This window comes from Hemitrygon akajei, unplaced genomic scaffold (genome assembly GCF_048418815.1).
Source record: "Hemitrygon akajei unplaced genomic scaffold, sHemAka1.3 Scf000144, whole genome shotgun sequence".
In the NCBI taxonomy this organism is placed as follows: domain Eukaryota; kingdom Metazoa; phylum Chordata; class Chondrichthyes; order Myliobatiformes; family Dasyatidae; genus Hemitrygon; species Hemitrygon akajei.
The window spans coordinates 856,756-928,844 of NW_027332030.1; the positions used below are offsets into that span (position 1 = coordinate 856,756).

General features: G+C 45.4%; 1 protein-coding gene across 1 annotated transcript; it reads right to left on the reverse strand.

Annotated features, from left to right (window-relative positions):
- Positions 1–17,064: 17,064 nt before the first annotated feature.
- LOC140723894 (uncharacterized) lies at positions 17,065–30,392 on the reverse strand. The gene is made up of 2 exons (XM_073038434.1): positions 30,262–30,392; positions 17,065–19,491 (listed from the first exon to the last, which is right to left on the reverse strand). Exon 2 carries the CDS (start codon positions 19,095–19,097, stop codon positions 17,202–17,204), a length of 1,896 nt encoding a protein of 631 aa, XP_072894535.1. The 5' UTR covers positions 19,098–19,491; positions 30,262–30,392; the 3' UTR covers positions 17,065–17,201.
- Between the last annotated feature and the right edge of the window lie 41,697 nt (positions 30,393–72,089).

Genomic DNA, 72,089 nt, shown 5'->3' on the forward strand with positions numbered 1-72,089 from the left:
GACTGTTGGGCGCAAGCAAGTCCAAGTAATGGCTACAATATCATAATTTCATGCCCTGAGGTCTGAACAACTTCTGTTTGGTAACAAGAAAACAACCTGGCCCTCAATGTCACTGAAACAAAGGAGCTGGCTGCAGACTACAGGAGAACTGGAGACAGGCTGACCCAGGATCTGGGGTTGAGAGGGTGAACAGCTTCAAGTTCCCTGGCATACACAACACCGAGGATCTCACCTGGTCTGTACATACTGGCTGTGTGGTGAAAAAGGCACAACAGCACCACTTTCACCGCAGGCGGTTCAGGAAGTTTGGGATGGGGCCCCAAATACTAACAACTTTCTACAGGGGCACAATTGAGAGCATCCTGACTGGCTGCATCACTGTCCGGTATGGGTGCTGTATTTCACTCAGTTGCAGGACTCTGCAGAGAGTGGTGCGGACAGCCCAGCGCATATGTAGATGTGAACTTCCCACTATTCAGGACATTGACAAAAACAGATGTGTAAAAAGGGCCACTGTGTAAAAAGGATCATTGGGGACCAGAGTCACCCCAACCACAAACTGTTCCAGCTGCTACCATCTGGGAAACGGTATCACAGCCTGAAAGCCCGGATGAACAGGCCCAGGGACAGCTTCTTCCACCAGGCCCTCTGATAGACTAATTCATGCTGATGCAATTGTACTTTTATTTATCCTGACTGTCCTTTTGTACATACTATTTATTATAAACTATTATAAATTTCACATTGCACATTTAGACAGAGACATAACATAAAGATTTCTACAACTCATGTATATGAAGGATGTATGTAATAAAGTCAATTCAATTCAATTCACCCTCTCCACTATCTGTTCTGTCATTCTGGCTGCAATCCTCCCTGCAACTTTAGTTTAACCACCCACCCCACAGGGGAGAACAGGCAAACCTTGCCACTAGGATATTAGTCCCTTTCTAGTTCTGTTCTCCTAACTAACAAATCCCCTATCACCCCCTTTGACTTTCCTCTGCCAGGTAATTCCTCCCAACAGTTTCTAAAGTGGTCCACCTGTTGTTGTGTGGGATAGCAACAAGAGTACTCTGCAATGGCTATTTAACCCCATTCTCCTTCCTGACTCTCACCCAGTTTCCAGTGTCCTGCACCTTGGGTGCAACTCACCTCTCTGCACGTCATACCTATCACACCCTCCGACGCTTGGATGATGCAGAATTCATCCATTTCCAGCTCCAACTCCTTAAAGTGCAGCTGATATACACCTTCTACGTGAGGGCATCAGGGACACTGGAGGTCTCCTCGCCTTCCCACCAGTGTCCCCTCTAATTTGTAATGACCAGTGTGTGCAAAAATCTTCTGCTGTACAATTTTTACCCAGTGACAACAACATGTGCAAACTGAATTTTATATAGACAGATATTCATTTCAGATCACTGTCAGTAAGAACTTTAATCTCCTCTGGGCTTGATTGAGTTCATCTGCACTCTCATACAACCTATGTAAAAGGTTAATGAAGGATTTACTCGCCACAGCTTTGGCAAACCACCTATTTGTGATCTTCTTCCTAAATGATGCTTTAAATTTCAGATTTCTAAATATCACACCACTTCTTCACACTTGAAAATTCTCCAGCAACTCTTGCATCACCACAATACAAACAGTATTGTACATAAATATTTCCCCTGAAGTCTCACCCAGGTGACTGACGGTGATGAACTCGGAGATGGCAATGCTAATGAATATGAAGGGAAGGGCAGTAGTCTGTCTCACCGGAGTCTGGCACATTTGTGATGTGAAAGCTACTTGTTGGCCAGGGCAAAGGTGTTTGATATCATTATGTAGCCAGACAGAATTGGTGGAAGCATGTTCTCACTGGTAGAAAAGTGCAGACCGAGAGGAGGTAGAACAAGCAACACACACAAAATGCTGAAGGAACTCAGCAGGCCAGGCATCATCTATGGAAAAGAGTACTAATGCTGAATTCCTCCAGCAATTTGTGTAGCTTGGATTTCCAGCATCTGCAGATTTCCTCTTTGTGATTGGAGGTAGAACAAAGATGATTTTCTCAACTGGTGATGTAAAAGATTTTAGAGCCATAGAATAGAACACTACAGCACAGTACAGGCCCTTCAGTCCTCCATGATGTGCCGACCCATATAAACCTTAAAAAAAAAGAACTAAACCCACACTACCCTGTAACCCTCCATTTTCTTTCATCCATGTGCCTGTCCAAGAGGCTATTAAATACCCCTAATGTTTTAGCCTCCACCACCACCCCTGGCAAGTCATTCCAGGCGCTCACAAACCTCTGTGTAAAAAAACCTTACCCCTGATGTCTCCCCTAAACTTCCCTCCCTTAATTTTATACATATGCCCTCTGGTGTTTGCTATTGGTGCCCTGGGAAACAGGTACTGACTAACCACCCTGTCTATGCCTCTCATAATCTTTTAGACCTCAATCAAGTTCTAGACCTTCCATATTATTTCACGTTTCATAAAGATTGAAACAGAATAGTCTGAAACACACCGTTCAAAAGTGCTGGCGTTCAATCCACTTGGTGCATTGACTCATAACATTTTTTGGGTGTATGTTTGTCAGAAACACATGCAACAGATTTCCCATCAGAAGTGCAGGTAAATTCTGGACCTGATTTCAAATGAACCACTGAGCGCTCTAAAAAAAAGCTGCTGCAGAGGCCGATTTCTCCCTTGTGCTTTTATTTTTAGTGTGAACTATGTAACATTGATGGTGATTAATGATCATTACTTTCAGGCGACAGCCCTCCAAACCTGTGACTAACCACAGTAAAACTTAGTGAACCTGCCATGGTTGGGTCTTGGGTGTCGGACGAGCAGATTTTCTGTATTATTAGATGTTCTCATATTAATACATCATACCTCACTTCCAAATCACTGTTTTTAGACATCACATTATAGAATGATGTGTTCCACATAACCTGCAAGTTTAAAAGAAGCTCAGAAAATAAGGTCAAAGTAAGTTTCAAAAGCATCTGGGAAACAGAAACGTGCAAGTTTAGAGGGAGCAGAGATACCTGACTGACCTGCATGAGGTGTTGAGCTACCTAAAATGCATTCTTGAATGTATAATGTAGATTTAAAGCAATAATTTGATTTAAATTATTTTATTAAATACACATTATCTTGGATCTCTTAATCGCAATTCACATTTAATGTAGGATTAACCTTTCTGCATTTGGATAACTACAATTTTTGTTCTTTTCTTTTGAAAAATGCAGTCACATCATGACACTATTCAAACTTCGGACCCAAAGTCTTTTTCCCCCTTTTATTTTTTCCCAGGAAAAAAAATACTATAAACTTTTTGCTATTTAAAATTGGTAACATTTATCAATTCATGCTATTGTTTAAAATTAAATTGCTTAACTCCTTGTAGCAAACTTGTAAGTTCACTAGCTAATAAAGATTTGAACAAAGAGGATTGTATATTTTACACACAAAGCAGCATAATATCAATGCTCCTACATCATAAATTGGGAGACGAATATACACATCCCAAACTTATTAGGTGTTTGCACTCAATTTTTCTCACAGATGGTGAACTGCTAATCTTGGCTGGTTCATCAGGCACAGCCCGGAGTAGATCTGAAGGGAGGTGGGGTGGTTTGTGTATTTTCGGCAGTGCTGGGAGGAAAAATCATCATGAATGATGAATGTCTTTAATGTCCCTTCCTATAAAATGCTCTACAAATGTCTCACACTTATTTGACCTTGAGCTTTTTTTAAAACCATATTACACTTTAGTCAGGATTACTTAGAATTTCAACATCTCTTTTCCAGCGAAAATAATAAGTGGGCAGGGGTATAATTTAAAGATCCTATATATTCAGTTTAATCCACCCCATTCTAATGAAATGTTTATTCAGTTATTCATGCTATTGACAAGGCTCTGAATAAAGCAAATGAGGACCAATAGGTGTGGTCCATTCTTACAACCAGTTCGATGGCATAATTTTAATCTCACTTCTCCATGTCTTCACATTTAGGAGCAGAATCACAAGAAGAGGTGGCAAATGACCAGGTGGTAAAATTTCCTTTCCAATTCTATTTGAAAGTACTGTCTTAGTCTTCAACAATACTGTCCTGTGGATATCCAGTAAGTCTGCTCTGGAAGTCCAACCCAAAGTAGAATCCTTGCTAATCTACAATGCTAGCACTGTACCTCACCATACTTTATGTCTGGTAATTTAGCCAAGATTCCTGTTTTCTAATCACAGGAAAGACTAAGTGCTAATTTAAAACAAAGGCTAAGATTTAAACTTTCATCTTATGGTGATGATCATCTAATGTTATACTGCTTTTCCCTATATAAAAGGGGTGATAGATAAGTTTGTGGCCTAAGGTAGAAGGAGTCAATTTTAGAAAATCTAGCACATCTATTTTTCAACATAGTCCCCTCCTACATTCACACACTTAGTCCAGTGGTCGTGGAACATACGTATCTTGGACCTCCAGAAAGTGTCCACAGATGGGTTTTGTTCCCTTTCTCCGAGTTCCTAATCCTTGCATTTAGATAGCTGGAGCTCAGCTCTGTCTGAGAGATCCATCGGTTCCCATTCCCTCATCAGCCGGAAGCTCCCCGAGGTCCGTGTACGGATAATGGGGCTGAGAGAGAGGGAAGAGAGCAGGACTGCCCCGGGATTGCTGGCCACAGTGTCAGAAATTCACAGGAATCGTCCCGAAGTCGGAGTTTAAGATAAAAACACAGAGAATCGCTCTTACCTGCATCCGACATTTTCAAAGCCTTCTGTGTTCTGCACGCATGCGTGATACTCGGCGACGTCATCAGCCTGACGCCTGCGCAGTTCATCACTGCTTCAGTGCCTGACAAAAATTATTACCGCAGGGCCTTATGGGTAATAACGGTGCCATTAAACATTTCTTGAAGCACCGGTTCAATGTCCATATCTCATTTTTTTTCGGGTGTATAGAAAAAATCTGCAGCTCTTTTAACGCAGAAAGCGGCTCACGTAAACAATGTACTCAATATCAACGTGTATCTAATGCCAAAGTAAAATGCAGATATAAAACACGGGAGATTCTCCAGTTGCTGGAAATACAGAGACCCACACACACAAAATACTGGAGGAGCTCTGCAGTTCAGGTAGCAACTCAGCAGCGGAGTACACAGTCTAGGAATGCTGAAGAGGCTCGGTCTAAAAGTTGTTTATTTATTCCTCTCCACAATCGCTGCCTGATTTTTGATTTCCACCAGTATTTTGCAGAAACTAACCATCTTTTTTTTTGGGTCAACCAGTTTCCAAATTCTTCTGATCTTCCTTTTGTAGCCATATCCTGCTGGTCTGTTTCCTCTTCCTCTTCCTCCTCCTAAACTCTAGACCCCATCTCTCTCTGGAGCCCCAAAGCCCTGACTCAGGTTGGCAACACTTTGGTTTCCGATTCTGCACCACCGAAGTTTCACTCGCTAGTCTGTTGTCAGACTTTAGAGGTGCATTGTGTTGCGAGATCACAGATTCGTTTACTGTGAGTGTCGCTTTAAGTGCCTGAGTGAGGCGGGGCTGTGACGTCACACACGCGCTGCAGCAGAGACGGGGAGAGAGGGAGGGAGAGGGAGAGGGAGAGGGAGAGGGAGAGGGAGAGGAACAGAGAGAGAGAGAGAGGGGGGGAGAGAAAGAGAGAGAGAGAGAGAGAGAGAGAGAGAGAGAGAGAGAGAGAGAGAGAGAGAGAGAGAGAGAGAGAGAGAGAGAGAGACTTCAGCTTGTCACTGCTTTGCCCAAACGATTGGGTTGATCATCGGCACGCAGTGCACAACAGATGTTTGAATGTCACTTCGTATAATCCATATGCGTGGATTTGTTGGAGTATCCTGTGGTATCACTTTTGTTGGCCCTTACCTGGAATCGGGGTGTTCTGTGGTAACCACTTGAAGACGATATTCCTGCCACTGTCACCTGGTGATATTTCTAAGTGGATTTCGGGACGAATCGACGGATAAGATCTTCGGCGACTGTTATTTCGTTTACCCAGCGTGGAATATGTGTGGAATTCTTCGTAATTGCCTTCTCTCTAGACGTTCGTGTGGATTTACAAATCTCTCCTCTCACTCACTTATTCCGTGGATTACTGAACTTTTCCACTTTATCATCTTAAGACTTTAAGCATTGTTTCTCAAGCTTGATAGTTCGGGAGCTATATATATGCATAATACTGTTAAATTCTGTTTATTTCATTTAATCTTTTATATTTGTAGCAGATACTAATGAGAGTGGTTTTAACATCGAAACCAGACTCCATTAGTGATCTATTGCTGCTGGTCCGTAACAATTGCAACAACCCAGCTGTCTGAGGCACAGTCCATTAAAATTGGTGAAAATGACCTAAAACATTGAAAAGAGCGGGGAAGAAGGAGTTTAACCAACTTCGTCCGGAGCCCTGAAGAACGTCACAACCACAGTGAGCTCATCGTCTTATTCAGCCCGGAGAAAATCATGCAGGGAATTCATGCAGGTGTATAAGATGATGAGAGGCATTGGTCGTGTGGATAGCCAGAGGCTTTTTCCCAGGGCAGAAACGGCTAACATGAGGGGGAATAGGTTTAAGCTGCTTGGAAGTAGGTACAGAGGAGATGTCAGAGCTCAGTTTTTTAAGCAGAGTGGTGTGTGTGTGGAATGCACTGGCAGCGACGGTGGTAGAGGCGGATACAATAGGGTCTTTTAAGAGACTCTCAGATAGGTACATGGAGCTTAGGAAAATAGAGGGCTATGCGGTTGGGTAATTCTAAGCAGTTTCTAGAGTAAGTTACATAGTCGGCACAGCATTGTGGGCCAAAGGGTCTGTAATGTGTTGAAGATTTCTATGATTCTATGAAATTCAAGGGAAATCTCCGATCCCACTGAGTGGTGACTAGTTGCAACCTGTCATCTCAGGGAAAGTGAGAGGGGAACGGCAGGGGTAGATTTTCATAAACTGATATGGAACAGAAACATGGGTAAGGATCAGACGGGCCGAGTGGCCTCTCTAGTATACACAGTGAGTGTGGTAGGGACAGTAAGTACCTGACACACGGGATTTGATACAAACTGATTTATCTTTCACAGATCCACAATATTAAACACCAGTCTAGTTTAAGGCTAACATCAGCAGAACAGACTCCTCCAATGCTCAGTGACCAGGGTTCAGTCCTGGGTGCGATGAGCAGCCGCAAGAACTGCAGAATCTGACAGTAACAGTCCCTCATGAACCTGCAGCTGCCTTCAGTCACCGTGATGGTTAAACATTTAACACGGAGCTGATTTGAACTTCCTCCCTGATGTGAAGTTGCTGGTGTTGCAGCAGCTGGGATGATTGAGCAAAACTCTTTGCTCACTCCGGACAGAAATGTGGCCTCTATTTATTGTGAGCTCACCGGAGCATCACAAAGTGAGTTAACTGAATCAGTCTCTTCCCACACACGGAGCAGGTGAACGGCCGCCTCCCAGTGCGAATTTGTTGGTGTATCTGCGATGGCCGACTGAATCCCTACCAAAATGAGAGCCAGTGAATGACGTCACACTGCTATAACGTCATGGCAATGTATCCAATCAGATCACGGACATGGACACGTGCTCGGGCTCTCCTTGGAGCGAGTGGGACGCTGTCTTCTCCAACATCTCCGCCTCCACATTCAAGGATCGGCGGCATTCAAGCGCTGGTGAACTGACAGATACAGCGGAACTAACGTGCTGTTGTGTTTGTGATTCCCATACACAAATCCTTTGACTTTCCTACACTGCTAAACGTTTACAAATCAAGTCAGTGGGTGAAGGGCAACATTTCAACTGAAATAATTTTAGTCTCCATGGTGCCTTCTGATTAAAAGACTGTCACATCTCAAAACAATTTAGAGGAACAAGACTTCATCTTCTAACTGGCCACAGTTCCGGCATCAGGCACAATATCAAACTCTCTGCTTCCCTCTCTGTATCAAAATGGATCATTCCTCCCCTTCATCAGTCTGTGACTTGGCTCAGTTTGACTGTCTCCTTCGCATTCTGAGCATGCGCCACACACCCACTGAGATCACATTTTATTTACACGGCTGTGACTAGAGACTTTCTGATTATTATGTCCCTCCTGGCATTTGACGGTGGTAAACTCAGAGTCAGCAATGGTATTGACCCTCAGGAGTAGGTGATTAGGCTTTTTAGTTGGAGATCGATAAACTGCCGGTAGTGTGTGGTTGGATGAGTGGGTCGTTTTCAGACTGGAAGGAGGTAGCGTTTGGAGTACCCCAGAGATCAGTCCCTGACCACAGTTGTTCACAGTTTAATGTCCTGGCGGAGGCAGCGAGATGTCAGATGCCCCAGTCAGCTGGTGACGCAGAAAGAGTGGAGTTGGGGGAGGGGAGGCTATTCACATGCAATTTCGTAGCTTTGCAATCAGTACATAGTGCACTGTGGGGCTGCAGTGGCGGGTTCCAATCTGCTAATTACATTTGCTGACGGCATTACATTGATCCGCCGGATCCCAAATAATAACGAGGCATCATGACACAATATTGATCATGACACAATGTATTTTATATACTGTTAATGACATAAAACATTTTTATAGATTGTTACTGACAGAGAATCGTATAACTTGTGTTCCGTGTGTTATCTGAATGTACTTGCCTGTGATGCTGCCACAAGTCAGTGTTTCTCTGTCCCTGTACCTTCCCGGACTTGTGCACTTGGCAATAAATTCAACAGGACCTGAGAAATCTCAGTGAGATTTGATTAGCGATGATCATCTTGGCAGCTCGGTAGGTCGAATGTATGAGACAGTACACTGTTAAATGCAAAACCCTGAACAGTGTTGATGATCAGAGGGATCTTAGACTCCAAGTGCATCGCTCCCTGAAAGAGACTGCACAGATTGATCGGGTGGCTAAGAAGGCAAATGGCATGGTTTTCTTTATTAGTTGAAGCACTGAGTTCAAAAGTCGGGAAGTTGTGTTGCGGCTGTTACGAGCCTGCTGTCGTACTGTGACTGTTTCTTTAAGAGCGCCGGCGTGAGGAGGCGGGACTATGACGTCAGTCACAGGCTGACAGCGCTGACTGTGGACTGAACCAGAAGAGAGAGAGAGAGAGAGATCTGCAGACAGGCAGTCGGCCAGTCTAAAGAGAGAGAGAGAGAGAGACTGGAAAAGCTGATAGATTGAGGCTTGGAACTCTCCTATGCCCACAAGAGAGGGTTGATCATCGGTACACGGAACCACTACGAACGTGTGCGGCTATAACTTCGTATAATCCATAGGAGTGGATTGTGGAATATCTTGTGTTAACCCTTGCGTGGGTATGTTGTGTGGTAACCCCTGGAAGACGGTATTCCTGTGACAGGTCACTTTCGCTTATAACTCGTATCTGGACGGATTCAACGGAAAAGACCTTCGTCGACGGTTATTTTGAAGTAACGACCGTTTCTGTACGTTTCACCCTGGATTACAAATATCTCTCCTGCCATTTATTCCGTGGATTACTGAATTTACCATCTCAAGACTCGAAGCTTTGTTCCCTCAGGCTCGATAGTCTGTGAATTATATTGACACATATATACACATAACACTGTTAACTTTATTTCATTAAGTTTATTTCATTAAGTTACTATATTATAAGTAGATACTAATAAAGAGAGTGGTTTTAAGATCAAAACCAGACATCCAGTGTGAACTCTATTGCTGCTGGTTCGTTTCTAAAACGTTACAGTTCGTAACACAGTTATATAAGACTGGTTAGACCACATCTGGAGTGTTTCATACAGTTCTGGTCGCCCCCATTCTCGGAAGGATACCGGGGCTTTGGACACGGCGCAGAAGAGGTTTACCAGGACACTGTCTGAATTAGAGGGCATGAGCTATAACGAGAGGCTGGACAAACTTGTGTTGTTTTCTCCAGAGCGGCGCAGGCTGGGGTGAGACTGGATGGACGTTTATCAGATTACGAGAGGAATAGATAGAGTGGACAGACGATATATTTTTCATGGAATGAAAATACATTTTAATGAAATGTCTAATACATTTAAGGTGAGAGGAGATGTGAGCGGCAATTTTGCTTCTTTCCACAGAGTAGTGGGTAGCTGTACATCTGTCTGGGGGTGGAAGACCAAACTGGTCACGTGATCCCGTTTACTGTTCTCATTTTTCTGCAGATCTGCAGCATCTGCGGGTCACTGCTCTACGTGTACGTGTAGCTTCATCTTTCCCCGTTCAGACAAGGCAGTGAGTTCCGGATCTGTCACGTCCTCTCGTTGTGGGTGGACAATATGCTATTTTTCGGCAATATTTTCAGCATGTTTCATTCCACTGTTTTTATCTGCTGATGTGCTGCCAATGTTTCTGGGTGTCTGACCCATTTATGTGAGAATTTAGCCTTTTGTATTTATCTGCGCTTCTCATAAATCTCTATAGTTCATTTAAGCTTCACTCCACTACTTCCAAAGCAACAACCCAGTCAGTCAAATAGTCGACACAATTAAAATAGTTTATTACTTCTTTTTTAATGTTGTACTATTTATATAATTTAACTATGTGATATTTATATTCTTATATTAAATCACAAATGTTAAAATCTATGGTTATGAATTAGGTTCTGATGCTGCCGCAGAGACAACGGATTTCATGACACATGCCGGTGTTATTAAACCTGATTCTGATATTGATATGGGAGACCCACCGCCGGTCACCTGATCGATCTCAGTTACCGCAGATCGTAATGAGAGATTTGAAGCGTTTTCTATTCATTTGCATTCCTCAGAAATGACAACAGTTCAGTTTCCTTCTGAGGTTCCAGCAGAAGCTCAGTCTGTCTAATATTTCCACAGAATTAAAATGGGGAATTTGTTTATTCTTATTACGTACTGAGCTACAGTGAAAATCTTGTCTGACGTACCATCCACACAGATCGATACATTGCAACAGTACATTGAGCTGATATACGACAGAACAATCACTGTAACAAAGCATTATGGCTGCAGAGAAAGTGCAGTACAGATAGACATATGGTGCAGGGTCACGTCGAGTTACATTGTGAGGACGAGTCCATTTTATCATTCATTTGGCCTATAACTGCAGACAGGAAGCCGTCCTTCAGCCTGGCGTTACGCACCTTAAGGCTTTTGTATCTCTTCCCCGATGGGGGAGCGGGTTTGCAGCAAGAATATCCAGGTTATGAGCTTCTTTGTGTACATGGCCTGCTTTTCCGAGGGAGGGGAAGTGCAGGAAGAGTCCATGGAGGGGAGGCTTGTTTCTCTGATGTTCTCTGCTCTCCAAAGTTCTCTGCAGTTCCTTGCAGTCATGGGCAGAGCAGTAGCCATACGAAGGCGTAAAGTATCGACAAGGAGCTCAGAGACCTCGGCCTTCACCCTGCCTTGTGTAGCTGGATCCTGGACTTGCTGTCAGATCGCCAGCAGGTGGTAAGAGTGGGCTCCATCTCCTCTGTCTCTCTGACCCGCAGCACACATAACCCACAGGGTTGTCTCTTTTGCCCCCTCCTTTACTCTCTGTGCACCCATGACTTGTGTTGCCACCCACAGCTCCAATCTGCTAATTAAATTTGCTGACAGCAGTACATTGATTGGCCTAATCTCACATAAGAAATTTCAATCAATCAAATGCCTCCTGACAAGGCTCGGTCCAAACAAACTTTTCACTCTTCTTCAGGAGATTACTCAGAGGACGAACGATAGCAGCAAAGTTCTTACAGAACTTACGGTAATATCCATCCATTCCCAGAAACCTTCTAAGAGCCTTCGTAGCAGTCAGAATAGGAACTTGAGAAATTGCCTGGACTTTTGCCCGAACAGGAAACAACTTGCTTTGACCTACAACATCGCCAAGACAGGTCACAGTGGCATGGCCGTATTCACTCTTAGCTAAGTTAACTGTAGGGCTGGCCTGGGAAAGCCTATCAAACAGCTTTTCTGCTGCAGAGATATGCTCTTCCCAAGTGTCACTCCCTGTGATTAAGTCATCAATATAGGCATCTGTGTGTTCTAACCCTCGAATTACAGAATCATTCATTCTCTGGGATGTTCCTGGAGCATTTTTCATTCCAAATAGCAAAACATCGCATTCATACAACTCAGAAGGTGTCACAAATGCAGAAATTTCTTTACCTCTGTCTGTCAATGGAACACACCAATACCCTTTCAACAGATCAATCTTTGTAAGAAATTAGTTTTTCCAACCTTATTGATGCAATCATCCACTCTAGGGATAGGATAGGCATCTGTTTTTGTTACTGCATTTACCTTCCTATAATCAGTGCAAAATCTAACACTCCATTATGTTTGGGCACAATAACGCAGGGTGAGCTCCAGTCTGATGCCAAAGGAGTAATAATACCACTTTCTAGCATATATTCAATTTCTTGCTCAGCCAATTTACACTTTTCTACGTTCATGCGATATGGGTGTTGTTTAATCGGTTTCGCTTGACCAATATCTACATCATGTATTGCGACCATGGTTTGCTTGGGAACATCGGGAAATAAATCTTTAAACGTCAGAATTAATTCCTTCAGCTGTTGTTGTTGCTTTGGCTGCAGGTGAGCCAACTTGTTATCAATGTTTTCTAGATCAACTGAGTTCATTAGCCTAACTGGGACCACGTTTGGCTTTTGAAAATTCTCAGACAAGTCAATTGCTTTATTCTCAGGGTTGCCAGATTCATAAGAATTGACAACAACACTCACAGATGGTGCCTGCTTGTCAAAATAAGGCTTTATCATATTTTTGTGTACGACCTGTGTTAGTTTACATCGGTCGGGTGTTTTCATAACATAATTCAGATCATTAATTTGAGAGACTATTTCATACCGTCTATTGAATTTCACCTGAGCTGGATTCATAAGCATTGGAGATAAGGCAAGCAGCTTATCCCGCACCTGATATTCTTTTTCGCGGGCTCACTTATCAAACCAACACTTCCTTTTGTTTTGAGAAATCTTTAAGTTTTGTTTCGCTAGACTACAGACGGTGTAGTTTATTCTTGAACTTCTAAACATAGTCTGACAAGTTAACATGTACATCCCCATCTATCCACTGTTCCTTTAACAAGGTCAAAAGTCCCCTTGCTCTATGACTAAACACAAGTTTAAATGGACTAAAGCCCAGTGTTTCCTGTACTGAATCACTTACTGCGAAAAAAAGCAAATGTATTCCTTCATCCCAATCTTTTCCTTTTTCAACACAGTATGTCTTAATCATTGTTCTGAGGGCAGAATAGAATTTATCTAAAGCCCCTTGTGATTCCGGATGGTATGCAGACGATGCAATTTGTTTAGCTCCCAGTTCATAAACTACCAGCTGGAATAATCCAGATGTAAAATTACTTCCTTGACCAGACTGGATTTCTTTAGGCAAACCAAATAAAGTAAAAAAATACTTGGTAAGAGTCTTCACCAGAGTTTAATATTTCTTTAATATTTCTAAGAGTTAGTACCGCTGGGAATCTGGATGCAGTACACATAATAGTTAGCAGATACTGATGGCCAGCTTCAGTCTTTGGCAATGGGCCAACACAATCCACTATGAATTTTGAAAAGGGTTCACCGAATGCAGGTATAGGCCGGAGTGCGGGCACTGGGGTGACCTGCTGGGGTTTACCCACAACTTGGCAAATGTGTCAGGGCTCTTCAAAAGGTCACAACATCTTCCCTCAAATTAGGCCAATAAAATTATTTCATAATCCTGTTTACAGCTTTATTCACTCCACAATGTCGACATAAGGGCATACTATGGGCCAAAGTTAAAATTTCAGCCCTATAAACTTTAGGAACTACAGCTTGATGAACAATTGCCCATTCCTCACTCGCTGGTATAGCAGGTGGTCTCCACTTCCTCATTAACACTCCATCCTTGAGATAATACCCTACTGGCACTTTCTTAATCTCATCATCTGAGAGAGCTGTTTCTTTTAAAGCTTCAATCTCAGGGTCTTGGTTCTGTTCTGCTATAAACTCCTTCCTGGACAGGGAGAAGTCTATCTCATCAGACTCACTACCTGAATCCTGATGAAACAATGAAGGCAGAAAGTCCCTGACAGGTCGTCATAACCGGAATCCCGATTTTGGCTATCATCGGTATCAGAATCATGCTGCACAGAACCGTCTGCGTCAGCAGACTTTTTAGCCATACATTGAGTTACTGTGCAGGAAGGATAAATGTTAAAATCCATCTGTGGGTCGTCAGTGGTTGGCTTAGTTGTCAACAGCACTGCAGGAACAACTTTACCATCTGCCAGGCCATCCCCTAACAGCAAAGTAACATCTCCCACCGGTAAACTGGAGCATAATCCGATTTTAACAGGTCCCAAAACCAACGCTGACTGTAAAGTTACCTTGCACAACGGCATGGAAACCATGTCGCCCCCAATGCCTTTAATAAGATTTACCTCACCAGTGTTAGTCTCATCACCAAACTTTAGAACGCTGTCTGATATAAGTGACTGAGAAGCCCCAGTAACTCGAAGAATTTTCACCGGTACCGGGGTTGACCCTTCCTTTACTAATACAAACCCATCTGACATAAAATGATCGAATCCCTTCTTAACTCGGTCAGACCTCTCAGTCCTTAACTGAGACTCAACAGAATGTTCAGCATCCTGTGGGTTTATAGGTGCTTCAACATACTGATCACATGCATTTGGGACTGCCTCCTCTTCCTTTTTCTTCTTCAGGTCAAAACAATTAGCCATCATATGACCAGCTTTCTTACAATAGTAACAAGTAAGACCAAAATATTTCTCCTTCAACTGTTTCCCTTCATCTTTACTTTTGTCACTAGTCCCAGCTTTAATTTCTGGTTTACCCTGGTTATCCCTGCTACTCTTTTGGAAACTCTTATTTGGGATAAACGTAACCTTATGAGTTAATGCAAACTCATCTGCTAATCTAGCAGACTCCTGCAAAGTGGCAGCATCGTTTTCATCTAAATACGTCTTTATGTCATCAGGGACACACCTTTTGAATTCTTCAATTAAAACCAACTTTCTCAAGCTGTTAAAATCATCATTCACATTTTTACATGTGCACCAGTGGGTAATACACACAAACTTCTCTTAAGCAAATTCCATATAAGTCTGGTTCACAAATTTCCTCAAACTTCTAAACTTTTGCCTGTATGATTCTGGGACCAACTCGTAAGCTTTGAGCACAGCCTGTTTCACGATGTCATAATCAGCTGTTTCATCAACTGTCAAAGCAGAATAGGCTTGCTGAGCCTTCCCCTTAATCACACTTTGTAAGAGAATAGGCCGATCTTTTTTTTTGATTTGTTAAGAGGAGTTGAGGTTTCTTGATTATATTTATAACAGCGTAACATTCTACTTCAAGTCAAGTCACTGTTATTGTCATTTCGATCACAACTGCTGGCACAGTACATAGTGAAAATGAGACAACGTTTTTCAGGACCATGGGGTTACATGACACAGTAAAAAAAAACTTATCTGATTTTCACAATATATATTTGTTTTGCTGTTTATACATCTTTCGTATTATCTGTTTGCTAAAACCTCATCTGATTTGTATTTTTTATTGGAAAATCAATAAAAAGATTGAAAAAATGAATGAAATGAGAATAGGCCCACCTTCTTTTGGCCACTTTAAACTGTGAGCAACCTTCTCAAAACGCTAAAAGTATCTAACAACCTCTGCCCAGTCAAACGCAGGTACCAATTTAACTTCCCGACTGGCCTCAAACTTATCACCAGAATACCTTTCCTGCAATCTTTCTATCCTTTCCAGCTCGAGCAGCCTCTGTCTTTCTGCTTCCTCGCTTTGTTTTTCTGCCTCTCTACCCTCAAATTGCCTCTGTCTTACTGTAGCTTCCATCTTCAATTTTTCAAATTTCTACTGGAGCTCAAGATCACGAGGTTTACTTTCAGGAAACACCTCCAAATCCTCCACTTTAAACACACGCTCAGATACATAATGTGCAGCTATTACAGTCTGCATCTGTGCCCTCCTTATTGTCGATTTCACCTTAGCAAGTTTTAACCTTCTAGCAAGGCTCAACAACTCAATCCTTCTGGCGTCCTCTAGTACCTCAAAGGTTGGCGTTTCCACAATCCTATCAGCATCCGCTGCTGATTTTCCACACACAAATAAATCAAATGGGATTTCCCCAATGGAATTGATAATAAATCAATCAATACGCCCCAAATGTGTTCATATTTCGGATGCAGGCCCCAATTTTATTACGAACCATAACGCTTTAGAAACAAACCAGCAGAAATAGAGTTCACACTGGAGTCTGGTTTTTATGTAAAAACCACTCTCTTTATTAGTATCTACTTATTATATAGAAACCTGAGCAAGATAAACAAAAGTTAACAGAGTAATGTGTATATATGTGTGTAAATGTAACTCCCAAACTATTGAGATTAGGGGAATCGAGGCTGGGAGTCTTCAGATGGTAAAGTATGAAAGGTCAGTTCATTCACGGAATAGGTGATGAGAGAGATGTTTGTAATCCAGGCTAAATGTCGAGAGAAGGCAATTATGCCGAATTCCACAGGTTCCACGGTGGTAAAACGAGAGAACAGTCGCTGTAGATTTTATCCGTCGTTCCAAATCCACATAAACATTATCACCGAAAGTGACTTGTTACAAGAGGTATTGTCTTCAAGTGAATTACCACACCACACCCAGGCAAGGGTTAACACATCAGTGGTCTTCACAGTATACCCCAAATCAGATCCACGCCTATGGATCAAACGAGGTGACCACCATACATTCGATGTACTTTATGATGAATTGATAATTAACCCACCCTTGTGGGCTAGGAAAGTCACAAATAGTGACCCTTGGCGACTAGTTCCTTTGTTTCAGCTGTTCCATTTCTCCTCCTTCGTTTCTGTCTGACTCTGAGAGTCTGTGTCCTCGGTTAAAACTAAACAAACTGCGAGTGACTTAAACAAGCTGCGAGTCAGACTGATTCGCCTACTTAATATCTCTCTCTCTCTCTCTCTCTCTCTCTCTCTCTCTCTCTCTCTCTCTCTCTCTCTCTCTCTCTCTCTCTCTCTCTCTCTCTCTCTCTCTCTCTCTCTCTCTCTCTCTCTCTCTCTCTCTCTCTCACAAAATAACAGTCCACCGCAAACGAAACCTAGGGATACTTAACAACGACTACTCCCCATTGTGAACAGACTGATGTGCCAGTAGTTGGGATGACTGAATGAATCCGTTCCCATATTCTTAGCAGCTGAACGGCCTCTCCCCAGTGTGAACTCGCTGATGACTCTGAAGGCTGGATGACTGAATGAATCCCTTCCCACAGACTGAGCAGGTGAATGGCCTCTCCCCAGTGTGAACTCGTTGATGTCTCTGTAGGTGGGATGTCTGAGTGAATCTCTTCCCACATTCTGAGCAGGTGAACGGCTTCTCCCCAGTGTGAACTCGCTGATGACTCTGTAGGTGCGATGACTCACTGAAACTCTTCCCACATTCTGAGCAGGTGAATGGCCTCAACCCAGTGTGAACTCGCTGATGTCTCTGTAGGGTGGATGACTGAGTGAATCCCTTCCCACAGTCCGAGCAAGTGAATGGCCTCTCCCCGGTGTGAACTCGCTGATGTCTCTGCAGGTGGGATGACTGAATGAATCCCTTCCCACATTCTGAGCAGGTGAATGGCTTCTTCCCAGTGTGAACTCGCTGATGACTCTGTAGGCGGGATGACTGAGTGAATCTCTTCCCACAGACTGAGCAGGTGAACGGCTTCTCCCCAGTGTGAACTCGCTGATGACTCTTTAGGCGGGATGACTCAGTGAATCTCTTCCGACAGACTGAGCAGGTGAACGGCTTCTCGCCAGTGTGAACTCGCTGATGACGCTGTAGGTGGGATGACTCAGTGAATCTCTTCCCACATTCTGAGCAGGTGAACGGCTTCTCACCAGTGTGAACTCGCTGATGTCTCTGTAGTTGGGATGACTTAGTGAATCTCTTCCCACAGACGGAGCAGGTGAGCGGCTTCTCGCCAGTGTGAACTCGTTGGTGTGTCTGTAGGTTGCATGACAGAGTGAATCTCTTCCCACATTCTGAGCAGGTGAACGGCCTCTCTCCAGTGTGAACTCGCTGATGAATCTTTAGGGTGGATGACCGATTGAATCCCTTCCCACAGATGGAGCAGGTGAACGGCTTCTCCCCAGTGTGAACTCGCTGGTGTCTCTGTAGATGGGATGAGTGAGTGAATCCCTTCCCACATTCTGAGCAGGTGAACGGCTTCTCCCCAGTGTGAACTCGCTGATGACTCAGTAGGTGGGATGGTTGTGTGAATCCCTTCCCACATTCTGAGCAGGTGAACGGCTTCTCCCTAGTGTGAACTCGGTGATGACGCTGTAGGTTGGATGACTGAGTGAATCTCTTCCCACAGTCTGAACAGGTGAACGGCTTTTCCCCAGTGTGAACTCGCTGATGTCTCTGCAGTTTGTATGAAAGAGTGAATCTCTTCCCACAGTCTGAGCAGATGAACGGCCTTGCACCAGTGTGAACTCGCTGATGACGCTGTAGGTTGGATGACTGAGTGAATCCTTTCCCACAAGCCGAGCAGGTGAATGGCTTCTCCCCAGTGTGAACTCGCTGATGACTCACTAGGGTGGATGAATGAGTGAATCTATTCCCACAATCCGAGCAGGTGAACGGCTTCTCCCCAGTGTGAACTCGCTGATGACTCACTAGTTTGGATGACTGAGTGAATCCCTTCCCACAGACTGAGCAGATGAATGGCTTCTCCCCAGTGTGAACTCGCTGATGACTCACTAGGGTGGATGACTGAGTGAATCTCTTCCCACAATCCGAGCAGGTGAACGGCTTCTCCCCAGTGTGAACTCGCTGATGACTCTCTAGTTTGGATGACTGAGTGAATTCCTTCCCACAGACTGAGCAGATGAACGGCTTCTCCCCAGTGTGAACTGACTGGTGTGTCAGTAGGTGTGATGACAAAGTCAATCCCTTCCCACAGTCTAAGCAGGTGAATGGCCGCTCGCCAGCGTCAGTTGACTGATGTCTCAGTAGGGGAGTTGATTTAGTGAATACCTTCCCACAGACCGAGCAGGTGAACGGCTGCTCTCCAGAGTGAACTCGCTGGAGAGCCATTAGGTGAGATGACCGAGTAAATCCTTCCCCAAAAATTCAGCAGATGACCAGCCTCTGCCCAATGGAAACTGACTGGTGTGTCCACAGGTGGGATGACCCACTGAATCCCCTCTCACACACAGAGCAGGTGAATGTCCTTGCCCAGTGTGAATTTGCTGATGTAGCTTCAATTGAGGTGACCGAGTGAATCCATTCCCACTGAGTGAGCAGGTGAACGGTCTTTCTCCTGTGGAAAATGACGGGCGTGCCAGTTGGTCAGATGACCGACTGAATCCCTCCCCACAGTCTGAGCAGGAAGGACGGTCGACACCACTTTATAAATATCTAGATAGAGACAGCAAAATTGGCGTGCCGTGTTTGAGATTCCTGGAGACAAATTCTTCTCGTTTTTAACCTGTAAAAAGATTTACAAAATCCATCAATGGGTGTAGAACAACATTTCAAATGAGATCACTTTAGTTGCCAAGGTGTGATCTGACATCACACTGTTACAGTGAGGATCAGCCCAAGTTGGACAGAGAAATCATCTCCTGACTGGGCACAGTGCTGGTATCTGGAATGACCATCAGACTGTCTGATGTCCTTCCTGTCTCTATAAGAATGGGGCATTTCTGCCATCTCCAATTCATGACGTGGCTAAGTCTGACTCTCTCAATTGGTATTATCCCCATTTCCCACTGAGCTGCATGGGTTCCTGGCGCCACAGTAACTGAAACACTTTCCCGTAATTAGACTTTTTTGACATGCAGCTGGGATTTTCTTTTACCTGCTGTCAATTTAAAGTTCCAACAGTTTTAAAGCCATCTGAAGATTTCCTGCCCGGATGAATGGTTGGTCTGCACAGCTGATAAAATGAATTAAATGAATAATAGTATTATTTCATGTTCTTGTCACAGAGTCATAGAAAGGTACAACACAAAAACAGGCCCTTTGTTCCATCTAGTTAGTGTTGATCTATTTAAGATGTCTACTCCCATACCCCTACCATCCAGGTACCTATACGGTCCTCTTATATGTTGAAATTGTGCACGCATGCACCAGTTAGGTTGTCTGCTCATTGCACACCTGGATGATCGTCTGTTTGAAGAAGTATCCCCTCATGTTCACCTTAATGTTTCACCTTTCACCCTTAATCCATGGCCTCTGGTTCTCGTTCCACCCAATCTCAGTGGGAAAAGCTATTTTTGAAAAATGAAAAATCTTCCATTTACCCCATGTATAACCCTCATAATTTTGGTACAACTCTCAATTCTTCTACATTCCAAGGAATAAAGTCCTGACCTGTTCAATCTTTCCTAATAACCCAAGTCTTCTAGACCTGGCAACATCCTTGTGAATTTTCTCTGAACTCTTTCAAACTCTTTTACATCTTTAATGTAGGTACGTGAACAAAACAGCACACAGTACTCCAAATTAGGCCTCACCAATGTCTTCTACAAGTCAACATAACATCCATTTATTGTTTTCAGTACTTTGGTTCATGAAGGCCAATGGGCTGAATTTTTTTCCATTACTATCTAACTATGATACCAGTTTCAGTGAATTAAGATCTTGTATTCCCAGGTCTCCTTCTTCTACAAAACTCTTCCGTGCCTGACAAGTCACTGTGAGAGAGCTCCCTTGGTAGGTCATACCAAAGTGCAACAACTCACACTGGTCTGCATTAAATTCCATTTTCCATTTCTCAGACCATTTTCCCAGCTGGTCCAGTTCGCACTGCAAGCCATGATAGTCTTCCTCACTGTCCACTACACCACCAATCTTGGTGTCATCTACAAATCTGCTGATCCAGTCAAACACACCATTATCAAGATTCTTGATATAGATGACAAGCAACATCAGATTCAGCACTGATCCCTATGGCTCACCACTAGTCCCTGGCCTCTGGTCAGAAAGGCAACCATCTGCTACCACACTCTGGCTTCTCCCAAAGCCAGTGTCTCATCCAATTTACTATCTCATCTTGAATGCTGAGTAACTGAACCTTCTTGACCAACCTCCTATATGAGACTTTGTCAAGTGCCTTGCTAACGTCCATGTAGACAACATCTACTGCCTTGCCTTCATCTACTTTCCTGATAACTTCCTCGAGAGACTCTATAAGATTGGTTAGACATGACCTACCATGCACAAACCCAGGCTGTCTATCTTTAATCAGTCCACATCTATCCAAAAACTTTTACCCGGTTCCTGCATATACTTTCCTATAACTTTCCCACTACTGATGTCAAGCTCACCAATGTACAATTTCATAGATTACTTTTAGAGTCTTTCTTGAACAGCAGAACAACATCGGCTGTCCTCCAATCCTCCAGTACCTCACCTGTCACTAAGGATGATTTAAATATCTGTGCTTGGGCCGCCACAATTTCTGCGCTTGTCTTCCGCAGGGTCACAGGGAACACCCTGTCAGGCCCTGGGGATTGATCCACACTAATTTGCCTTAAGACAGCAAACGCCTCCACCTCTGTAATCTGTACAGGGTCCATGAAGTTCATGCAGCTTTGCCTCACTTCTACAGTCTCTTTGTCCATCTCCTGTGTCAATACAGATGCGGAAAATCTCTCCCACATCTATTTTATCTCCTCATATGGATTACCATTCTGATTTTTCAGAGGAATAATTCTTCCCTTGCAATCTTTTTGCTCTTAACATATCTGCAAAATCCCTAAGGATTCTCCTTCACCTTGTCTGCTGGGACAACCTCATGCCTTCTTTTATTTCTTTCATAAGTGTTCACTTGAATTCCATGTAGTTCATAAGTGCCCCATTTATTCCTATCTGCCTGTACATGGTCTGAACGTCCTTTTTATTGATCTGGGAGAGGAAAGCCAAAGGGGTGATAGAGCTGTATGCTGGGAGGTGGGGTAAGTGGGGGTAAACTAAATTGCTGGGGGAATGGGAGTCTGAATAACAGAACAGAGAGTGGAGAGGTTGTGGAGACAGTTGTTGTTCAGTCCTCAGACAAAGTCAGGAATGAAAACGTTGAGCATGGTGCAGTGAATATGCTGAACCCTGAATATTACAATACAAGGTGCAGCGTAGGAAAGGCGGATGTGTTCAGGGCATGGATCAACACCTAGAATAATGACACAAGGATCTGGCAACTGTGGACTGGGACAGGCTGCTTTATGACAAAGGTGTGCTTGGTAAATGGGAGACCTTCAAATTAAAATCTTGAAAGTCCAAAGCGGGTATGTGCTTGTCAGAATAAAAGGTAAATATAGAAACTGTAGGGAAACTTGGATTTCAAGAGATACTGAGACCCTGGCGAAGCACAAAATGAATAGATTTGCATAACAGGGTTAGGCAGGCAGTTTCTTATGGAGCATAAGAAATGCAAGAGAACAAATAAGAAGTAGAGAGTCCCACACATTGATTGGGACTCCCATGCTGTTAAAGGTCTAGATGGGTTAGAGTTTGTGAAATGTGTTCAGCAAAGTTTTCTAAATCAATATATTGATATACCAACTACGGAGGATGTAATATTAGATCTCCTATTAGGTAATGAGTTAGGGCAAGTGACGGAAGTGTGTGTAGGGGAACACTTTTTTTCCATTGTTCATAACGTCATTGGTTTCAACTTGATCATGGGTAAAGATTGATCTGGTCCTCGGGATGAAGTTATAAACTGGAAAAAGCCAAATTTGAAGAAATGAGAAAGGATCTAAAACGCGTAGATTGGAACAAGTTATTCTCTGGCACGGATTTGATTGGTAAGTGGGAGGCCTTCAAAGGAGAAATTTTGAGAGTGCAGATTTTTTTTTGTTCCTGTTAGGGTTAAAGGCAAAACGAACAACTATAAGGAACCTTGGTTCTCGAGGGATATTGGAACTCTGATAAAGGAGAAGAGATATATGTATAACATGTACATGCAACAGGGAGGAAATAAGATGCTTGAGGAGTATAAAAAGAGTAAGAAAATACTTAAGAAAGAAATCAGGAGGGTTAAAAGAAGACATGAGGTTGCTTTGGCAGTCAGGGTGAAGGATAATCCTAAGAGCTTCTACAGGTATGTTAAGAGCAAAGGGATAATAAGGGATAAAATTGGTCTCCTGAAGATCAGAGTCGTCGGCTATGTACGGAACCAAAAGGAATGGGAGAGATACTAAATGTTTTTTTTTTGCATCTGTATTTATTAAGGAAACTGGAATGGAGTCTATGGAAACAAGGCAAACAAGTCGGGAGCTCATGGAACATACAGATTGAAGTGGAGGAGGTGCTTGCTTTCTTGAGGTAAATCAGAGTAGATAAATCCCCTGGACCTGACAGGGTATTCACTCGGACTTTGAAGGAGACTGGTGTTGAATTTGTAGGGGCCCTGGCAGAAATATTTACAATGTCGATATCCACGGGTCAGGTGCTGGAGGTGCTCTTGTAGTTCCATTGTTTAAAAGTGGGTCAAAAATTAAGCCGGGAAATTATAGGCCGGTATGTTTGACATCAGTAGTAGGTACATTATTGGAAGGAGTACTAAGAGATAGGGTCTACAAGTATTTGGATAGACAGGGACTTATTAGGAAAAGTCAGCATGGCTTTGTGCATGATAGGTCATGTTTAACCAATCTATTAGCGTTTTTTGAGGGAGTTACCAGGAAAGTGGATGAAGGGAAGGCAGGGGATGTTGTATACATGGACTTCAGTAAGGCTGTTGACAAGGTCCCACATGGGAGGTTAGTTAGGAAGATTCATTTGCTAGGTATACATGGAGAGATAGTATATCGGATTAGACATTGGCGCAATGGAAGAAGCCAGAGAGTGGTAGTGGAGGATTGATACGCTGAATTGAGGCCTGTGACTAGTGGTGTGCCACAGGGATCAATGCTGGGTCCATTGTTCTTTTCCATCCATATCAATGATCTGGATGATAATGTGGCAAATTGGATCCGTAAATTTGCTGATGATACAAAGATTGGAGGTGTAGTTGACAGTGAGGAAGGTTTTCAAAGATTGCAGAGGGTTTCAGGAATGGGCTGCAAAAATGGCAGATGGAGTTTAATGCGGACAAGTGTGAGGTATTGCACTTTGGAAGGTCAAACCAAGGTAGAACATACAAGGTAAATGGTAGGACACTGAGGAGTGCAGTAGAACAAGAGGGATCTGGAAGTATAGATTCATAATTCCCTAAAAGTTGCGTCACAAGTAGATAGGGTTGTAAAGAGAGCTTCTGGTACATTGGCCGTTATGAATCAAAGTATTGAGTATAAGAGTTGGAATGTAATGGTGAGGTTGTATATTACATTGGTGAGACCGAATTTGGAGTATTGTGTGCAGGTTTGGTCACCTAATTACAGGAAGGATAGTGATAAGGTTGAAAGAGTGCAGAGAACTTTTACATGGATGTTGCCGGGACTTGAGAAACTGAGTTACAGAGAAAGGTTGAATAGGTTAGGACTTTAGATAGATAGATAGATAGATAGATAGATAGATAGATAGATAGATAGATAGATAGATAGATAGATAGATAGATAGATAGATAGATAGATAGATAGATAGATAGATAGATAGATAGATAGATACTTTATTCATCCCCATGGGGAAATTCAACTTTTTTTTTCCAATGTCCCATACACTTGTTGTAGCAAAACTAATTACATACAATACTTAACTCAGTAAAAAATATGATATGCATCTAAATCACTATCTCAAAAAGCATTAATAATAGCTTTTAAAAAGTTCTTAAGTCCTGGCGGTTGAATTGTAAAGCCTAATGGCATTGGGGAGTATTGACCTCTTCATCCTGTCTGAGGAGCATTGCATCGATAGTCTCCCTGGAGCGTAGGAGAATGAGGGGTGATTTGATAGAGTAGTATAAAATTATGGTGGGTATAGATAGAGTGAATGCTAGCAGGCTTTTTCCACTGAGGCTACGGGTGAAAAAAAAAACAGAGAAGTTTAAAGGGAACATGGCGGGAGGGGTGGTGCTTCTTCACACAGAGACTGCTGGGAGTGTGGAATGAGCTGCCAGATGAAGTGGTGAATGCAGGTTCACTTTTAACATTTAAGAAAAACTTGGGACAGGTATATGGATGTGAGGGGTATGGAGGGATAAGGTCCAGTTGCAGGTCAGTGGGACTAGGCAGAAAAATGATCCGGCACAGCCAAGAAAGGCCAAAAGGCCTGTTTCTGTGTTGTAGTGTTCTTTGGTTCTACGGATCTAGCCATCCAGGAGTATATTAAAAAGACCCTATCGTTTCCACCTCCATCAGCGCCATCGACAGCCCATTCCACGCACACCATTTGCGTAAAAAAAACTACCCCGACATCTCCTCTGTACCCACTTACAAGCTCCCTAAAACTATTCCCTCTCGTGCTAGCCATTTCAGCCCTGCGAAAAAGCCTCTAACTATCCACACGATCAATGCCTCTCATTATCTTGTATCCCTCTATCAGGTCACCTCTCCTCCTCGGTCGCTCCAAGGAGAAAACTTAACCTATTCTCATAAGGCCTGCTCTCCAATCCAGGCAACATCCTTGTAAATCTCCTCTGCACCATTTCTATGGTTTCCACATCCTTCTTGTAGTGAGGCGACCAGAATTGAAAACAGTACTCCAAGTGGGGTCTGACCAGGGTCCTACATAGCTGCAACATTGCCTCTCGGCTCTTAAACTGAATCCCATGACTGATGAAAGCTAATGCGTTGTATGTCTTCTTAACTACAGAGTCAACCTGCGTAACTTTTCTGAGTGCCTTATGGACTCGGACCCCAGGATCCTGCTGATGCTCATATAAAGAAGACCATTAATGAGGATCTGAAACCCAGAAATATCCCAGTTACAAACGGCACTTGGCATTTCAGTATTGTTGATGTATGTACAGTATGGGATGAGGTGGAGAGCGCAGGGTGTGACGATAGGGAGGGAGAGAGAGGGAGAGAGGGAGGGAGGGGGAACGCAGGATGAGCGGTTCATTTAGAGGGTGAGAGAGAGGGTAAGACAGTGTGGGATACGGGTGTCAGCAGGGAGATTGCTTGGGAGAGTGAGGGGGAGAGTGTGGGACATTGGGAGAGAGATAGCGAGGGAGAGGGTTAGAAATGGAGAAGGTTACAAAGAGGCAGAGATGAGTGAGTGAGAGAGACGAGTTTGAGTGAGGTGAGAGGGTACATGAGAGAGGAGGAGATGGAGAGGGGAAGACAGGGTGACTGAGATTGGGATAGGGATGACAGGTGATGGGGTAGGGACAGGGATTGTGGGATGGGAGAGAGAATGGAAGAGTAAGAGAAAAAGATGGATAGAGGGGAGAGAGTGTGAGAGAAATTAAAAGAGGCATGAGAGAGTGAAGAAATGAAGAGAGACGAGAGAGGAGTACAATTTGTTAATAGAGGACTAGAGACAGTGGTGAGACTAGATAGCGAGGAAAGGGTGATAGAGAGTGGGAGACTGGTCAAATAGGGGTGTAACAGAGGGGTAGAGAAGGGTGACAGGGAGAAAGGCGAAGAACCAAGGATTATTGTGAGGGGCGATGATGAAGGGATGAGGGAGAGGCGAGACGGTGAGGGCAAGAGGGAGAAAGAAGTAAGGGCTGGATGATGAAGAGGGACTGGGAGGAGGGAGTGGTGAGGGAGATGTGGTAAATAGCTTGGGGTGAGAGAGAAAGGCGAGTAGATGGTGTGTCTGATTAGAATTGTTAGACTAAATATTTATTCAGTCCCTAGTTGCAGGGTCGTTAATCACGTATGTTCGCAAGTCACCAAACAAATCCACCAGGCGATTACATTTCCAAGCCGGGAGTTTGACCGTGTTCGGTTCGGGTCTCCATTTCGGACAGCGGGGAGTCTGACCACGTACGGTTCGGGTCTCCATTTCGGACAGCGGGGTGTTTGCCCACATACGGTTCCAGTCCACATTTCGGACATCAGGGAGTTTTACCGCGGTATGGTTCGGGTCTCCATTTCCGACAGCGGGGATTCTGACCACGTACGATTCCGGTCTCCATTTCCGACGGCGGGGAATCTGACCAAGTACGGTTCAGGTCTCCATTTCAGACAGCGGGGAGTTTGACCACGTACGGTTCGGGTTTCCATTTGGACAGCGGGGAGTTTTACCGTGTACGGTTCGGATTTCCATTTCGGACAGCGGGGAGTTTAACCGCGTATAGTTCCGGTCTCCATTTTGGACAGCGGAGAGTTTGACCGCGTACGGTTCGTGTCTCCATTTACGACAGCAGGGAGTTTGACCATGTACGGTTCAGGTCTACATTTCGGACAGCGGGGAGTTTGACCGCGTACGGTTCGTGTCTCCATTTACGACAGCAGGGAGTTTGACCATGTACGGTTCAGGTCTACATTTCGGACAGCGGGGAGTTTGACCACGTACGGTTCGATCTCCATTTCCGACAGCAGGGAGTTTTAATGTGTACAGTTCGGGTCTCCTTTTCCGACAGTGGGGAGTTTGACCACGTACGGTTCAGGTCTCCATTTCTGACAGCAGGGTGTTTGACCACGTATGGTTCCGGTCTCCATTTCGGACCGCGGGGAGTTTGACCACGTACGGTTCGGGTCTCCATTTCGGACAGCGGGGAGTCTGACCACGTACGGTTCCGGTCCCCATTTCGGACAGCGGGGAGTTTGACCGTGTACAGTTCGGGTCTCCATTTCCGACAGCGGGGAGTCTGACCACAAACGGTTCAGGTCTCCATTTCGGACAGCGGGGAGTTTGACCACGTACGGTTCGGGTTTCCATTTCTGACAGTGAGGAGTTTGACCACGTATGGTTCCGGTCTCAATTCCGACAGCAGGGAGTTTGACCACGTACGGTTCAGGTCTCCATTTCGGACAGCGGGGAGTTTGACCACGTACGGTTCGGGTCTCCATTTTTGGACAGCGGGGAGTTTGACCGCGTACGGTTCGGGTCTCCATTTCTGACAGTGGTGAGTTTTACTGCGTACGGTTCGGGTCTCCATTTCTGACAGTGGCGAGTCTGACCACATACGGTTCCGGTCTCCATTGCTGACAGTGGGATGTCTGACCACGTACTGTTCGGGTCTCCATTTCCGACAGCGGGGAGTTTCACCGCGTACGGTTCCGGTCTCCATTTCCGACAGCAGGGAGTTTGACCGCGTACGGTTCCGGTCTCCATTTCCGACAGAGGGGAGTTTGACGGCGTACGGTTCGGGTTTCCATTTGGACAGCGGGGAGTTTTACCGCGTACGGTTCGGATTTCCATTTCGGACAGTGGCGAGTCTGACCACATACGGTTCCGGTCTCCATTGCTGACAGTGGGATGTCTGACCACGTACTGTTCGGGTCTCCATTTCCGACAGCGGGGAGTTTCACCGCGTACGGTTCCGGTCTCCATTTCCGACAGCAGGGAGTTTGACCGCGTACGGTTCCGGTCTCCATTTCCGACAGAGGGGAGTTTGACGGCGTACGGTTCGGGTTTCCATTTGGACAGCGGGGAGTTTTACTGCGTACGGTTCGGGTCTCCATTTCTGACAGTGGCGAGTCTGACCACATACGGTTCCGGTCTCCATTGCTGACAGTGGGATGTCTGACCACGTACTGTTCGGGTCTCCATTTCCGACAGCGGGGAGTTTCACCGCGTACGGTTCCGGTCTCCATTTCCGACAGCAGGGAGTTTGACCGCGTACGGTTCCGGTCTCCATTTCCGACAGAGGGGAGTTTGACGGCGTACGGTTCGGGTTTCCATTTGGACAGCGGGGAGTTTTACCGCGTACGGTTCGGATTTCCATTTCGGACAGCGGGGAGTTTAACCGCGTACGGTTCGGGTCTCCATTTACGACAGCAGGGAGTTTGACCACGTACGGTTCAGGTCTCCATTTCGGACAGCGGGGAGTTTGACCACGTACTGTTCGGGTCTCCATTTCGGACAGCGGGGAGCTTGACCACGTACTGTTCGGGTCTCCATTTCTGACAGCGGGGCGTTTGACCGTGTATGGTTCGGGTCTCCATTTCCGAGAGCGGGGAGTCTGACTGCGTATGGTTCCGGTCTCCATTTCCGACAGCGGGGAGTCTGACTGCGTACGGTTCCGGCCACCATTTCCGACAGCGGGGAGTTTGACCGTGTACGATTCGGGTCTCCATTTCCGACAGCGGGGAGTTTGACGTTGTACGGTTCGGGTCTCCATTTCCGACAGCGGGGAGTCTGACTGCGTACGGTTCAGGTCTCCATTTCCAACAGCGGGGAGTTTGACCGTATGAGGGGACCTACTGCAAATCGCAGCACGATATCAACCGCAGCTAATGCCGGGGTGTTTCCTGTTCAGACGATGTGAGGAAGGGGCTGATCTCTGGTTTGTGTAAATAGATGGCCGGTGGCAGTGGGAAAGGGCCGGGACCGAGCCGGACAGCTGGAGGCTCCGGGCTCTCCAGTCTTGCATCCCTGGATTTAGTTTTGCACTGTCAGGATTGCGGGATCAGTTTGCTCTGGTTCCCCAAACTGGGAGGGTTGATGTGGGTGAAGGGGGACTGTCTATGTGTCGGTGTGGGGTGAATGGTCAGAAGGGTGTGGGGCCACTGGTGGGATGGAGGGTGGTTGGGGTACTGTGGGTGATCGGAAGTAACATGACCTGGGTGGATGGGCAAGGGGTAAATTACGTTGTCAGCGAGGGTGGATCTGATCAATGAATCAGACAGCTCAGCTCGCGTGTCCTTTCAGGAGGCCACAATTCTCTCATCACCTTAATCACTGACTAATCTTCCTGTTAATATTGAGTTTGTTACAGAGCCCCAGGGTCTGCAAACAGATGGAAGCAGAGGGTGAGAGGCTGTTTCTTGAGCTCGAGTCCTGAGCTTAGTGACATTTCCCGGGGTAATGCCCATTGCTACTCGTCATCTATGTCAATAACTTAGCTGAGAAAGTACAGGGTATGGGTAAAGTGTTTGCAGCAAGTTCAAACAATTACTCTTTTTAAAAGACAGTCAGTATAAACACTCCCCTCTCTTTCCCTCTCCCCACTCAGAATTGACCAAAAGCTACTTCAGGAGATGCAAGATCTTGAACTGAGTAAACACTGTGAGTGAGAGAGACTGGTTTTAAACGGCTGTGCTGCTTGGAGCATATTACCAGACCTGGAGTGATTGGAACTGGGTCTGACAGAGTCATAACTGTTACTTCTGGGCACATTCAGTCTCACTCCAACTATTTCCTACTTTCCTTTGTACAGGTATGAAATGTCTGATGTGTTTGAGTAAATGAGACTCACCAAACTTTCTCCCGACTGAATCCTGGAATCTCCGATTCAGATGAGTCCTCTCCAGTTGATGCTCTTAATCCTCGGGCTGGTTCACTTGTTGCTGTTCCCGCATCTTCATCTGTGTTTTGCTTCCAGTTAGGGTTTTTCTTCCAATAAACCACTCACCTCAGGTCTGACTTTAACATGAAAGATAATGAAGTACATTAGCAATAAAAAGGAGAACCAAGCATTTCTACTAAATGTTACTAAGAAGAAAACTGGCTGATATTTAAACTTTTAAGGCAGATATAATGATCTCAGTGAACAATCTTTTATTGTCCCTCACACATCACAAAACAATACGGGATAAGAAGGAGCCATCATTCAGTCATGTTAAGACATAAGACACAGGAACAGAATTATTTGATTCGATCCATCTGGTCTGCCCCTCCACTGAAACATGGCTGAATTTATTTTAACACCATATTCCTGCCTTCCTTCTGCACCCTGAACTGACTTAGCAATCATGAATATATTAATCTATGTTATAAATACACTCAATGGCAGCCTCAACCTACCTCTGCGGCAACACATTCTACAGATCAGACATCTTTTGGACATTCTTTTTCTTATCTCAGTTTTAAAGGGAAGCATTTTTATTCTGAGATAGTGCTGTAAGATTACAGACACTCCGTCTAATGGAAACATCCCCTCCATGTCCACTGTATCCAGGCTTTTCAGTATTCGGTAGGTTTACTTAACCATACATCCCCCCCACCACCCCCACCGTCCCTCTGAACTCCATTGAGCACAGGTCCAGAACCATCAAATGCTCATCATACATAAAGCTGATCATCCCTGAGATTATTCTTGTAAATCTTCTTTGCAATAACTGCACTGAACACATTTCCTGGAATAACAGACAAACTGGTACCAGGATAATTGACAGGGAAAAGTTGTGCTTTCTTTACTGTTCTCCTATCACAGAACGAGTCATTTCCATTTCCAGGTTAAATCAGGTCCATTTCGGAAAATGTAAACCAGTCAAGGGTGAATGTAATAAAAAGAAGCTGGTATTACCAGAAACTCTCAGCAGGTAAGGAACAACTGGGGCAAGAGGAACAAACTTTACAATTCAGGTTAATAACGTTTCATCAGAATGACTTCAAACGTTTACAGTTTTTAGTTCAGATCTCCAGCAACGTGAAATTCTGCCTGATTTCCACCGAGTGACAGGCAGATGACAGTGAAGGGGGGGGGGGGGTAATTTCCAAACACAGTTTTAACACCAAAACTCACGAGTCTATTTCTACTGTTGCAAACACGGATCAGCACATTCACTCATAGCCTCTCCCTGTGAGGATGGACTGGTAACCCATCTTCTCCTCGGCAGCAATCTTTGCTTCCAAAGGAGCTCCAGAAAAAAAATCTGATTCCAGACCAAGAATATTCTCTCAACACCTCATAAACCCAAGCAGCTCGATCCCCGGGTCCTTTTTACCTGGATCAAAAACTGTGATATCCAGTTCCCAACCTCACAGGGTCAAACAGCTGAACCTGTCATTTAACAACCCTGAGAGTCCCCCCCCCCCCCATCGGACAATCCCGGATTTCCCCACAACCAATGTCCAGCTGCTCGAAATTTCTGCTTTATTGCAGAAGGACGACTATCCAGCTCCATCTGTAGAAGCACAATCCAATGTCAAAGCTAAATCATCCACAGTTCCATATGCCTGGAATACCGATCACAGGATTATAGCCCAAGCATCAACTCTCCCAGTACTCTTTGCTGCCAGTAAAATGCCGCAGTGTGTCAGTCAGTCACAGTTCAAATACCAGCACCTCCAGTCCAATGCACAACAGGACTGGTACCTGATGACCCACCGGCATTCCAGCTAACAATAACCGACTCTGGAAATGATTCACTGAGGCCAAAGGTGCAAAGGAACACTTCAAAATGAAGACAACGGTTGGAGGAAAGATTGCAGATGTATTACATTGAGGTGTGGGATACAGGTTGGACAGAAGTTGACCCAGATAGTTGATGTATATCACTGAAGCGAGCGGGGTGTAGGTTAGGAGACTGAACAGAGGTTGAACAAGATGGGCAGGGATGAGCAGATGGAATCAGGTGGGTGAAGGAATCAAGGACAATCACTGATGGTCCTCCAGCAATACACAGATACTGAATTAATACTATATACTACTGCATAAAAGATTCTAAAATGACAAAGTTAGAGCAAACAATAAGAACTTTGCCAGATATACTTTGACGCTCACCATATCAACACACCATAGAAAATTCCCCATCCAGATACTTCACGACTTTGCATGGTAACTCCTCTGCCCGTGACTGTGAGGAACTGCAGAGACTATTTGATACAGATCAGCACATCAGAGAAACCATTCTGCCCCCTAGACTTCCCAGTCCCTCGGTAAAGCAGGCATTTAAATCAAAGATGCCCACAAACTGGGACGTTCACCTTTCTCACCCACCCCAATCTGGGAGAAGACACAACAGCCATAAAGCTCAAGGACAAATGCGAGGAGCCTCAGGAAGCGAGGTGAGTTGGGGGAAGTTAACGGCATTCGGGGGCCAGCATCAGATTTCCCGAACACAACACGGAGAAAGCATCACCACCCATCCGGAAACTTTCAACACCACGTGATCCTGCGTCACAAAGCGGAGGACGGGGCAGATCTGCGGCACACAGCCTCACGTGACCTGTTGGCGGGAGTACCATTTCAATTCTTCGGAAATAGACGGCCTGGGCTCCTGGTTTGGATCATTCAATGCAGATTAAGTGAAGTAGACACAATTTTGACGAGGACATATAACTGGGTACTAAATGATTAATTGGCCCTCAGTTCGGGGCTCACGACTAACATCGGATCTCCCCGCTCGGGATCGGTCTCAATACTCACCGATGGGAAAGTGATACCTTCGGCCCGCAGAGAGTGATCCCGACCCCGGCTCCTCCCAATGGCCACACATTTTAATTCCATGCCCCATTCCCATTCTGATATGTCTGTCCATGGCCTCCTCTACTGTAAAGATGAATCCACACTCAGGTTGGAGGAACAACACCTTATATACCGGCTGGGTAGCCTCCAACCTGATGGCATGAACATTGATTTCTCTAACTTCTGTTAATGCCCCTCCTCCCCTTCTTACCACATCACTGACATACTTAGTTGTTTGTTCATTTTTTCTCTCTCTGCCCATCACCCTGTCTGTTCCCCATCTCCTTCTGGTGCTCCCCCTCCCCCTTTCTTTCTCCTGAGCCCTCTCGTCCCATGATCCTTTCCCTTCTCCAGCTCTGTATCACTTTCGCCAATCACCTTTCCAGCTCTTGGCTTCATCCCATCCCCTCCGGCCTTCTATCATTTCGCATTCTCCCCCCCCCACCCCAACTACTTTCAAATATCTTAGTACCTCTCCTTTCAATTAGTCCTGAAGAAGGGTCTAGGCCCGAATCGTCGACAGTGCTTCTCCTTATAGATGTTGCCTGGCCTGTTGTGTTCTACCAGCATTTTGTGTGTATCGTTTGAATTTCCAACATCTGCAGATTACCTCGTGTTCGCTCATGGAAATGTTGAATTTGGTTCCTCGGTCAAATAGTTGACTCACTTTGGGGACAACTGGGCTCCAAGCACTGGTCCCGACAACACCCACAGGGACATCCCTCAGTGAACAAATCTGTAATTGTCCGTCACACGTAATAAAACCTGATATGGAAAGAGTCATCGTCCAGTCATGGAAAGACAAGACAGAGGAACAGAATTAGGAAATTCGGTCCATCGAGTCTGCTCCGCCACTCAGCCATGGCTGATATTTATTTCAACACCATATTTCCTCCTTTTCAATTTTGTAACGTTTAAGCTAAGATTGTAATGGCTGCCTTTACACTTCCTTGTGCTGCATTCAACAAATTCTCTGGTATTTTCTGGTAACAAAAGAAAAAACGAATTCAGAAATAACTCAGTAAGGCAAAATACATCACAATGAAGACAACGGCAGGAGAAAGATTGTTGATGAATAATCATTGCTGAAATACAGACTGGACAGAGGTTGAACAGGATGGTTGATATATATCATTGAGGTGGTGGGATACAGGCCGGACCGAGGTTGAACAAGATGGTTGATATATATCATTGAGGTGGTGGCATACAGGCCGGACAGAGGTTGAACAAGATGGGCAGGGGATGAGCAAATGGACCCAGATGGGAGAATGGGATCAAGGGCGATCTCTGATGTTCCTCCCGCAATACACAGACCCTGAAATAATAGTACGCACGAGTAGATAACAGATTCCAATATAACAAAGCCAGAACAAACAACAAGAACTTTGTTATATGTCCTTTTCTACTCTACACACTTTATCAATGCACCGCAGAAAGTATCCCATCCCTATTCTTCACATATTCGTATGTCTACTGCTCTTACTTTAACTGAATGAAATAGCGGAGAACTGTGGACACAGCTGAGCACATCATAGAAACCAACCTCCCCTCCATGGAGTCTGTCTACACTTCCCACTACCACAGTAAAGCAAACAACATAATGAAAGATCCTCACAGACCTGAACATTCTCATTTCTAATGCCCCAACGGGGCGAAGATAAAATAAAACAGAAACATGCCACCGGGCTCAAGGGCGGTGTCCATTCTGCTGTTAGAAGCGAACAGCGTGATGAGTGGACTCCTGACCTCACAGTCTAAATCGATGTGACCTTGCACCACATATCTACCTGCACTGCACTTTCTCTGTAACCAGAATGATTTGTTTTATTCAATGTACTGCTGCAATGTATTGATTTGTGTGGCGAATACCGGAGACACGATTTTCACTCAACCTCTGTACAAAATAATGATTCCCCATTTCAAACGTGTGAAAATATTAGACAGCCTGGGTTGCTTCTTTGGAAATTCCGGAGGGAGTGTGCACAATTCAGAGAAACTCAGACAAATGAAAACAATACTTAATTCTCGCATTAATAGGGCCAGATATCGGGAAACACTGTCAGCATTTCGGCAAGTCGTAGTCATGGAAAGAAGATGGATGTAAACTTCCCAGCCCCCCGAGAGGACGTGAGAGATCTGGATCTCACTGTCCTGTCTGAATGGGGGAAAGATGAACTTCTCATACACGTGGAGCAGTGTCCCGAGGGTGCGATTACTCTTTTTAACCATCGAGTCTGCAAGAACACAACAGACCGAACGGCCGCTTCCTCGCGAGCTGGAAATATGTAAACCAATTATCGACCCCAGGCGTCGATCCAGGTGAAGTTTGGATCCGATACCGGGCAGGGTGATGAAGGTAAAGTTCACCGGGTACATCTTAATGGATGGGTTCAGTCTTCGCATCACCACCTCATCCCGCTCCTCGTAACAGAACACCAGGGGCTGAGCGGCGGCACATCTCAGGCGGTTCGGTGTGAAGGTCCCATAACCCGGACCGAGCACGACAGGTTGTGTCCAGGAAGCGGGACGAGGCCGCCAGTTCGAGGAAGTTGACGGGACTCTCTTCCCAACATCAGGTTTCCCTCCCCCGGGATTGGCTTCAGTACTCACCGATGGGAAATTGTCGGTCGCTTTCAACCCCAGTGACCGGCCTCAATACTGACCGATGAGAACTTGATCAATTTGTCCCGGATACAAATCGGTCCACCCGCTCCCAGCAGACGATCCGCTTCAACAGAGAACAGAACGAAAACCCCGCCCATCCGGAGACTGCGAGAGCGGGGGCGGGGCCTCGGAAGCAAAAACCTGAGATACTGCAGATCTGCGTTTGAAATGGGAGCCAGAACCTGGGTCACGTGACGGGTTGAGGGTCTCCCGTCTGAACCGGTGACTCTGCTCCTCGCCCCTCACACGCTGCCCGACCCATCCGCCACATTTTACACCAGCTACATTTTTTATTTTTCCTGCTGTATCTTCCCGTCCCCATCTCTCCAACTCCCGGTTCTCAGAGTTACGAGTTCGATTCATATCCCTGTCCGTTCCACAATTCCCTGCCGATTTGTGCAGGTTTCATTGAAGTCGCTTCTATATTCATAAACACTAATTTCTACTCACATTCCTCCGGAGCCTCACTGGACAGGAACACTGAAACACCAAGTGAGAAACAGCAGCACCAACACCGTCAGCAAGATGGCGGCTACTCTCCCATCCCAGCCACGTATTTCTATCCAATCCTCGATCCCGTTCGGTCTTCACGCATCTGCTGACCTCTGTCACAATTTCCATCTTCCCACCTCCCCCTCACCTGGATCCACCTCTCACTGCCCAGCTCTTGCCCCGTCCACAGCCCTCACCTCTTTTTTCTGACTATTTCCCGTCCACTCTGAGTCCAGAGAGAGGGTCTCGGCCCGACATGTTGACGGTCCATTTCCCTCCACAGATGCTGTCCGACCCACTGAGTTCCTCCGGCAGTTTGTTCTTTGGTCTATATAATCCGTGTTAGTATGGGGAACGGGATTTTACACCAAATACTCTGCAGGTGCCGGGGTCAAAGAAACACGCACAACACGCTGAAGGAACTCAGCAGGTCGGGCAGCAGCCGTGGAAACGAGCAGTCAACGTTTCGGGCCGAGACCCTTCGGCAGGACTGAGAGGGAGGGGGCAGGGGCCCTATAAAGAAGGTGGGGGTAGGGTGGGAAGGAGATGGCTGGTAGGTGCCAGGTGAAAAAGTAGTAAAGGGAAATATCAAGGGGTGGGGATGGGGAAGCAGAGAGGTGATAGGCAGGAAAGGTAAAGAAGGTAAAGCACTATGTGTAGTAGAAGAAGGCAGAATGATGAGAGAGGTGATAGGCAGCTAGGGGAGGATGCAGAGTGAAACTGGGATGGAGCCACATGCAAAAATGTTATTCCCTATTCCCAGTTCCTCGGTCTCCGCTGCATCTGCTCCCAGGATGAGGCTTTCCGTTCCAGGACATCTCTAATTTCCTCTTTATTTAAGAATCGTGGTTTCTCTTCTGCTGACATCAATGATGCCCTCACCCGCACCTCCTCCATTTCCCGCACTTCGGCCCTCACCCCATCCTCCCTTCACCACAACAAGGACCGAGTTCCCCTTGTCCTGACATACCACCCCACCAACCTCCGGATCCAGTATATTATACTCCGCAACTTCCACCACTTTCAACAGGACCCCACAACTAAGCACATCTTTCCCTCTCTTCCCCTCTCTGCTTTTCGCAGGGGTCGTTCCCTCCGCAACTACCTGGTCCCCACGTCCCTCCCCACAGATCTCCCACCTGGTACATATCCTTGCAAGCGTAAGTGCTACAACTGTCCCTACACCTCCTCTCTTACCACCATTCAGGGCCCCAAACAGTCCTTCCAGTTGAGGCAACAATTCACCGGTGAGTCTGTTAGGGTCATCTATTGCACCCGGTGCTCCCGGTGCGGCTCCTCCACATCGGCGAGACCCGACGTCGATTGGGGGACCGCTTCTTCGAGACAGGATCTCCCGGATCCCACTCACTTCAACTCTGCTTCACATTCCCATTCGGACATGTCCATACATGGCCTCTTCTACCGCCATGATGAGGCCAAACTCAGGCTGGAGGAGCAACACCTCATATACCGACTGGGTAGTCTCCAGCCCCTTGGCATGAACGTTGAATCCAAAGCAACACACACAAAATGCTGGAGGATCTCAGCACAACAGGCAGTGTGTATGGAAAAGAGTAAACTGTCGACATTTTGGACAACCAACCTTTTTCATTTCTGAGGAAGAAGGGAAGTGATCTGAATAACAAGTTCGGGATGGAGAAAGAGGGGAGGTGGAAGGTGATTGGTGAAATCAAGTGATGGGCAGGTTAAGGGCTGGAGAATAAAGAATCCGAGAGTTGTCAATAGGAGAAAGGGAAGGAGGGGACCCGGGGGAAGTAATAGGCCGGTCAGCAGAAATGGAAGTTCAGAGTGGGGATTAGAGAAATGGGTGGGGGTCGGAATTTGTTTACTGGAAGGAGAAGTCAATATTCATACAATCAGGTTGGAGGGTACCCAGATTGAATATAAAGTGTTGTTCCTCCACCCTGAAGCCGGTCTCATCTTGGCACAAGTGGAGGCCATAGCTCAAGCGTCGGAATGGGAATCAGAATTAACATGTTTGGCCACTGCAAAGTCTCCCTTGTGGCAGATGATACAGAGATGCTCGACAAAACGACCTCCCAGTTTATTGCGGGTCTCACCAGTGTGAAGGAGGCCGCATCGGGAGCACCGGACACAATAGATGACCCCAGCCGATTCCCAGGTGAAGTGTTGCCTCACCTGGAAGGACTGTTTTGTGTCTGAATGGAGGTGAGGGAGGGGGTGTACGGGTAGGTGTAGCACTTAGGCCGTATGCAGGGATAAGTATCTGGAGGAAGATTAGTGAGGAGGGATGTATGAACAAGGGGATTGTGGAGGGAGTGAACCCTGTTTGTGACGTCCTAAACAGATTTGCATAAATGCATTCCCTACAATCATTAGTTATCTTTTTATTGCAACTTAAATATCATATATTCCATACAGTGGATGCTCAAGGCACCCTCCCATCCACACCGGTTCCTGAGGCCACTGAGGGGCAGTGACCAGAGAGCGATAAAAATGTTCAACACTCTGCAGCTCTGCTGGGCTGTTACCCTGGTGATGGAGGAAGTGGCTGAGCAGAACTAACTGAAAATAGGAAATAAGGAACAACCTCACATACGTTGAGTTTCATTGTGACAAAGATGAATACTGAGCTCTCAGCCCATTTTGTAATGTGGAGCTGAAATTCTAATGGCTGTTTTAACCCTGTCATGAGATGCCTCCAGTAAATCTGTTGGTAGTTTCATCTCGACAGAACTTCCAGCAGTGCAGAAGCTGTTCCAAAATCAAAACACATTGTTGGATGCGGCCTGTCTGTTTCAAATGTCAACTATAGGATATTTACAAAGGACATCACACAATACATTGTGGTGATTATCGTTAAGTGTCCTTCTTTGTTCAATTAAATGGTTAAACATTCCATTAAATTCTTGTGTCTCCGAATAACCAAAGCAACAACCCCCCCCCCCCCACCAAACAAAAAACATCTGGAACCCCCACCGAACACTTTGGCGTGCAGCAATGCATCAATAAAATTACAGATTTGCAGTACCATGTGAATACAGCCCTGTTCAAATGGGTGTTGGACTACTGAAACAACCGGCTTCAGAAAGTCAGGATGTACAACCGCTCCTCACTCCCAATCATCCTCAACACAGGCGGTGTGCTGAGCCCATTGCTGTACACTCTGTTCACACATGACCGCACGGCCAAACACCCGGGGAATCACATTGTCAAGATCGCCAAAGACACGACAGTTGTGGGGTCCATCACATATTAATGAGATGACATAGAGAGAGAAGGGCTCAAGGCCGGGTACACCCCAACCCACAAACTCACCCCACCACACCCTCATTACCCCGAGTTTAACATTTCCTGGCACTCACCATATGTACAGATACTCCTGTGCCTAACGTCACTTTATGGACATACTACCAATGTTTTAAGCTATGACATGTTTTTATATAATCCTCATACTTATCTCTGCGATTTTTGTTCCTGCATGTGATCCTCAGCAACAATGATTTATGTTCCCCTTTATTTGTCGATTTGTGGAGTTTGTTGCAACAGATGGTGATTGAGGCTGTCACTGGGTGTATTCACGGCAGTGGTTAATATATTATTGATCGCTAAGTATTGATCATTTTTGTTAGCCAGAGCTACTAGACGATTAATTGAAAGTTGCACGTCAAAAGCAGACTTCACAATTTTAGATTTTTCATTACAAAATGGCTGCAGTGTTAAACTTTATCATAATTAAACTCTCAGCATACGATGTTGCGTTTGTTATTTCCCTTTTCGGTTATTTTTGGTGAGCCACTTCCTCTGTTTCCAGGGTAACAGCCCACTAGAGCTGCAAGAAGAGTTGCACATTTTTTATCGCTCTGTGTTCACTGCCTCTCAGGGTAGGGAGAGTGGCCTCGGGAGTAAATACAGCAGCATGATAGTGTGAGGAAAGGATGCTGTGAGCATTGGCCTTATGGAATGAACTGAGAACACAGAAGCATAGAAACATAGAGAACCTACAGCACAATGCACAGACCCTTCGGCCAACAGTGCTGTCCCAAACATGAACATACTTTAGAGATTTCCTAGGGTTACCAGCCCTCTATACTTCTAAGCTTCACATACCTATCCAAAAGTCTCTTAAAAGACCGTACTGTATCCGCCTCCACCACCGCCGCCGGCAGCCCATTCCTCGCACTCACCACTGTCTGCGTAAAAGAAACTTAGCCCTGACATCGCCTCTGTACCTACTTACAAGCATTTTAAAACTGTGCCCTGGGAAAAAGCCTCTGACAATCCACAGGATCAATGCCTCTCATCATCTAATACACCTCTATCAGGTCACCTCTCATCCTCCATTTCAAGAAGAAAAGAACAAGTTCACACAACCTATTCCCATAAGGGTTGCTCCCAATCCAGAAAAATCCTTGTAAATCTCTTTTGCACCCTTTCTATGTTTTCCACATCCTTTCTGTAGTGAGGTGACCAGAACTCAGCAAAGTACTCCAAGTGGGGTCTGACCTGGATGCTGTATAGCTGTAACATTACCTCTTGGGTCTTGAACTCAATCCCACGATTGATGAAGTTCAACACACCACATGCCTTCTGAACCACAGAGTCAACCTGCGCAGCAGTTTTGAGTGTCCTATGGACTCGGATCCCAAGATCCCTCTGATCCTCCACACTGCCATGAGTCGCAATTAATTCTATATTCTGCCGTCATATTTGATCTACCAAATGAACCACTTCACACTTAGCTGGGTTGACCTCCGTCTGCCACTTCTCAGCCCAGTTTTGAATCCTATCAATGTCCCGCTGTAACCATGGACAGCCCTCCACACTATCCACAACACCCCCGACCTTTGTGTCATCATCAAATTTACTAACCCATCCCTTCACTTCGTCATCCAGGTCATCTATAAACATTACGAAGAGAAATGGTGCCAGAACAGATCCTTGAGGCAAAGCACTGGTCACCGACCTCCATGCAGAATATGACCCGTCTACAACAACACTTTGCCTTCTATTGGCAAGCCAGTTCTGGATCCAGAAAGCAATGACCCCTCGGACCTCGTGCCTCCTTACTTTATTAATAAGCCTTGCATGGTGTACCTTATCAAATGCCTTGCTGAAATGCATATACATTACATCTGCTACTCTTCCTTCATCAATGTGTTTAGTCACATCCTCAAAAAATTCAATCAGGCTCGTAAGGCACGACCTGCCTTTGACTAACCCATGCGGACTATTCCTTATCATATTATGCCACTCCAAATGTCCATAAATCCTGCCTCTCAGGATCTTCCCGATCAATTTACCAAACTCTGAAGCAAGGCTCGTTGGTGTATAATTTCCTGGGCGATCTCTACTGCCTTTATTGAATAAAGGAACAACATCCGCAACCTTACAATCAGTTAATATCTTTGCATTAAAAATAAGAGAAACTGCTGTTGCAGGAGATTTAAAGTAAAATGGTTGAATGCTGCAAACATTCAGCAGATCGGCAGCATCTCGGGCAGTCCCAGTTCTGAAACTGGGTCTTCCACAATTTCTCCTTCACGGATGTACCCTGATGTACTGAGTTCCCAGCATTTTCTGTTTTATAATTTTACATTGTGTTTCTGCTACCCTGAGGGAAACATCGCAGCCAACTGTGCTGGGCAAGATCCCACAGTGCAAGAAGACAGTGATCAAAGATAGTTTAGCTGCTGGAGACAAGCTGAAGTGTATCCGTATCCTCTCACAATCTACAGCCTGGTAAACCAGCCTGAACAAAAACGTAGGCAGAAGATCCTGAGGGTCCCCTCTGACCTTAGTTTGTGAACCGAAAATGGCAGGAACACAACGTCAAATGGCCAGCAACAAAGCATCTGTGACTGTGTTATAATGTAAGGATGGAGTCTCTAAGAACATGCAACTCACAGTATATGGACTTCGATCCAGGCTGGTAATTCTACAGCTCGGGTTGGAATTTCCTCAATCTGCAGTGAAGCTGAGGTCTCGGGTGGTTAGACACTGGTTATGGGGGAATCACCGACCGCAATTCCCAGTGGGACATTATACCTCTCAAATATTTTGGGACATCATACCTCTCAGATATTTTGGGACATCATACCTCACAAATATTCTGGAGATGTCCGAAAAGGTAACGATGGAGATAGATGACGTAGGGCAGAGATTTTGTCTAAGCGGACTTTGGTGAAGCCTCTAACAAGATCCTGCGTGGCAGCTCATCTGGACGGTTCGGTCACGTGAGATTCACGGGGAGCTTGCGAGGTGGATTCGCACCCGGTTCAATGACAGGAAGCAGAGGGTGGTGACTGAAATTGGATTTAGTGAATGGATGCCTGTGACGAGTGGGATGTGTGTGTCAGTATTGGGGCCTCTGTAATTCATTATTCATGCCATTGATTTGACATGAATACCTGGCACCGTTAGCAAGCTTGTTTTTCATATTGCAACAGGTTACAAATAATTTCAAGGGGCTCTTGGATCAGTTATAGAGATGGGCTGAGAAATGGCAAATGGTTTCAACTTGGACAAGTGAGAGATGGTGATTTTTGGCAGTCAAACCAGGATGGGACTGGTATAGTGAATGGGAGGTCATGGAGTGCTGTGGAACAGTGCGATCTGGGAGTACAGGTGTACAGTTCACTGCAAGTGGACGGGCAAGTATCGAGGGTGGAAAAGAAGGATTTAAACATGCTGGCCTTCATCAGTTAGGCATTGAGTTCTCGATTGTGGACATTGTATTGTAGTTATATAAAATGTTGGTAAGACTACACCGAAAATTAAATACGTCTTTTCTTTTCATACTATCGTAGGAATGCCATTATCAGGGCGCAGAAGAGTTTGTTTGAGATGCTGCCTGGATTAGAGGGCCGAGTTATAGGGAATGGTTGGCTGAGCTGGATCTTTATTCCACAGGAGAATGGGGGTAACATTATCGGAGTTTATAAAATCAGGAGGGTGTACAGATAATGTGGGTGGTCGTGGTATTCTCCCCAGGGTTCAATACACAGGATTGTTTAATGTCAATCCAGTGAACTGTTGTAAAGGGGAACATAAATCATTGTTGCTGTGGATCTCATGCAGGAACAAAAATCGCAGAGATAAATATCAGAATTATATAAAAACATGTCATAGCTTAAAACATTGGTAGTATGTCCATAAAGTGACGTTCGGCACAGGAGTATCTGTACATATGGTGAGTGCCAGGAAATGTTAAACTCGGGGTAATGAGGGTGTGGTGGGGTGAGTTTGTGGGTTGGGGTGTACCCGGCCTTGAGCCCTTCTCTCTCTACGTCATCTCATTAATATATGATGGACCCCACACTGTCGTGTCGTTGGCGATCTTGACAAGGTGATTCCCCGGGTGTTTGGCCGTGCGGACATGTGTGAACAGAGTGTACAGCAATGGGCTCAGCTCACCGCCTGTGTTGAGGATGATTGGGAGTGAGGAGCAGTTCTACATCCTGACTTTCTGAAGCCGGATGGTTCAGTAGTCCAACACCCAGTTGCACAGGGCAGTATTTAGATGGTAGAGTTGGAATTTGTTACAGAGCGGTTCTGTCAGTAAGAATATTGGTGAGTAACCAGTGCGGCAGGATTGGAGTTATTGATTTGTGTCATTACCGGCCGTTTCACGCTCTTTGTGATGATTGGCGGCAGTTCCACCAGACGGTAGTCGTTTCATTCTGAAGGTATATAGTTCTTTGGTGCAGGGACGATGCTGGCCGATGTGAAGCCTGCATTAGTGAAGTGTTGACAATGGCCGTGAAGTCGTCAGTGAGCTGGTGCCCACACTGCCGGAACACTCGGCCTGGGATGTTTCTGCCCTGGCAGCCTCACAGGGGTTGGATCTCGGCAGAGTCCTTTCATTGTTGTTACAGAGAGTGGCTGCTCACCTGTGAAATTATGACACCTTTTTCCCTTATTTGGAGGGGGAGAGGTGGGAGAGAGAGGGGGAGAAAGAGAGGGGCAGGGAGAGAGGGGAAGGGAGAGCGAGAGAGGGAGGGAGAGAGAGAGAGAGAGTGTCAGAATGAGACAGAGAGGGAGAGAGACAGGGTGCGAGAGAGAGAGAGAGGGAGAGAGAGAAAGAGAGAGAGGCGGAGAGAGGGGAAGAGAGGAGAAGAGAGTGTGAGAGCGAGGGTGAGAGAGAGACACACACACACTGTGGTATTTCGAATTATCAGGTGAACGAGTAGTCTTTGGGGTTCTGCAAGTCTGTGTCTTTATTGATGCTTTGCTGCGCGCTTGATTGTTCGATGGGGGTTGCCGATGCGTTTTTTTGCTCGGGGGGGAAGTGGTTGTTGCTTTGCTGCTGCTTATGCATAGGAGGGGGAGCTTGGGGGGTGGGATTTGGGGTTCTAACATTTAACTGTCATTCATTCTTCAGGGCACTCCTCTGTTTTCATGGATGTTTGCGAAGAAAGATAATTTCAAGATGTATATTTTATACACTTCTTTGATATTAAGTGTACCTATTGCAATCTATTCAAACGTAGGAGTGGGTAGCTTTCGTGGCTGGTTTGTGGTGGGTGCCTCGAAGCACGGGGGGCCGGGGAGGTGGTATCAGTGGTACAGTCAAAGCTTTTTTTTCTAACGTAGTCTGTATTGCCTTTGATGTCCGGTCAATATATATCAAGGATTGTTTCTCGGGGTTGGGGAGTCCAAACCCAAACGGCACAGATACAATGGAGCGGAGAGACCAGAGGGACCTCAAGGGTAATCTCAAGACACAGAACGAGTGAGTGTCTGGAACGAACTGTTCAGTGTTTGCATTCTTGGTTATCTACCCTGGGTTCAGTATTTTCTCCGTGTTTGGAAATCCCCACTCACTGTCGTCTGTCTGTGAGCAGCTGGAAATTAAAGAAACATTCAAGTTGATTTGATTTGAAATCAAATCAGAAAATGTTTGAAACCATTCCGACATAGGGGGTTGGAGCATTAACTTTGTTCCTCTCCACTGATATTCTTTATCTGTAGAGTGTTCCTTGGGCTTGCAGGATTCTCGAACATTAAGTTTGAATGATTTAGTCTCCTGGTATAAAACTTGTGTAGGACATTCAATTTAAATTCGCCATCTCACAGCACCGAAACAGGGCTTTCGGCCCATCTAGACTGTGCCTTCCTCTGCCTGATCCCATCCACATGCACCCAGACCATATCCCTGAACACCTCCCTCATCCATGCACCCATACAAACTTCTCCTATTTGCATTTGAAACCTGCATCCGCATTCATGTCACCCTCTGAGTGAGATTGTTCCTACTCCGATTCCAGTTTAATATTTCACTTTTTGCCCCAAACCCATGACCACACTGAACATGAGGGGCATAACCCTACCTGCATTCACCCTATTTCTACTATCATAGTTGTCTTTACCTCTAGCCGGGGTTCCCAACCTGGGGCCCACAAACCCTCCAGTTAATGGTAGGGATCCATGACAAACAAAAAATTTGGGAACCCCTGCTAGTACCTCCCCTCATTCTCCTGTGTTTCAGGGAATCAATTTCTAACCTGTTCAACCGACCCCTGTAACTCTACTCCTTAAACACCAGCAACATCCGTGTCCGGCAGGGCTCCTGCAGCCTCTACCCTATTCATGGGGATTTATCCATCCTAATTTACCTCAAGACAGCAAGCACCTGTTGTGTAATCCGTACACAATCCATGATCTGGCCGGCTTTTGTCATTTCCACTGTCTCTTCCTGTCTCCCAAGGAAACACAGGCACACAGAATTTGTTGAAAATCTCTCCCATCTCTTTCGGCTCCATGCACAGATTGGCACACTGAACATCGGGAGATATCTTGTGACCGTTAACAGGGCAGTAAGGAAAGCACAGTTTCTCTCAATAAATTATCCTGCACCAATTCGTGGAAATGTGCTCATTACAGTTGTTGTTTACAAATTTCACAAGGGTGATTATGGAATGAAAAGTTTTATGTATGACGGGCATTTTGTGTCTCTGGGCCTGTTCTCAATGGAGGGGTGGTGACTCTGGGAACAGAAATGTCAATGAAATCCTGAGTGCTGGATAGAGTGATAGGACAAGATGTTTTAAACAGGAGAGGAGTCTAGGATCTGAGGTCACACTCTCAATGTATTCAGTTGTATATAGGGACATTATCTTCCATACTTCTGTCCAGTAACAGGATCTGAATATCACCTGTATGAATGCCTAGTGTTGATCGTAGTTATAGGTTAATTGCAGGCACAAGAATATAATGGCATTTTAACTACTTAATTGAATAAATAAGGACCCTTAATGGATATCACCACAATGCATTGTGTGAGGCCCTTTGTAAATATCCTATATTTCACATTTGGAACAGACATTTCGCATCCAACAATGTGTTTTGAGTTTGTAACAGCTTCGGCACTGCTGTAAGTTCTGTAGAGATTAAACTACTAACAGATTTAATGGAGGCACCTCGAGACAGGGTTAAAACAGCCATTAGAATTTTAGTTTCCCAATTACAAAATGGCTGAGAGTTCAGCATTCATCTTTGTCACAATGAAACTCAAAGTATGTGAGGTTGTTCCTTATTTCCTATTTTCAGTTAGTTCTGCTAAGCCACTTCCTCCATTACCTGGGTAACAGCCCAGCAGAGCTCCAGAGTGTTGAACATATTTATCGGTCTCTGGTCACCGCCCCTCAGTGGCCTCAGGAGCCGGTGTGGAGACCCGGATACTATGAGCATTCACTGTATGGAATATATGATGTTTATGTTGCAATAGAGAGATAACTAATGAATGTAGGGATTGCATTTATGCAAATCTGTTTAGGATGTCACAAACAGGGGTCAACAGGGTTCACTCCCTCCACAATCCCCTTGTTCATTCATCCCTCCTCACTAATTTTCCTCCAGATACTTATCCCTGCATACGGCCTAAGTGCTACACCTACCCGTACACCCCCTCCCTCACCTCCATTCAGACACAAAACAGTCCTTCCAGGTGAGGCAACACTTCACTGCGAATCTACTGAGGTCATCTATTGTGTCCGGTGCTCCCGATGCGGCCTCCTTTACATTGGTGAGACCCGCCATCAATTGGGAGACCGTTATGTTGAGCATCTCCTTATCATCTGCCACAAGGGGGATCTTCGCAGTGGCCAAACATTTCAATTCTGATTCCCATTCCGACGTCTCGATCAATGGCCTCCTCGTGTGCCAAGATGTGACCACCCAGAGGGTGGAGGAGCAACACCTTATATTCCATCCGGGTACCCTCCAACTTGATTGAATGGATATTGAATTCTCCTTCCACTAAACAAATCCCCCCACCCACCTCTCTATTCCCCACTCTGAACTTTCATTTCTGCTCACCAGTCTATTACTTCCCCCCGGGTCTCCTCTTTCCCTTTGTCCTATTGACAATGCTCCAATTCTTTCATCTCCTGCCCTTGACCCGCTCATGACTTGACTTCACCTATCACCTATCAGCTTCCAGTTCGCCATTTTCCCTTCCCCGACCTTTATATTCAGATCACTTCTCCACCCCCCATCCCTCAGTAATGAAAAAGGCTCGTGGTCCAAAATGTGGACTATTTACTCTTCTCCATAGATACTGCCTGTTGTGCTGAGTTTCTCCAGCATTCTCTGTGTGTTGCTTTGGACTTCCAGCCTTTGCAAGCTTTCTACTGTTTAAGTATGATAATTACCGTAACAATTATTTGGTCTTTGTTGAGATTGTACCTGGAATATGGTGTAAAATCCCGCACCCCGTACTAACACGGGTTATACAGACCAAAGAACAAACGGCCGGAGGAACTCAGTGGGTCGGGCAGCATCTGTGGAGCGAAATGGACCGTCAACATTTCGGGCCGAGACCCTCCCTCTGGACAGAGAGTGGATGGGAAATAGTCAGAGAAAAGAGGTGAGGGGTGGGGATGGGTCAAGAGCTGGGGAGTGAGAGGTGGATCCAGGTGAGGGGGAGTTGGGAACGTGAAAATAGTGACAGAGGGTGGGAGGTGAGTGGTTGGGGCAACACGGAGCTGCAGAAATGGAATTTAATTCCATGGAGTATTAAAAAAAAGGTTATGGAGTACATGGTTTAGAGATTCACCAGACTGATTCCTGGAGGACGATGAAGATCAGTGATCGTTTTCACATAAAACAGAGGGCGGCAGATGTGTGGAGACCGAAGGGATCGAGGAAATGAGGATCGGGCAGAAACATGTGGCTGAGATGGAAGAACAGCCGCCATCTTGTTGATAGTTAGAGGGGCTGAATGGCCTCCTCCTGCTGTTTCTCACTTGATGTTTCAGTGATCCTGTCCAGTGAGGCTGGAGGAATGTGAATAATATTATTATTTATAAACATAGAAGTGATTTGAATGAAACCTTTTCTGGTCTGACTTGTGTATCGGATCGGGATGGGAATCGAACCCGTAACTCCGAGATCCGAGAGGTGGAGCGCTGGGTACGCCAAAGGTACCGAGGGCAAAATAAGAAATGTATCTGGTGTAAATATGAAATAACGTGTAAAATGCGGCAGGTAGGTCGGGCAGTGTGTGAGGGGCGAGGAGCAGAGTCACCAGGTCTGGTGGAAGACCCTCCACCCGTCACGTTTCTCGCTCCCATTTCAAACGTAGATGTGCAGCATCCGCTGTTTACGCTTCCAAGGCCCCGCCCCCGCTCTCACAGACTCCGGATGGGCGGGGGTTTTCTTTCCGTTCTCTGTTGAAGCAGATCGTCGACAGGGAGCAGGAGGACCGATCGCTGTCTGTGGGACAAATTGATGAAGTTCTCCTCGGTGAGTATTGAGGCCGGTCACTAGGGTTGAACGCAACCGACAATATCCCATCGGTGAGTACTGAAGCCGATCCCGGGGGAGGGGAACCGGATGTCGGGCAGACAGTCCCGTTAACTTCCCCGAACTGGGGGCCTTGTCCCGCTTCCTGGATACAACCTGTCATGGTCGGTTCCGGAGTACGGGACCACACCGAACCGCCTGAGATGAGCCGCCGCTCAGCCCCTGGTGTTCTGGTCCCAGGAGCGGGATGAGGTGGTGATGCCGAGATTGAACCCATCCATTAAGATGTACCTGGGGAACTTTACCTCCATCACCCGGCCCGGTATCGGATCCAAACTTCACCTGGATTGATGCCTGGGGTCGATAATTGTTTTACATATTTCCAGCACACTGGAAGCGGCCGTTCGGCCTGTTGTGTTCTTGCAGTCAGAGGGTTAAACAGAATAATCGCACCCTCGGGACACTGCTCCATGTGTGTGAGTAGTTTAATCTTTCCCCGTTCAGACAGGACAGTGAGATCCAGATCTCTCACGTCCTCTCGGGGGACTGGGAAGTTTATTTCCATCTTCTTTCCATTGCTACGACTTGCCGAAATGCTGACAGTGTTTCCCGATATCTGGCCCCATTAATGCGAGAATTAAGTCTTGTTCATTTATCTGGGTTTCCCGGAAATGTGTACACTCCCTCCGGAATTTCCAAAGGAGCAAACCAGGCTGTCTAATATTTCCACACGATTGGAACGGGGAATCTTTATTTTGTTTTCCATGTACAGAGGTTGAGTGAAAATCGTGTCTCCGGTATTCTCCACACAGATCAATACATTGCAGCAGTACTTTGAGGTAAAACAAATCATTCTGGTAACAGAGAAAGTGCACTGCGGTAGATATGTGGTGCAAGGTCACATCGATTTAGACTGTGAGGTCAGGAGTCCACTCATCACGCTGTTCGCTTCTAACAGCAGAATGGACACCGTCCTTGAGCCCGGTGGCATGTTTCTGTTTTATTTTATCTTCGCCCCGATGGGCGGGTGAGAAGTGAGAATGTTCAGGGTTGTGGGAATCTTTCATTATGTTGGCTGTTTTACTGAGGCAGTGGGAAGTGTAGAGAGTCCATGGAGGGGAGGTTGGTTTCTATGATGTCGTCAGCTGTGTCCACAGTTCTCCGGTATTTCATTCAGTTAAAGGAAGAGCAGTAGCCGTATGAAGATGTGAAGTATCGGGATGGGATACTTTCTGCGGTGAATTGATACAGCTTGTAGAGTAGAAAATGACATATTTTCTACTCTACAAAATGATTTGGTTTTACCTCAAAGTGAATCCCACGTGACCGAACCTTCCCGATCAGCTGCTATGCGGGATCTTGTTACAGACTTTACCAAAGTTCAAATGAACAACATCACTGCAAACCAACAACAACCCAAATCCCTAGTTAACTCTTAAATAATCTCCAAAATACTTGACAGATATGATGTCCTATTGGACAGTGTAGACGGTGATTTCCGCATAACCAATGCCGAACCGCCCGAGACTTCAGCTCACAGCAGCTTCAGCTCAGACTGAGAAAATTCCGATCCCAGCTGCAGAATTACCAACCTGGACTGAAGCCCGTAAACTGCCAGTTCCATATCCTCAGAGTCACCGGCCCAGTATTCTCACCCATACAAAGACGCTTTGGTGTCGGCGATTTGCCGTGGTGTTCCTGCCGTTTGTGATTCACAAACTGAGGTGGAATGGGAAACTAATGTCCCTCTGCCGAGGCCGCTGCTCAGGCTGGTTCCCCGGTCTGTATAGAGGATGCGATACACTTCAGCCGGAACACAGCAGATAAACCGAACACATTTGATTACAATTTTCCTGCTGTATGGGATTTTGCCCAGCACAGCTGGCTGCCATGTTTCCTGCAGTGTAGCAGGAACAAAATGTAAAATTATAAAGTAGAAATGCTGGGAACTCAGTACATCAGACTACATCTCTGCAAGGACAAATGGTGGAAGACCCAGTTCCAGAACGGAGACTGTCCGAGGTGCTGCCGATCTGCTGAGCATTTGGAAGTATTTTCTCCTCCTTACAAATTTCCTGCAACTGTAGTATGTTCTTCTTCATTTTAATGCACACAGCGTAACTGATTGCCACTCTAGACTGTAAATGCCACGCCACCCTAACCAATTTGTAAGTTCTGAGTTCATTGCGACCCTGGTGTAATACGTCCCATACAATCAGTGTTCACAGCATCCTTTCCTCCCACAATCACTCTATTACATATGCTCCCGAGGCCACTGTCTCTACCCTGAGAAGCGGTGACCACAAGCGATAAAAAATTGTAACACTTGCTGCAGCTCTGACGGGCCGTTACCCTGGAAACAGAGGAAGTGGCTCACCGAAAAGAAACGAAAAAGGAAATAACAAACTCAACATAAGATGGTATGAGCTCCATTATGACAAAGGTTAACACTGCAGCCAATTTGTAACGGTGAAGCTAAAATTGAAATTGCTGCTTTTACCCTGCCACGTGCTGTGTTCAATTAAACCTCTGACAGTCCGAACTATCAAAAACAAAAACAATCCTGGAAAAGATGCAAAGCAAAACTTCTCAATGAAGACAAAGTTTGAAAGAGAGATTGCTGAAATATATCATTGCAGCAATGGGATACAGTCTGAAAAGGGATTGAAGAGGATGGTATATGTATAGCATTGAGGTAGTGGGATACAGACTGGACAGAGGTTGAACAAGATGTTTGATATATATCATTGAGGCGGTGAGATACAGGCTGGAGAAAGGTTGAACAAAATGGTTGATATATATCATTGAGGTGGTGGGATACGGACTGGACAGACGCTGAACAAGATGGCTGATATATATCATTGAGGCGGTGGGATACAGACTGGACAGAGATTGAACAAAATGGTTGATATATATCATTGAGGCGGTGGGATACAGGTTGGACAGAGATTGAACAAAATGGTTGATATATATCATTGAGGTGGTGGAATACAGGCTGAACAGAGATTGAACAAGATGGCTGATATATATCATTGAGGTGGAGGTAAACAGACTGGACAGAGGTTGAACCAGATGTGCAGAGGATGGGCAGATAGAGGTAGATGGCAGAAGTGGATGAAGTGCGATCTTTGTTGGTCCTCCCGCAAAACACAAATCCTGAAATAATAGTACGCACTAGTAGATAACAGATTCCGATATAACAAAGCCAGAACAAACGATAAGAATTTTGGTATATGTCATTTTCTACTCTACAAACTATATCAATTCACCGCAGAATGTATCGCATCCCGATACTTCACATCTTCATACGGATACTGCTCTTCCTTTATCTGAATGAAATAGCGGAGAACTGTGGACACAGCTGAGGACATCATAGAAACCAACCTCCCCTCCATGGACTCTGTCTACATTTCCCACTGCATCAGTAAAACAGCCAACATAATGAAAGATCCCCACAACCCTGAACATTCTCACTTCTCACCCTCCCATCGGGGCGAAGATAAAATAAAACAGAAACACTCCACCGGGCTCAAGGACGGTGTCCATTCTGCTGTTAGAAGCGAACAGCGTGATGAGTGGACTCCTGACCTCACAGTCGAAATCGATGTGACCTTGCACCACATATCTACCTGCACTGCACTTTCTCTGTAACCAGAATGATTTGTTTTACCTCAAAGTACTCTAAGTTCAAAATTCTTATCGTTTGTTCTGGCTTTGTTATATCGGAATCTGTTATCTACTAGTGCGTACTATTATTTCAGGATTTGTGTTTTGCGGGAGGACGAACAAAGATCGCACTTCATCCCCTTCTGCCATCTACCTCCATCTGCCCATCCTCTGCACATCTGGTTCAACCTCTGTCCAGCCTGTATCCCACCGCCTCAATGATATATATCAACCATCTTGTTCAACCTCTGTCCAGCCTGTATCCCACCGCCTCAATGATATATATCAACCATCTTGTTCAACCTCTGTCCAGTCTGTATCCCATCGCCTCAATGATATATATCAACCATCTTGTTCAACCTCTGTCCAGCCTGTATCCCACCGCCTCAATGATATATATCAACCATCTTGTTCAATCTCTGTCCAGCCTGTATCCCATCATCTCAAAGATATATATCAACCATCTTGTTCAACCTCTGTCCAGGCTGTATCCCACCGCCTCAATGATATATATCAACCATCTTGTTCAATCTCTGTCCAGCCTGTATCCCATCATCTCAAAGATATATATCAACCATCTTGTTCAACCTCTGTCCAGCCTGTATCCCACCGCCTCAATGATATATATCAACCATCTTGTTCAACCTCTGTCCAGCCTGTATCCCATCATCTCAATGATATATATTAACCATCTTGTTCAACCTCTGTCCAGCCTGTGTCCCACCACCTCAATGATATATATCAACCATCTTGTTCAACCTCTGTCCAGTCTGTATCCCACCGCCTCAATGATATATATCAACCATCTTGTTCAACCTCTGTCCAGCCTGTATCCCACCGCCTCAATGATATATATCAACCATCTTGTTCAACCTCTGTCCAGCCTGTATCCCATCATCTCAATGATATATATCAACCATCTTGTTCAACCTCTGTCCAGCCTGTGTCCCACCACCTCAATGATATATATCAACCATTTTGTTCAACCTCTGTCCAGTCTGTATCCCACCGCCTCAATGATATATATCAACCATCTTGTTCAACCTCTGTCCAGTCTGTATCCCACCACCTCAGTGATATATATCAACCATCTTGTTCAACCTCTGTCCAGCCTGTGTCCCACCACCTCAATGATATATATCAACCATCTTGTTCAACCTCTGTCCAGTCTGTATCCCATCACCTCAATGATATATATCAACCATCTTGTTCAACCTCTGTCCAGTCTGTATCCCACCATATCAATGATATATATCAACCATCTTGTTCAACCTCTGTCCAGTCTGTATCCCACCACCTCAGTGATATATATCAACCATCTTGTTCAACCTCCGTCCAGTCTGTATCCCACCACCTCAATGATATATATCAACCATCTTGTTCAGCGTCTGTCCAGTCTGTATCCCACCACCTCAATGATATATATCACCCATTTTGTTCAATCTCTGTCCAACCTATATCCCACCGCCTCACTGATATATATCAACCATTTTGTTCAATCTCTGTCCAGTCTGTATCCCACCGCCTCAATGATATATATCAACCATCTTGTTCAGCGTCTGTCCAGTCCGTATCCCACCACCTCAATGATATATATCAACCATTTTGTTCAACCTTTCTCCAGCCTGTATCTCACCGCCTCAATGATATATATCAAACATCTTGTTCAACCTCTGTCCAGTCTGTAGCCCACTACCTCAATGCTATACATATACCTTCCTCTTCAATCCCTTTTCAGACTGTATCCCATTGCTGCAATGATATATTTCAGCAATCTCTCTTTCAAACTTTGTCTTCATTGAGAAGTTTTGCTTTGCATATTTTCCAGGATTGTTTTTGTTTTTGATAGTTCGGACTGTCAGAGGTTTAATTGAACACAGCACGTGGCAGGGTAAAAGCAGCAATTTCAATTTTAGCTTCACCGTTACAAATTGGCTGCAGTGTTAACCTTTGTCATAATGGAGCTCATACCATCTTATGTTGAGTTTGTTATTTCCTTTTTCGGTTCTTTTCGGTGAGCCACTTCCCCTGTTTCCAGGGTAACGGCCCGTCAGAGCTGCAGCAAGTGTTACAATTTTTTATCGCTTGTGGTCACCGCTTCTCAGGGTAGAGACAGTGGCCTCGGGAGCATATGTAACAGAGTGATAGTGGGAGGAAAGGATGCTGTGAACACTGATTGTATGGGTTGTATTACACCAGGGTCGCAATGAACTCAGAACTTACAAATTGGTTAGGGTGGCGTGGAATTTACAGTCTAGAGTGGCAATCAGTTACGCTGTGTGCATTAAAATGAAGGAGAACATACTACAGTGGCAGGAAATTTGTAAGGAGGAGAAAATACTGGCAAATGCTCAGCAGATCGGCAGCACCTCGGACAGTCTCCGTTCTGGAACTGGGTCTTCCACCATTTGTCCTTTCAGAGATGTAGTCTGATGTACTGAGTTTCCAGCATTTCTACTTTATAATTTTACATTTTGTTCCTGCTACACTGCAGTAAAAATGGCTGGCAGCTGTGCTGGGCAAGATCCCACAGAGCAGGAAAATTGTAATCAAATGTGTTCGGTTTAGCTGCTGGGTTCCGGCTGAAGTGTATCCGCATCCTCTATACAGACCGGGGAACCAGCCTGAGCAGCGGCCTCGGCAGAGGGTCATTAGTTTCCCATTCCACCTCAGTTTGTGAATCACAAACGGCAGGAACACCACGGCAAATCGCCGACACCAAAGCGTCTTTGTATGGGTGATAATATTGGGCTGGTGATTCTGAAGATATGGAACTACCAGTTTACGGGCTTCAGTCCAGGTTGGTAATTCTGCAGCTGGGATCGGAATTTTTTCAGTCTGCAGTGAAGCTGAAGTCTCGGGCTGTTGGGCATTGGTTTCCGGGAAATCACCATCTAAACTGCCCAAAAGGACATCATATCATTCAAGTATTTTGGAGATTATTTCAGAGTTAACTAGGGAGTTGGGTGAAGTTGGACAGTGACGTTGCTCATCTGAACTTTGTTAAAGTCTGTAACAAGATCCCGCATGGCAGCTGATCGGGAAGGTTCGGTCACGTGGAATTCACGGGGAGCTGGAGAGGTGGATTCACACCGGGCTCGAGAACAAGAAACAGGGAAATGATGGAAGATGGTTTTAGCGAAATGAGGCCTGTGACGAGTGGGATGTGTGTGTCAGTGTCGAGAACTTTGTAATTCATTATTCATGCCATTGATTTGTATATAAATGTACAAGGCACGATTAGCAAGTTTGAATTGAGTTGAATTAAATTGAATTAATTTATTTCATCCTTCACATGCATGAGGAGTAAAAATCTATACGTTACGTTTCGGTCTAAATGTGGAATGTGCAATCGTAGTAATTTATAATATATTGAACAGTTCATATAATATAGAGTACACTCAAATCAGCGTTAGTTAATCAGTCTGATGGCCTGTTGGAAGAAGCTGTCCCGGAGCCTGTCGGTCCTGGCTTTTATGCTTCAGTACCCTTTCCCGGATGGTAGCAGCTGGAATAGAATGTGGTTAGGGTGACTCTGGTCCCCAATGTTCCTTCAGGCTCGTTTTTTCACACCTGTCATTGTAAATGATATGAATCATGGGAGGTTTACATCTACAGATGCGCTGGGCTGTTTGCACCACTCTCTGCAGAGTCCTGTGATTGAGGGAAGTGCAGTTGCCATACCAGGCAATGATGCAACCAGTCAGGATGCTCTCAATTTTGCCCCTGTAGAAAGTCCTTAGGATTTGGGAGTCGACCCAGAATGTCCTCAACTGTCTGAGGTGAAAGAGGCACCGTCAGTTCCCAGCTGTGTACCGCACGGAACAACGCACAGATATGTAACTGATTCCCATCGTGTTTACCACACACCCAATGATGCGACTTATTACCATAAAAAAGCATCATCAATACACAACGAGGAATGCAATGCAGATAGCGAACAGATTCATGGCTCCTACAGATAGGCTCAGCACTGATACAGTGTCTTCCACCTGAAATATTCACATACTGTCTGTCTTGTTGAATAATTCCAGAATTCTGTTTTATTTATGTCAAAGCTTCTTTTCCCAACTTACTGTTTTGGATGTATTGGTCTGCACTGTGCTTAACATGGTGCCATGTAACCATCTGATAATAGCCAGGTGATAAGTTCAAAGAAATCTTGACCGGGTTTAGGTGATAATAATGGTCTTAAAGTCCTGCGGTAGAAAATGTCGTGGTTCAGGACAAGATGTGTGACATTGCATTGGTCGAGCTGTCATAGTGATTCTACATAGACTCAAACCATTTATTGCCATAGGTGTCAATACCACGCGATGTTAAACGGAAAGGAGACTGTGAAAGTCAGGGGTGATAGAGAAGTCTGTTTTATTCAGTGACGAGAGGAATAAATGTGCCATTGGTCAGCAGAAGTGTTTCACCAAACACTGCTGTAACAGTTGTCCATTACTCACCAAAGCGGCACCAGTGGTAGGAGGAGCAAAGCAGTGGGCGCTGTCTGCTCAACCTGCATTGTCATTCCGTTGACACATCACTCCCGGTCCGAGACACAAGATTGGTTCCTAAAAGGGAATTGCCTGCAATATAGCGACTAGAAATCCTGGAGAATCCTGGCCCAGTGTACAATCCACGGAGAGCGCAGAAATGGACATCCTGTGACTACGGGTGGATGGGCGCAGGTGGTCCAAGATATTTGGAAATGTTTGCTTCACTTTAAAAACAAAACAGTGTTCTCCTTTGAACCCCAATTAATGTTTGACCATCATGTTATTATTGTTTTTTTGCTACAGAGCAGCAAAGCTGATCACACCTGTCTTCAAAATGGGTCAAGGTGCGAGCAGTAGGAGAGTTCCAGTGACATCAACATCGGGAAAGGACACGGGTATGTTGGCGAATTATTTTAATTTATAAACACTCTGCTGATTCTGCATCTGGGTTTAATTCAATATCAGCAATTCACAAAATATTTGTGAAAACTGAGCAGGGAGATGAGAGAGAGAGTTAACATCTCTGGGGGAAACACAGTCACTCGTGGAAGGAGTACAGTTACCATCTGATCCTGCTCCTCCAGCAGATTGTGATGCACATTAAAATAGCGAGTTCCTCCAGAAGACAAGATATTCTGCAGATGCTGAAAGTTTTGGGCAACAAAAAGACACACAAAATATAGGCAGAACTTAGCAGGTCAGGCAGCATCCATGGAGAGGGATAAACAGTTGACGTTTTGGAACAGGACAACAAGGAAGAGAAAGTAATGTGACAATATCTAGAACTTCTGTTCCCTCATTTCCAGTCCGATGAAGGGCCCCGCCTGAAACGTAGATTGTTTATTCCCCTTCATAGATGCTGCCTGACCTGCTGAGTTCTCCCAGCATTTAATGAGATGTTCCAGAGGTTTGCTGAGGAAGGGGTTCACAAGGCAGGCAGACAGTAACCCAGAGCAGAGCGATGGTGATGGGCAGTACCAGGACAGTCATGGTGATGGGTTACTATATTCCCAGGAATAAGCAATATTTTGCAGACAGAGAGCTATATTCCCGGGGACAAGGAAGAGCAGCCTTCAACAGACAAAACACTGCTGCCCGAACCCGTTCCACACCGGGATCTGACACCACTCTGCGCTCCCACCCCTGCCTGGTGTCACCTATGCGTCCTCACACCGGTATATGACGTCACGTGTGCACTTCAGTACGTCACACTGGCGCTGTGACGGTTGAGCTTTACCGGCTAAGGGAAGAATTACCCGAAACACCCACACCACCCACTGTCAGTAGAGGAGTTACACTCTTCCCATTGGTGCGAAGCAATGTCAGTCACTGGTTACACCCAATAGCGGAGATGGGCCAGCCGAGATGGCATTACCCCCGCTGAGCACATTTCACGCTCGCACCTGAATCCCCGTCAAAGCGGAATAAACCTCAAAGAAATTGTCCCGCATTTTGAAACATTTCCATTTCCCTCCGAGAGAAGTTGGGGGTGTTTATGAAGCGCCTCGGGCGGCCGGAATCTGATGTATCGCAGAGCGGTAGGAGGAGACCGCTCGGCCTATTGTCTTGATGCCGGCTCCCTGAGGAGGTAGGGATCCCAGCAGAAGGAGGAGGGAGAGGGAATTAACTGAGAGGATAAATGTGGCGTGAGGGTTTGGATAGGATAGGGTCTGAGAGGTTGTTTGTCCCAGTCGTGGATTAGGGAGCATGATGGGGGAAGGAGCCCATTTACAGCGGTGAAGAGACATGAGGGGCTCGTCTGTGGAAACGTGAGAGCCCAAGAAGGTGGCGAGAAGAGATATTCACCACTTTGGTGGGCAAACGGTGGTAGACTGTAGTCTCATATTGTTCGTGACACAGATTGTATAGTTACTGTTCCGTGTGTTATCTGAATGTACTTGCCTGTGATGCTGCTACACGTCAGTGTTTCTCTGTACCTGTACCTTCCCGTACTTCCTCACTTGGCAATAAATTCAACAGGACCTGAGAAAACTCAGTGAGATTTGATTAGTGACGATCATCTTGGCACCTTGGTAGGTCAAATATAAAGAACATAGAACATAGAAATCTATAGCACGTTACAGGCCCTTCAGCCCACAATGTTGTGACGACCATGTAACCTACTCTAACAAATGACTAGAATTTCCTTGCATCATAGCCCTTTATTTTTATAAGCTGCATGTATCCATCCAAGAGTCTCTTAAAATACCCTATTGTATCCGCCTCTGTCACCGTCGCACTCACCTACCCCTGACATGCTCCTTGTACCTCCATCTTAGCACCTTAATATAATGCTCCCTCATGATAGCCATTTCAACCTTGTGGGGAGAAAAGCTTCTGTCTATCGAAACAATCAAATACTCTCATCCTATACACCTCTGTCAGGTCACTACTCGTCCTCCTTAGCTTCAAGGAGAAAAGACCAATTTCCTCAACCTATTCTCATCAAGCATGCTCCCTAATCCAGACAACATCCTTGTAAATTTCCTTTGCACTATTTCCTTTGCATCCATATCGTTTCCAGTAGAGAGGTGACCAGAACTGAACACTGTACTCTCAAGTGGAGTCTGATCAAGGCCTTAAAGAGCAGTAACATTACCTCACGTTCTTGAACTCAATCCCATGGCTGATCAATGCCAACGCACCATATGCTTTCTTATCAACACTGTCAACGTGTGCAGCAGCTTTGAGTGTTCTATCGACACTAACCCCAAGATCTCACTGATCCTCCACATTGCCGAGAGTCTCCCCATTAATATTACATTCTGTTTTCAAATTTGACCTACCGAAATGAACCATTTCACGCTTCTCAGTATTGAACTCCATCTGCCACTTCTCTGCCCAGTTCTGCATCCTATCAATGTTGCACTGTACCAGCTGACAATCATGCAGATGCTCCACAACAATCCAAACTTTCGTGTCATCAGCAAACTTACTAACCCATCCTTCAACTTCCTCATCCAGGTCATTTGTAAAAATCACAAAGAGAAGGGGTCCCAGAACAGATCCCAACGGGACACTATCAGTCACCATCATCCATGCAGAATACGAATAATCTACAACCGACCTTTGTCTTCTGTGGGCATGCCAATTTTGGATTAACAAACCATATCTCCTTGGATCCAATACCTCATTATTTTCCGAATGAGCCTTCCATGCGGAACCTTAGCTAATGTCTTACTGAAACCCATATACAGTACTTCCATTGCTCTACCTTCATCAATGTCTTTTGTAACATGCTCACAGAATCCCATCAGGTTCATAAGACATGACCTGCCCTCGGCAAAGCCATGACTACTATCCCTAATCAGATTATGTGTCTCCAAATGCTCGTAAACCCAGCCTCTCAGAATCTTCTCCAAAACTCCCACCACTGAAGTAAGACTCACAGGCCTATAATTTCCTGAGTTATCTGTACTCTCTTTCTTGAACAAGAGAGCAACATTTGCAACCTTCCAATCCTCTGGTACTTCTCCCCTCATAATTGATGATGCAAAGATTATCGTCAGAGGCTTAGCAATCTCCTCCCTCGATTTCTACAGTAGCATGGGGCATATTTCGTTCAGTCCTGGCGAATTATCTAACTGAATACCTCTCAAAAGCTTCAGCACATGCTCTTTCTTATACGCTCATGCGATTCAGTCCGCGGTAAGTCATCCTCATTATTGCCAAGCTCCTATTCATTGCTGAATACTGAAGCAAAATTCTCAGTATCTCAACATATTTAAATGATGATCTGTTGAGAATGTAGCGGTGAAATTTAAAAAAAGCTAATTTGCCAATGCTAGCGACCTCCCCACAGATTTGTTATACTTGCATGACGCGCCTTCAACTCCAATGCTGATTGTTATAAAACTCGGTGATATGTATTGGGTCCTTTATTACCAATCAGCAAAAATACAACCGTGAAGCGATGAAACTGAGCTCGAAAATGGACATTGTGTGAGTGTGGGTGGAAGGGCGCATGTGGATCCGGCCGTGTGGTCTTTAATGGATAGGTCCAAGACATTTGGAAGTGTTAGCCTCAGTTTAAAAACAAAACGGTGTTTTCCCTTAATCCTCAATTAATGTTTGACAGTCCTGTTATTTTTTTTTAACATAGCGGCAAAAGGGGAGTGGATGAGTTCCAGTGACGTCAACATCGGGACAAATCACGGGTAGTTGGCAAACTATTTTAATTTATAAATACTCTACTGTTTCTGCGTCTCGGTTTAACTCAACATCGGCAAATCACAAAATATTTGTGAAATCTGAGCAGAGAGATGAGAGAGAGAGTTAACATCTCTGGGGGATACACAGTCACTCGTGGAAGGAGTACAGTTACCATCTGTTCCTGCTCCTCTAGCAGATTGTGATGCACATTAAAATAGCGAGTTACTCCAGTAGACAAGGCATTCTGCAGATGCTGATCGTTTTGAGCTACACAAAGACACACAAACGATTTGCAGAACTCAGCAGGTCAGGCAAAATCCATGGCTTGGAATAATCATTTCACGTTTTGGATCAGGACCACCAGGAATAGAAAGTAATGTGACACTACCTGAAAATTTTGTGCCCTCATTTCCAGTCCAATGAAGGGCATAGGCCCGGAACGTTGATTGCTTCTTCTCCTCAATAGATGCTGCCTGACATGCTGCGTATTGTGGAATTTTGTGAGATATTTCAGAGATTTGTTGAGGAAGGGGTTGACAAGGCAGGCTGACAGTAACCCAGAGCAAAGTGGTGGTGATGGGCAGTAACAAGACAGTCATGATGAAGGGTTACTATATTCCGAGGAATAAGCAGAGACTTTTGCAAACAGAGAGGTGTATTCCCGGGGACGAGAAAGAGCAGCCTTCAACAAATGTAACGCCCCAGCCCGAGCCCGTTCCAGACCGGGATCTGACACCACTCTGCGCCCCCTCCTGCCTGCGGTCACGTGTGCGTTCCCCACACATGACCTGGATATGATGTCACATGTGCACTTATTTATGCCACTCTGGCGCTGAGACGGTTGAGCTTTACCGGCAAAGGGAACAATTAGCTGAAGCACTCACCAACTCCACAGTCAGCAGAGGAGTTACACTCTTATGCTCTTCCCATTGGTGCGGAGCATTGTCAGTTACTGGTTACACCTAATAGAGATTGGCCAGCTGAGTGGGCCATTGAGAGGGCCGCTGAGTACATCTCATACTCCTGCTGCGAATGCTCCGTCGAAGCGGAACAAATCCCAAAGTAATTGGCCCACTTTTTGAATTATTTCCCTTTCCTTCCGAAGGAAGTTGGGGGTGCTTATGAAGCGTCTCCTGCGGTCGGAGTCTGCTGTATCGCTGAACGGTAGGAGGGGACTGCTCGGCCCAGTGACTTGACACCGGCTCCCTGGGGAGTTAGGGAACCCAGCAGAAGGAGGAGTGAGAGGGAATTAACTGAGAGGATAAATATGGTGTGAGGGGATCGATAGGATAGGGTCTGAGAGATTGTTTATCCGGGTCGTGGATTAGGGAGCATGATGGGGGAAGGAGCCCATTGACAGCGGAGAAGAGACATGAGGGGCTCGTCCATGGAAACGTGAGAGTCCAGGAAGGTGGCGAGAAGAGATATTCACCACTTCGGTGGGCTAACTGTGGGAGACTGTAGTCTCATATTATTCGTGACACAGAATTTTATCATTACTGTTCTGTGAGTTATCTGAATGTACTTGCCTGTGATGTTGCTACACTTCAGTGTTTCTCTGTACCTGTACTTTCCCGTACTTGGTCACGTGGAGAAATTCAACAGGACCTGAGAAATCTCAGTGAGATTTGATTAGTGATGATCATCTTGGCAGCTCGGTAGATAAAATGTAAAGAACAGATAACCTAGAAATCTAAAGCACATTACAGGCCCTTCAGCCCACAATGTTGTGCTGATCATGTGACCTACTCTAGTGATTGACCAGAATTTCCTTGCAGCATAGCCCTTTATTTTTATAAGCTTCATGAACCTATCTAAGAGTCTCTTGGAAGCCCCTATTGTATCTGCCTCTGCCACCGTCGCTGCCAGTGCATTCCACGCACCTACCCCTATCTGTGTGAAAAACGTACCCCTGACATCCCCCTTGTAACTAATTCCAAGCACCTTAATACTACGTTCGCTCTTGTTAGGCACTTCAACAATGGGAAAAGCCTCTGGCTATCAACACAACCAATGCCTCTCATCTTGTACACCTCTGTCAGGTCATCTCTCATCCTCCATCACTTCAAGAAGAAAATGCCAAGGTCACTCAAACTATTCTCATCAGGCATGCTCCCCAATCCAGACAACATTCTTATAAATCTCCTCCGCACCCTCTCTATATCAGCCATATTGTTTCCTGTAGTGAGGTGACCAGCACTGAACACAGGGCTCCCAAATGGAGTCTAATCAATGTCTTAGAACAGATCCCAATGGAACACTATTAGTCAGCATCATCCATGCTGAATATGAACCATCTACAACCGACCTATGCCGTCTATTGGCATGCCAATTCTGGATTCACAAAGCAAGGTCTCCTTGGATCCCATACCTTATTATTTTCTGAATGACCCTTCCACGGGAAACCTTAGCTAATGTCTTACTGAAATTCATATACAGTACTTCCATTGCTCTACCTTCATCAATGTGTTTTGTTACATCCTCAAAGAATTCAATCAGGTTCACAAGGCATGACCTGCCCTCGGCAAAGCCATGCTGACTATCCCTAATCAGATTATGTTTCTCCAAATGTTCATACATCCTGCCTCACAGGATCTTCTTCAAAACTTGCCCACCACTGAAATGAGACTCACTGGTCCATAATTTCCTGAGTTATCTCTATTCTCTTTCTTAAACAACAGAGTAACATTCGCAACCTTCCAATCCTCTGGTGCTTCTCCCCACCTAGTGTATGATGCAAACATCATCGTCAGAAGCTTAGCAATCTCCTCCCTCGATTTCTACAGTAGAATGGGGTATATCTCGTACAATCCCGGCGACTTATCTAACTTAATACCTTTCAAAAGATTCAGCACATGCTCTTTCTTAAAGTCCATACAGTCATGCGTTTCAGTTTGCTGTAAGCCATCCCCACAATTGCCAAGGTCCTGTTCACTGGTGAATGCTCAATAAAAATACTCAGTATCTCAGAATATTTAAATGATCGGCAGGTTGAGAAACATCTGCTGAGAATGTAGCGGTGAAATTTAACCAAGCAATTTGCCAATGCTGGCGACCCCCCACGGATTTGTTATACTTGCATGACATGCCCTCAGTTCCAATGCTGATCGTTACAAAAGTCGGTGATATGCATTCGATCCTTTATTAGCAACCAGCAAACATACAATCGTGAGGCGATGAAACTAAAATGTACCCAAGTTTAAGTTTTTCGTATTTGAGTGGATAATAAACATATATCACATTCATCAGTCCCCAGCTGTGTACTGCACCTAACAAAGCAGAAATATGTAACCGATTCCCTTTGTGTTTAGCACACCCCCACTGATGCGACTCGTTAACATAAAAAGTATCATCAATACATAACGCAGAATACAATGCTGATACATGGCTCCTACACACAGGCTCAGCTCTGATACAGGGTCTTCCACCTGAAATATTAACATACTCTCTGTCTTGTTGAATAACTCCAGCATCTTATTTTATTTATGTTAATGACTTTTCCCAACTTGTGGTTTTGGATGTATGGCATGTCGACATTGTGTTTGACATGGTGTCATATAACTAACTATCTGATAATAGCCAGGTGATATGCTCAAAGAAATCTTAACTGAGTTTTGGTGTTAATAATGCTCCTGAAGTCCTGCCGGAAAAAAACTATAGTGATTCAGGACCAGATGTCACGATGCCATGGGTGACATTGCGTTGTTCAGGTTGCCAGAGTGTTTCTCTCTCGATACAAATCATATATTTCCATAGGTGTCAGTGCCAGGCGATATTCACCTGAAAGAAGATGATGAGAATCTGTTGTGACTGGGAAATCCGCATAACACAGTGAAGAGAGGAATAGAAGTCTCATCGTCAGCAGAAATGTTTCAGCCCACACTGGTGTAGCAGTTGTCCAAAGCGCCATCAGTGGTAGGAGGACCAAAGCAGTGGGCGCTGTCTGCTCAATCTGCCTTGCCATTCCGTAGACGCATCACTCCTCGTCCAGGACACAAGATTGCTACCTAAAAGGGAATTGCCTGTAATACAGCGAGTAGATACCCTGGAGAATCCTGGTCCAATGTACAATGCATGGAGAGCGGAAATGGACATTGTGTGACTGTGGGTGAAAGGGTGCAGGTGGATCCGGCCATGTCACGTGTTCAGTGGATCGGCCCCAGATGTTTGGAAGTGTTCACCTCAGTTTAAAAACAAAACAGTGTTCTGCTTTAAACCCCAATTAATGTTTGACCCTCCTGTTATTTTTATTTGTTACAGAGCAGCAAAAAATGAAAACTCCTGTCCACAAAATGGATCAAGGTTCGGGCAGTGGAGGAGTTCCAGTGGCGTCAGGATCGGGAAAGGACACGGGTCTGTTGGCGACTTATTTTAATTTATAAATACTCTGCTGATTCTCCGTCTGGGTTTAATTCAATAATGGCAATTCACAAAATATTTGTGAAAATTGAACAGAGTGATTAGAGAGAGAGTTAACATCTCTGGGGAAACACAGTCACAAGTGGAAGGAGTACAGTTACCGTCTGCTCCTGCTCCTCTAACAGATTGTGATGCACATTAAAATAGCGAGTTACTCCAGAAGACAAGACATTGTGCAGATGCTGAAAGTTTTCGGCAACACAAAGACACACAACAGGTTGTCAGTACTCAGCAGGTCAGGCAGCATCCATGGAGAGGAATAAACAGTTAGCGTTTCGGATCGGGACCACAAGGAATAGAAAGTAATGTGACAATATCTAGAATTTCTGTCCCGTCATTACCAGTCCGATGAAGGGCCTTGGCTCGAAACATTGATTGTTTATTCTCCTTCATGGATGCTGCCTGTCCTGCTGAGTAGCTCCAGCATTTTGTGAGAAATCCCAGAGATTTGCTGAGGAAGGGGTTGAGGAAGGGGCAGTAACCCAGAGCAAAGTGGTGGTGATGGGCAGTAACAAGACAGTCATGATGAAGGGTTACTATATTCCGAGGAATAAGCAGAGACTTTTGCAAACAGAGAGGTGTATTCCCGGGGACGAGAAAGAGCAGCCTTCAACAAATGTAACGCCCCAGCCCGAGCCCGTTCCAGACCGGGATCTGACACCACTCTGCGCCCCCTCCTGCCTGCGGTCACGTGTGCGTTCCCCACACATGACCTGGATATGATGTCACATGTGCACTTATTTATGCCACTCTGGCGCTGAGACGGTTGAGCTTTACCGGCAAAGGGAACAATTAGCTGAAGCACTCACCAACTCCACAGTCAGCAGAGGAGTTACACTCTTATGCTCTTCCCATTGGTGCGGAGCATTGTCAGTTACTGGTTACACCTAATAGCGATTGGCCAGCTGAGTGGGCCATTGAGAGGGCCGCTGAGTACATCTCATACTCCTGCTGCGAATGCTCCGTCGAAGCGGAACAAATCCCAAAGTAATTGGCCCACTTTTTGAATTATTTCCCTTTCCTTCCGAAGGAAGTTGGGGGTGCTTATGAAGCGTCTCCTGCGGTCGGAGTCTGCTGTATCGCTGAACGGTAGGAGGGGACTGCTCGGCCCAGTGACTTGACACCGGCTCCCTGGGGAGTTAGGGAACCCAGCAGAAGGAGGAGTGAGAGGGAATTAACTGAGAGGATAAATATGGTGTGAGGGGATCGATAGGATAGGGTCTGAGAGATTGTTTATCCGGGTCGTGGATTAGGGAGCATGATGGGGGAAGGAGCCCATTGACAGCGGAGAAGAGACATGAGGGGCTCGTCCATGGAAACGTGAGAGTCCAGGAAGGTGGCGAGAAGAGATATTCACCACTTCGGTGGGCTAACTGTGGGAGACTGTAGTCTCATATTATTCGTGACACAGAATTTTATCATTACTGTTCTGTGAGTTATCTGAATGTACTTGCCTGTGATGTTGCTACACTTCAGTGTTTCTCTGTACCTGTACTTTCCCGTACTTGGTCACGTGGAGAAATTCAACAGGACCTGAGAAATCTCAGTGAGATTTGATTAGTGATGATCATCTTGGCAGCTCGGTAGATAAAATGTAAAGAACAGATAACCTAGAAATCTAAAGCACATTACAGGCCCTTCAGCCCACAATGTTGTGCTGATCATGTGACCTACTCTAGTGATTGACCAGAATTTCCTTGCAGCATAGCCCTTTATTTTTATAAGCTTCATGAACCTATCTAAGAGTCTCTTGGAAGCCCCTATTGTATCTGCCTCTGCCACCGTCGCTGCCAGTGCATTCCACGCACCTACCCCTATCTGTGTGAAAAACGTACCCCTGACATCCCCCTTGTAACTAATTCCAAGCACCTTAATACTACGTTCGCTCTTGTTAGGCACTTCAACAATGGGAAAAGCCTCTGGCTATCAACACAACCAATGCCTCTCATCTTGTACACCTCTGTCAGGTCATCTCTCATCCTCCATCGCTTCAAGAAGAAAATGCCAAGGTCACTCAAACTATTCTCATCAGGCATGCTCCCCAATCCAGACAACATTCTTATAAATCTCCTCCGCACCCTCTCTATATCAGCCATATTGTTTACTGTAGTGAGGTGACCAGCACTGAACACAGGGCTCCCAAATGGAGTCTAATCAATGTCTTAGAACAGATCCCAATGGAACACTATTAGTCAGCATCATCCATGCTGAATATGAACCATCTACAACCGACCTATGCCGTCTATTGGCATGCCAATTCTGGATTCACAAAGCAAGGTCTCCTTGGATCCCATACCTTATTATTTTCTGAATGACCCTTCCACGGGAAACCTTAGCTAATGTCTTACTGAAATTCATATACAGTACTTCCATTGCTCTACCTTCATCAATGTGTTTTGTTACATCCTCAAAGAATTCAATCAGGTTCACAAGGCATGACCTGCCCTCGGCAAAGCCATGCTGACTATCCCTAATCAGATTATGTTTCTCCAAATGTTCATACATCCTGCCTCACAGGATCTTCTTCAAAACTTGCCCACCACTGAAATGAGACTCACTGGTCCATAATTTCCTGAGTTATCTCTATTCTCTTTCTTAAACAACAGAGTAACATTCGCAACCTTCCAATCCTCTGGTGCTTCTCCCCACCTAGTGTATGATGCAAACATCATCGTCAGAAGCTTAGCAATCTCCTCCCTCGATTTCTACAGTAGAATGGGGTATATCTCGTACAATCCCGGCGACTTATCTAACTTAATACCTTTCAAAAGATTCAGCACATGCTCTTTCTTAAAGTCCATACAGTCATGCGTTTCAGTTTGCTGTAAGCCATCCCCACAATTGCCAAGGTCCTGTTCACTGGTGAATGCTCAATAAAAATACTCAGTATCTCAGAATATTTAAATGATCGGCAGGTTGAGAAACATCTGCTGAGAATGTAGCGGTGAAATTTAACCAAGCAATTTGCCATTGCTGGCGACCCCCCACGGATTTGTTATACTTGCATGACATGCCCTCAGTTCCAATGCTGATCGTTACAAAAGTCGGTGATATGCATTCGATCCTTTATTAGCAACCAGCAAACATACAATCGTGAGGCGATGAAACTAAAATGTACCCAAGTTTAAGTTTTTCGTATTTGAGTGGATAATAAACATATATCACATTCATCAGTCCCCAGCTGTGTACTGCACCTAACAAAGCAGAAATATGTAACCGATTCCCTTTGTGTTTAGCACACCCCCACTGATGCGACTCGTTAACATAAAAAGTATCATCAATACATAACGCAGAATACAATGCTGATACATGGCTCCTACACACAGGCTCAGCTCTGATACAGGGTCTTCCACCTGAAATATTAACATACTCTCTGTCTTGTTGAATAACTCCAGCATCTTATTTTATTTATGTTAATGACTTTTCCCAACTTGTGGTTTTGGATGTATGGCATGTCGACATTGTGTTTGACATGGTGTCATATAACTAACTATCTGATAATAGCCAGGTGATATGCTCAAAGAAATCTTAACTGAGTTTTGGTGTTAATAATGCTCCTGAAGTCCTGCCGGAAAAAAACTATAGTGATTCAGGACCAGATGTCACGATGCCATGGGTGACATTGCGTTGTTCAGGTTGCCAGAGTGTTTCTCTCTCGATACAAATCATATATTTCCATAGGTGTCAGTGCCAGGCGATATTCACCTGAAAGAAGATGATGAGAATCTGTTGTGACTGGGAAATCCGCATAACACAGTGAAGAGAGGAATAGAAGTCTCATCGTCAGCAGAAATGTTTCAGCCCACACTGGTGTAGCAGTTGTCCAAAGCGCCATCAGTGGTAGGAGGACCAAAGCAGTGGGCGCTGTCTGCTCAATCTGCCTTGCCATTCCGTAGACGCATCACTCCTCGTCCAGGACACAAGATTGCTACCTAAAAGGGAATTGCCTGTAATACAGCGAGTAGATACCCTGGAGAATCCTGGTCCAATGTACAATGCATGGAGAGCGGAAATGGACATTGTGTGACTGTGGGTGAAAGGGTGCAGGTGGATCCGGCCATGTCACGTGTTCAGTGGATCGGCCCCAGATGTTTGGAAGTGTTCACCTCAGTTTAAAAACAAAACAGTGTTCTGCTTTAAACCCCAATTAATGTTTGACCCTCCTGTTATTTTTATTTGTTACAGAGCAGCAAAAAATGAAAACTCCTGTCCACAAAATGGATCAAGGTTCGGGCAGTGGAGGAGTTCCAGTGGCGTCAGGATCGGGAAAGGACACGGGTCTGTTGGCGACTTATTTTAATTTATAATTACTCTGCTGATTCTCCGTCTGGGTTTAATTCAATAATGGCAATTCACAAAATATTTGTGAAAATTGAACAGAGTGATTAGAGAGAGAGTTAACATCTCTGGGGAAACACAGTCACAAGTGGAAGGAGTACAGTTACCGTCTGCTCCTGCTCCTCTAACAGATTGTGATGCACATTAAAATAGCGAGTTACTCCAGAAGACAAGACATTGTGCAGATGCTGAAAGTTTTCGGCAACACAAAGACACACAACAGGTTGTCAGTACTCAGCAGGTCAGGCAGCATCCATGGAGAGGAATAAACAGTTAGCGTTTCGGATCGGGACCACAAGGAATAGAAAGTAATGTGACAATATCTAGAATTTCTGTCCCGTCATTACCAGTCCGATGAAGGGCCTTGGCTCGAAACATTGATTGTTTATTCTCCTTCATGGATGCTGCCTGTCCTGCTGAGTAGCTCCAGCATTTTGTGAGAAATCCCAGAGATTTGCTGAGGAAGGGGTTGACCAGGCAGGCAGGCAGTAACCCAGAGCAAAGCGGTGGTGATGGGCAGTACCAGGAGAGCGATGGTGATGGGTTACTACGTCCTCAGGAATAAGCAGAGTCCTTTCCAAACAGAGAGGTATACTCCCAGGGACACGAAAGAACAGCCCTCAACAGATGGAACTATACACCCTGCCCTAACCTCCCCGATCGGCGCCCCATCTCTCCAGGCCGCATCCATGCTCTACCATCTTGAGTCCCGCGCCTGTTTCTTCCCCCGTCTCGTCCCCCCTCCCCCCACCCTCGCCAGATACATCTCGGATCATGCACCATCTTTAGTTTCCTGAGAGAAAGTTGCTGTCTAATTGAACGTTGGTAATTCCCCAACCCCCCCCCCCCCCCCCCCACACCTCCCTCATTTGCCTTCACAGGTCCGGGCTCGATGATCACTGAACTCCTGGCAAGCTGGAGTGATTTCCATCTGCTGCAGTTGACGGACTTCTACCGGGACAGGCTGGAGCAGGCGATGGAAGGAGGGGTGCACGGAGTGAGCCTCGCGTTAACGGCCAAGAATCAGTTCAGTGGAAAGGAACATCGGGTGAGTGGGAGGGAGAAAGTGTTTGAGTTTTTCAACATCACATGACACTGGGTGTAGGAATTCTGACTCATTGGATATTAGAATAGATAATTGAACATCTGGGAAATAAATACCGTAAAAACTAGAATCTGAACCAGTGATAGAATGGGGTGAAAAGACCCCGCGGACTGGTGGATGGCTGCTCAATGTTCAGAGTGAGTTGAGCAGGTAACAGTTGTGTGGGCTTACAGTATTAAATGGAAATATGACAGGAAGTTTCGGTTTGGGAAGATCGTGCAGCGTGACGGCAGGATGTCAGTGAGAACCGGGGCATCAGTTGTGGGTGCCACAGGAGCTCGAGTGTGTTCTGTTCTGGGTGGAGATGATTGTGTTACAATCTGTAACTACAAACAGTGTGGATCGGGGAATACCGCCATGTTGTAATGTGTAATCACTGAATAAACCTCCACTAGGAAAGGCAAAAGAAAGACATCTGGTGTCAGCCGGTAGTCCGCTGTCATGTTGGACACCGGCGGACTGAGGAGATGAATCACATCATCTTTTCTGCAACTTCTCCGAGACTGTTCACTCTGTTATAAAAACCCTCCTGACTTCTTTCTTCATCTGTGATCAATATTTTCTGATTTCTGTTTTACACCGTCAAATCCGGTGAGGAATTATTTATGGATTTGGAGCCACGTCAATGAAGCGGTCACAGACCAGCCAGGATCTCATTGACTGGTGGACCAGGTTCACGGTGAATGTTCCTCCGTGTGCTCTGCACTCAGAATGTACAGTCCATGTCCAGACAGGATCAGCACCCGTCCGGGTGACTGCTCAGTGTGATCCCGTTACAGAGCACATCATTTACTTCTCATTCTCTGTGTGAATCTGTTAGTCCCCAATATGTTCACTGTTAC

Coding starts and splice junctions, on each gene's coding strand:
- LOC140723894 (XM_073038434.1), bottom strand. CDS start 19,097: ATGGCTCTCCAGCGAGTTCACTCTGGAGAGCAGCCGTTCACCTGCTCG.